The sequence below is a fragment of the Crotalus tigris genome, unplaced genomic scaffold (assembly GCF_016545835.1).
Source record: "Crotalus tigris isolate CLP2741 ecotype Arizona unplaced genomic scaffold, ASM1654583v1 scf7180000017567.3851432, whole genome shotgun sequence".
In the NCBI taxonomy this organism is placed as follows: Eukaryota; Metazoa; Chordata; class Lepidosauria; order Squamata; family Viperidae; genus Crotalus; species Crotalus tigris.
This window is the reverse complement of record NW_024096477.1, coordinates 1,263,405-1,335,493: the sequence shown is the minus strand read 5'-3', so window position 1 is coordinate 1,335,493 and position 72,089 is coordinate 1,263,405. Positions and strand designations below refer to the sequence as shown.

The window sequence follows — 72,089 nt, the reverse complement described above, 5'->3', positions numbered from 1 at the left end:
TGGATCACGTGGAAGCTGCACAGAACAGTTATGCAATCCTGGAAAAAGATGTGGTTGCTTTGAGCTAAGTCTGTGTCTCATTCTCTTCAAAGCAGCATTTTTGGAAGTGAACCTAAAGCATCGCAGATCTGCTTTGAGTATGGCATAATGGAAAAGTCTTCTGTAAGTTGCTAGTCAAGGTTATTATAATCAGAAATCTTCAAATACAGGTTAGAAGAATGCTCAATACCAATATACATCAAGGTTTTGATTTTCTTTTGTTTTCTTCTGCAGTTGCATATGCAGAAATGACAGCTTGGATATTCTTGGTGCTATATTTGAAATATTATTAAAAAGAGTTGGAGTGAATGAAATTAGCTGACATCCATGTGTACACAATGTATGTTTTATTACAAATAGAGTGAACCCATGTGTCATTGATCCACTTTCATAGTTACCTTTTGGTCTTAGTACAGGTATGTGAGTTGTTGGTTCCACAGTCTCTTGATTCAGACCCCATTTTATTCTATATACCATATCAATCCACACTCTGTCTGGAATCATAACCATGAATAGAAAAGGAAAGGAAAATGAAAGAAGAAAACAGAAAAGAAAGAAAGAAAGAAAGAAAGAAAGAAAGAAGGAAGGAAGGAAGGAAGGAAGGAAGGAAGGAAGGAAGGAAGGAAGGAAGGAAGGAAGGAAGGAAGGAAGGAAAGAGACAGACACCCTTGGAGAACATTTTTTTGCTAATTTAAGCTATCAAACATTAGCAAACTGACTGAACTAAACACAGATAAGTAGACACACAACATACATAGCACGCCAGATTTAATATTGTTGCGAACTGATGGATGTGCTGTAATATTCCAGTCATGCCCTCTTGTGTTACAAAAGGATAATACAAGCAAATTTAAGCAGTGCAAATAAATTAATTTGTAAAGAATTAAAGAAATTTAAAAATACTGTTTGTAAGCCAACAAGCCATCTCAGGCCCAGATTTAATGATTGAAAGCTATAATTGCTTTCTGAATCAAGGGGTATGGGAGAAAATGCTTCACTGCTATTTCTTTTTTTGTGCAAATCATTCAAAGAATATTCTGTTTCTTGAAACCAGATTCCCAAATAGATACAAAGTACTGTTTAGGAATCAAAGCTATAATGACACATTCTAAATGTCTAGAACACGGGTGACATAACACAATGTTTTTTGCCTTTGTGGAGCTGGGGTGGATGTGGCCTGCACATGACGCATTTGGCCCATGGGCCACCAGTTTGACACCCCTGATCTAGAAGTTTTCTAGTAAGAGTAATCCTGACAATAATATGTCAACAAAAACATTCCAACTAGTCCAGGGGTAGGCAACTTTGGCTCTTTTATGACTCGTGGACCTCAGCTCTGGAGTTGAAGTCCATGAGTCATAAAAGCCAAGGTTGCCTACCCCTGAACTAGTCCTTGAACAGGACTGCAATGAATTCTATTCACAATAGAAGGCTATTTACTTAAAAATCTTGGATGATAAAATATGCTACTATATATATAGTACCACGCACACACACACACACACACACACACACACACACACACACACACACATATAGTATTGTATATAATGCTATATAGTATAATCTCCCTTTGTGCTTACAATTCAGCTTTTGATTCCTTACAATTCCTGCTTGGCTTAGTCTTGCAGTTTTCTTGGCAAAGTACTTAGGAAGTGATTTGCCATTGCTTCCTTCTTAGGGCTGAGAACAAGTGACTGGCCCAAGATCATCCAGCTATACATGATATGCAGATGCTTCAGGCTTATGCACATTCACATTTAATTACACACACACCTAGGTTATCTGATCTTAATAAGCTAAATAGTGTGAGGTCTGGTTAATACTTAGATGGGAACCCACCAAGCCTGTAGGCTGAGATTATATGTACCGTAAGTATTCATCCGTAAGTATTCATCCGTATCTCTCTCTCTGCTCTCAGAGCTAGAGGTATGTGCCTATGATTAATTGTGCCAGTTATTTAGCAGTCATTCATCCAGTTAAAGATCTAAAGGGGGCTGGGGGAAGCATAGCATCTCCTAGCTTTTATAGTCCAACATCATAGGTCACTTTTTTTCAATCTGCTCCTCAATAAACTATAACTCCCAGAATTCTCTGCTCCCTTGGCTGGAAGCACACTTCTGAATTATATTACAGGGCCATAATGATTATGATAATATTGCAGGTGGGTTATATTACAGATGAATGGGCAATCTGTAGGTCACCTATAGCTTCCAAAGCTCCCCAGAATGCATGAGATTGAAGTTCATGGATATGGGCAAAACAAATGCTTGGTGCTTTGCACAATTTTAAGCCATTCATTATATACCTCAACCCTTTCAAAATTGGTCCAACTTTTCCAGGTTTTGTACGTTTAAGTGGTAAAAAGCCTCAGAAATTATCTCTCTTTATTCTCCATACTCAAAAAAGAAAATATGATCTTAAAATGTTGGTCATGCCCATTCTAGTGGCAATGCAAATCCTTTAGGCAGAACTAAAGACATAATATGGCTTCCAGTTTATTTATTTATTGTATTAGTTTTTATTGATTTTTTAATACAATTCAACAGTGCTTATTAAACAATTGTGTTGTCTGAGTTTATCATTCGCTACTACAAATCAAATTCCTAATCCCTAATTCATTTCTCTAACCATTGGTAAAATAAGTCCCAAGTTCGAAAATATTCTGTTTCTTTTTCTTTCAACCTCAAAATAAGTTTGTCCATTTCCACACAATCTAGTATTTTTTAAATTATTTCTTCCTCTGGTGGTATTTCTTCATTTTTCCAGTATTGTGTGAATGTAATTCTTGCTGCTGTTATCATGTGCAAAATCAGATAAACAACAACAACAAAAAAACAATTGTCAAAAAAAAAATAGAACTACAAATAGTTAAAAAGGTTAAATACCTGGGAATATATCTGACAGCAAGATGCTCAATGATAAAAAAAGACAATTATATAAAATTACTAATCCAAATAAAATGTGACTTGGAAAAATGGAAAAATTTGCAACTGTCGATGTTAGGAAGAACTGCTACAGTGAAAATGAATATATTACCAAAAATACTGTTTTTATTCCAATCAATACCTATAAAATTAGAGAAAAAAATTCTTTGAAGACTTAAATTCCCTAATTTTAAAATTTATTTGGCAAGGAAAGAAAGCTAGAATTAAACTGAAAATGTTACAAGAAGCTAAGGGGAATGGAGGTTTTGGTTTACCAGAGTGGGTTTTATATTATCAAGCATCAGTGTTAATATGGGTAAAAGAATGGATAACCCTCAGAAATAAAAGATTGTTGTATTTGGAGGGACATGACTTACATGACTTTCAACAATGGAAGCATTTGCACATCCAAATTTAGTCAGTCTTGAGAAAATATGGACATATAAAGATATTCTGAACTCTGAAGGGAACTTAAAATCTAGACAAGACATGGAAAATCAGGGTATTGATCTATCATATTGATCTGGTCATATTTACAAATGCACGTGAGATATGATAAAGATGTTAAACTGGATGGATTCTATAAAGAGCAGATTTTGTTTGATCAGATATTACTAACCTCTGATGAAAAACTAATTAAGAAAATGTATAACTTTTTATTAAATTTGAAAATGAAAGATGAAAAAGTAAAAGAAACAATGATAATATGGGCAAAGAACTTGGGACATAATATAGATTTAGAGAAATGGCAAAGCCTGTGGGAAAGAAATTATAAACTGACAATGTCAACCTCTTGTAAAGAAAACTGACATAAAATGTTTTACAGATGGCACCTGCCACCAGCAAGATTAGCAAAAATGTTTAAAAATGTCAGATAAATGTTGAAAATGTAATCATAAACCAGGTACTTTTAATCATATGTGATGGACATGTGTTAAAGCAAAGAGATATTGGATAAAAATACATATTTGGCTAGAAAAGATGTTGGGGAAACATGTAGATTTTAAACCTGAACTCTTTTTATTAGGCACAATGCCAGAAAAGATTTATTAGGCATAATGCCTGATAAACAGTGTATATTTGATTTTGCAAGTGATAACAGTGGCAACAATTACACTCGCACAATACTGGAAAATAATATGGCTTCCAGTTTAAATTGTTCACTATTATAGCCCTGCTGGACGTATTAACAGATGAGGAAGAAGCAGAGAAAGTGGAGCAAGGGGCATCTAAGAAAAATAGTCCTGGAGGAGTTGAATCCAGTAGTGTTATAACCAATGATTACACTTTGAGACAGATCCAGTAAGCTCGCAGGAGTCCTTGCCTGTATCCCCTGACTTGATAGATTCTGCTACCAAGTTCAGCTACCCAGCCCTAAGAGAAGCATATGTTGAAGCTCAGCTGAGCTATGCAGGGCTGAGCTATGCAGGTGAGACAGGTTGCCCAAAAGCAATATGAGCCAGCAGTGTGCTGCAGCTGCCAAAAAAGCCAACACAGTGCTAGGCTGCATTAACAGAGGGATAGAATCAAGATCACGTGAAGTGTTAATACCACTTTACAATGCCTTGGTAAGGCCACACTTGGAATACTGCATCCAGTTTTGGTCACCACGATGTAAAAAAGATGTTGAGACTCTAGAAAGAGTACAGAGAAGAGCAACAAACATGATTAGGGGACTGGAGGCTAAAACATATAAAGAACGGTTGCTGGAATTGGGTATATCTAGTTTAATGAAGAGAAGGACTAGGGGTGACATGATAGCAGTGTTCCAATATCTCAGGGGCTGCCTCAAAGAAGAGGGAGTCAAGCTATTCTCCAAAGCACCTGAAAGCAGGACAAGAAGCAACGATGGAAACTAACCAAGGAGAGAAGCAACCTAGAACTAAGGAGAAACTTCCTGACAGTTAGAACAATTAACCAGTGGAACAACCTGCCTCCAGAAGCGGTGAATGCTCCAACACTGGAGATTTTTAAGAAGAGATCGAACAGCGACTTCCGGTGGTTAAAGCGGTGGAGATGGCGGCTACTTTGTAGCCGTCCTCCTGAGAAGGTGTCAGATCCGCGGAGCACAGCGTTTACCAGCTGGCCCGCGGCTCGCAATCCCCTTCCCGGGCGAAGGGAAGGGGTCGAGATTGCATGAATAGAGGTAGAACCTCTTAACTCTCCCTGGATTTTTATTTTTAGGGGGGTAGAAAGAGGGTTCCCTCGGAGTTCATTGCCTTCTCCGCCTCTCAGCTGTCTTTGTTTCTTCGGAAACAAAGCGAGACGCCGCTACCATCTCCGTACTTAAAGAAACCGTGAGTAATCTTAAACCGGACAGAACTGTTTAAAGGATTTTATTTATAGTTTAGCTTTATTTTATCTTTTTTTAGTTTATTTAGTTTATTTAGTACGTGCTGATTTTTTTTTATTTTTTTTGAGCTTTCTCTTTTTTTTCGGGCGGAAAAGTGAGAGTGAAAGTAAAATGTCGTTTTGAAAGTTTTTTCCTTTAAAAGACGGATCGGTTGAACTGTTGTTTAATATTGCTTTTTTTTTACTTTTTTACTTTTTTATTCTTGGGGACTTTTAGATTGATCTTATTTTATTCTATTTTATCTTATTTTTAATTTTTTTTTTGGATTACTTATTTTTATCGGTATTTTTAAGAAGAAAGGAAGATAAATTAAAATGGCTTCAAAACGACAACCAGCTACTGCAGCTTCTAAAGTAACTTCTTCTCCTGCTACTTCTACTGTGCAACAACAACTTAAAATAATACCCTCAGTGCAGCAACCTAAATCTACTCCACCTTCACCTCCCCCATCTGGCACATCAGCACAAGACATTAAAGAAATAATGGTAAGTGCTGTCTCACAGTTTAGGGAGGAAATGAAACAACTTTTGGACCAGAATAAATCTGAAACTAAGGAGGAAATGAAGAAAGAGATGAAGGAGCTTTTAGAACAGAATAATGCTATTTTGAGGGATGATATACTTCTAGCTCTATCTGGAATGGCCTCAGTGGTTGTGAAGCTGGACTCCAGAGTAGAGGAAATTGAAGAAACAGTTGAACTTTTGGATTATAAATTTCAAGATATGGAGAAAAAAGTGGAGACTTCACAAGATGATATTCTTATGTTCCAGTATAGACAGATGGAATATGCTTTGAGAATAAGGGGTCTGAAAGAAGATAAAACTCAAGATTTGATGGAAATGGTGATTAATGACTTGGCTGTTATTTTGAATATTGATAAAGAAGAGTTACGTGGGGATGTGGAAAGAATTTATAGAGTTAATTCTTGGATTGCAAAACAGAGGAATTTGCCTAGAGATGTGGTGATATATTTTGCTAAGAAGTCTTTGCGAAATCAGATTCTACAAACTTTTTATAATAAAAGATTTCAGATTGCTGCCCAAGATATTATTATTTTAAAGGAAATTCCACCTAAAATTTTAAGAAGCAGAAAAGATTTTGCTTTTTTAGTAAATGAACTTAAAGCAAGACAAATGCCATTTAGATGGGAGATTCCGATGGGCATTGTTTTGAGCCATGCGGGGACACGTTATAGACTTAATACAGTTGCTAAAGCTAAGGAATTTTATAAAACGGTCCTGGGAGCAGGCTCTCCTTTGCCCATGATGCATAAAGTCTTGAGTGACAAAGAGATGGAACAGAAATCTGAAGGTACAGGGATGATGACTGCCGGACAGGTGGTATGGATGTCTCAACCAGAGGTTAAAGAACAGAGAATGACCCGTGCAGCACATAAACGTAAAGAAAAAGAACAACAGAAAAAAGAAAAAGAAAAAGAAATTGAAGAATCTACTCAGCAAATTGCTTCAGTGCCGGTGGGAGGAGCAAGACCCAAAAGCTCTGCTACATATTCATCAGCAGCAGAATTTGAGCGGATCTTCTCCAGGCTGAAGGCCAAGGGAGATGGCAAAGCTCCTGTCCTGGAATGTTAATGGATTAAACATTCCTCAAAAGAGAAAAAAAATTTACCACTATTTGAAACAACATAACAATGATATTATTTGCTTGCAAGAAACTCATATTACAGCTAAAGATCAAAAATATTTAAATAATCCTCGCTTGGGATCTCATTTTGTATCTCCCGCCCCTGGGAAGAAAGGGGGTGTGGTAATCTATGTTAAACAGAATTTATCTGCTACCTTGTTAGAATCAGATCCTTACGGAAGATATGTTATGCTTGAACTTGGTTTATATGGCAAGAAAATTCTTATTGTGGGGTTGTATGCACCAAACCAGCAACAGGAGCAATTTTATAGGTTACTACATCAGAAAATAACTTTGTTGGACTACAGATCTGTGATTTTAATGGGAGACTGGAATGGTGTCTTAGATATACAAATGGACAAAAAAGGCTCTTCTACCTTTTTTAAACAGGCTAAATTACCTAAAGCCTTTTTTGATATGAAAGAAGATTGGGAATTGAGAGACTATTGGCGTGAACGTAATCAAGAAGAAAAGGATTTTACGTTTTTCTCAGATAGACACCAATCTTTCTCAAGAATTGATTTCTTTTTGATCACAACAGATTTATACAACAGGGTGAAGAATGTAAAAATTTTTCCTAGGACATTGTCCGATCATAGTCCAGTTTGGATGGAACTGTTTGTAGAGAAGGAAGATAGGAGATCCTGGAGGGTGAATGAGAATTTATTTAAACAAGAAAAAAATGTTCATAAATTAAAGGAATGTTTAAAGGAATATTTTACTTTAAATATGAACAAGGGAACATCAATGTCAATGGTCTGGGATGCAAGTAAAGCTTTCATGCGTGGTATTTTGATAAAAATGAATAATTTGCATAGACAGAAACAGACTCAGAAACGGAAAGACTTGGAAGAGGAGATTAAATTAAAAGAGAAACTTTTAATTTCAAATCCCTTAGATGAAAAGGTTAAAGGAGCTTTAAAATTGTTAAAAACACAATTTAACATGCTGATGGCTGATCAAGCTGCAACTAATTTGCTATTTATGAAACAAAATACATTTTGTAATGCTAATAAACCAGGGAGATGGCTGGCTTATCAGTTAAGAAAAAAACAGAAACAGAGGAATATAGATAAAATAAATTATAATGGTAAATTGGTTTATCAGAAAGAATTGATTAAGAAATCTTTTTTAGAATACTATCAAAAATTATATAAGGGTACTAATATTCAAATTACAGATATAAATAATTATTTAGGCAAAGTTAACTTTCCTAAATTAACAGAAGATCAGGAAAAAAAGATTAACGGTTTAATTACTAAGGAAGAAATTGTTACAGCTATTAAACAATTGAAATTGGGCAAAGCGCCGGGTACGGATGGGTTGACATCTATTTATTATAAAGCTTTAGTAGAAGAGATGATTCAACCGTTGTGTGAACTGTTTAATAATTTATTACAGGGGTTAGAGATCCCTCCATCCTGGCGTAATGCATTTATATCATTGATTCCAAAAGATAGTCAAGATCTTACTTTGCCTAAAAATTATAGGCCTATATCTCTTTTAAATGTGGATTATAAAATTTTTGCAAAAATTTTAGCTAACAGGCTTATGGGGATCTTGCAGCAGTTTATACATAGGGATCAATCGGGTTTTATAACTGGAAGGTATATGAAGAATAACGTTAGACAAATTATTAATTTATTAGAGTATTTAGAAAAGAATAACCAAGTCTCTGCAGGCCTGATATTTTTGGATGCTGAAAAAGCCTTTGACCAAGTGAATTGGCAGTTTATGCTGTGTTTAATCAAGGAGATGAATTTTGGACAAAATATATTACAAGTATTATCCAATATATATAAAAAACAGACTGCTCAAATTATTGTAAATGGGGGTTTGTCAGAGGCTTTTGTAATAGAAAAAGGAACAAGACAGGGATGCCCGTTGTCTCCGTTATTGTTTGTTTTAACACTGGAAATTTTGTTGATTAAAATTCGGGAGTCTCAAGAAATAAAAGGAATAGAAATTAATAAAAAAGAATATAAATTAAGAGCCTTTGCAGATGACTTGGTTGTTACTTTGTCTCAACCTGTTTTTTCGGTGGTGAAATTATTACAATTGATTCAACAATATGGACGTGTTTCTGGCTTTAAAATTAATAATAATAAGACCAAAATACTAGCTAAAAATATGACTAATGGTGATAAACAGGCTCTAGTTAACTTAACAGACTTTGAAATTGTTGATAAGGTAAAATATTTGGGGGTTACATTATCTGCTTCTAATGTAAAATTGTATAAAAATAATTATGAAAAGCTGTGGATGGAGGTACAGAAGGATTTAAAAAACTGGAATAATTTACAGTTATCCCTTATGGGCAGAATTGCAGTTATTAAAATGAATGTCCTGCCAAAGTTTATTTTTTTGTTTCAAATGTTACCTATTTTAAAAAACGAACGTAATTTAGATGAATGGCAAAAAGGTATTAATAAATTTGTTTGGGCAGGGAAAAAACCAAGGGTGAAACTTAAAATAATGCAAGATTTTCGTGAGAGAGGTGGACTCAAGGTACCAAATATGAAATTGTATTATGATGCTGTAGTATTGACATTGATTAGCGACTGGGTGAATTTAACAAATACAGAAATACTTCATTTGGAAGGCTGGGACCTATTTTTTGGATGGCATGCCTATTTAATATTTAATAAAAAAGTGGATTGGGTTTTTAAGTCTCATATTATAAGAAACTCTTTGCTAAGAGTGTGGAGAAAGTATTATAAAAGTGACTTCAAAATACCATTATGGGCTATACCTCGGCATGCCATAGAAGGTATAAGGAAAGGGGTAAATATGGACAAGGTCTCTTACGTACAGTTACTAAGATGGGATGGCCAAGACTGGCAGTTAAAATCTTTGGAAGAATTAACACATGAAAATTTAACTTATTCATGGTTCCAATATAGACAAATAGTGGATAGATGGAAGATGGATTGTAAAATGGGCTGGCTTAGAGAAGATGAAATTTTTTTAAAACAAGTAAGAGATCAAAGGCCAACCCATATTAAGAGAGTTTATGGGGTTTTAGTGGAATTAGATTCAGAACCTGAACTAGTTAAAGATTGTATGATTAAATGGGCACAGAATATTGGTGAAACGATTTCAATGGATACTTGGGAACTTATTTGGATAAGAAATGTTAAATTCACACAAGCGCAAAATTTAAGAGAGAATTTTTATAAGATGTTTTATAGATGGCACCTTGACCCAAAGAAAATGTCCATTATGTACCCTAATCTACAGCCGAAATGCTGGAGATGTGGATATTTGGATGCTACTTATTACCATATTTGGTGGACGTGTAAGCATATAAAAGCTTTTTGGATTAAGATATGGTGGAATATTCAAAGAATTTTTAAAAGGAGGGTAAAATTTACTCCGCAATTATTTTTACTAGGTATTGTTATTGACTGTGATGCTAAGGAGGTTATATTGATGTTAAATTTGATTACAGCCGCTAGGTTGTTAATAGGACAATATTGGAAGAAGGAATCTTTGCCTACTTTACAAGAATGGTTTCATAAAGTTTCGTATTTGGCAGAAATGGCAAAGATTTCGGCTTTCTTAAAGGAGCAATCTCAAGAAAAATTTTTTGCGGTATGGGAAAAATGGATAAATTTTATACAACATAATTTGGATATGGAAAAATATTATTTAGCCTTTTTATAATTTGTAATGATTGTTTTTTCTTTCTTTCTTTCTTCTTTTTCTTTTTTATATATATACATTTTTTACGTATTATTATTCATATATATTTTTTTTTTATATATATATATGCTTTATTCTTCGTCTACTTTCTTCTTTCTTCTTTCTCTCTCTCTCTTCTTTTTTTATTTTTTTTTCTTTTTTAGTATATATTATTCATTTTAAAGTTTATGTTATTCATATTATTATTATATATATTATTACTGTGATTATTATTATTATTAATTATTTTATAAATTGCAAATGTTATTTTTAAAATATTTCTTAAATAATCCTATATTCAGTTCTGGGAAGTCGGGGGGGGGTGGGGTGGTTGGGGAGGGGAGGGTGGATTCTTATTTGTAAAACTTTTGAAAAATTTTAATAAAAAAAAAAAAAAAAAAAAGAAGAGATCGAACAGCCATTTGTCTGAAATAGTATAGGGTTTCCTGCCTGAGCAGGGGGGTGGAATAGATGACTTCCAAGTCTCTTCCAACATTATTATTATTATTATTATTATTATTATTGTTGTTGTTATTGTTATTGTTGTTGTTGCTGTTGTTTATTTCAGCAGAAGAGACTCCCACGAGTGACATGGGACTATGAGTGGAGGCTCATCATGGATGGCTTTTTGACCTTAATTCTTGAAAGAAAGCATTGAGATCACCTTTCAGGTTTCAGCTCTTTCGTGTTTACCTTGCTGAGCCTTGCTTAGAATTCTGACTTCCATTTTATCCTGTCTCCTGTATCTCCTCTTGGAGATGTTACTCAAGTTCTAGAATTCCTGGTCTTGGCTCAGGCCAATCTTGTTGACTACATTGATGGCGGCCATCCTAAGATACTGGTGAAAAGACATTTTCCTTCCTAAGGATTGTTCTGTCTGAACTCTTATAGCGTTGGACATCCAACTTGCTATCTTGTTGGCTGGCAGCCAGCAATACAACCCAGAAGACCCACCCATGAAGTAAGAGAAGGGGTATCAGGCATACAGTTGGCTGACTGATGCTATACAGCTCTTGTTTTTGTTTAAAATATAACTAGTAACTTAATACATAAGTGCTTGCATTTTTTTCCTACATCTTACAAAATTGATCATACATCCTCATATTATGTGTATCCTATCACTATGTGTTCTTTATATACATTTGTAATGCTGCTATCCATGTATTTCATGCCACAAGCAAAATAAATAAACTCCTGTTTTAAATTATGCCTCGAGTCTAAACTAGTGTTTCTCAATCTCAGCAATTTTAAGATGTGTGGACTTATGTTGGCTGAGGGATGCTGGGAGTTGAAGTCCAAACATCTTAAAGGTGCTGAGATTGAGAAACACTGCTCTAGCTCAGGGATAGGCAACCTTGGCTCTTTTATGACTCATGGACTTCAACTCCTGGGAGTTGAAGTCCACAAGTCATAAAAGAGCCAAGATTGCCTACCCCTGCTCTAGCTGAAAGGTACTTCAGTGGAGAACTTCAAGCTATACTCAGACCATGGAAAAGCTAAAGAGCCCAAGTTAATGGCAAAGTAGATATTTCTAGCAAGATCAATCAATGGTATGGATCCATGTCAGACAATCATACAATACTGTACTATTAATCCACCTTTTGTAACCCCTAACAAAATTGTAGCTATAGAAACAGAAATTTGCCAGTGTAGTTAGAAGAGGTGTGGGAAACTATGGCAATTTTATGACCTGTGGACTTCAATTTCCAGCATTCTGGGAGTTGAAGTCCACAGCTTGTAAAATTGCCATAGTTGTCCACCCCTGAGTTAGACAATAATTGAGTTCTTTGGGAAAAATAGCAAAATGCAGTAAAAGACTGCAAAGTAATTTCACTCCCCAGTATTATACAAAACAAAGCTGAAGGGAAAAATATATTGCAGAATAATTGAAAGGAAGGCTGGTTATTATTAAAGAGAGATTTGAAACATGAACTATACTTGCTTGGGGATAAAGATAATTCTTTGCACAGCCAATCTATTAAAAAAGAGCATGAAGTCTGCACAATCTATTGGTCGCTCAAAAGTTTCAGGGAATGAAGATACCAAAGAACAGCATGGAGAAGAAAAACTCGGGGGGTGTTGTTGTTGAATAGCTATTATAAAAGGTTTATCATATACTTTCTGAAAAATGAATTATTTCTAACTACTATCACCATTCACTTCATCAGAAAGAGTTTTGTGTGTTTTAGAGGAACAAAATTACAATTATTACATACTAGTTCCCCCCCTTTTTATTATATACTACAGTAAAAATGAATGAAATGCTAGAGAAAAAAGGAAGGTGATGTAAGTTCTGGAAACTCAGTAAAGTTATAAAAATGGCAATATAATAAAGTGAATTTTCCTAATTGTTTTCAGGCAGACAGAGAGCCTCATTAGTGGATCAGAACTGCAAATGTGCTTAGAAGATGTAAAAAAGATGCTGAGACTCTAGAAAGAGTACAGAAAAGAGCAACAAAGATGATTAGGGGACTGGAGGCTAAAACATATAAGGAATGGTTGCTGGAATTGGGTATGTCTAGTTTAATGAAGAGAAGGATGAGGGGGGACATGATAGCAGTGTTCCGATATCTCAGGGGCTGCCACAAAGAAGAGGGAGTCAAGCTATTCTCCAAAGCACCTGAAGGCAGGACAAGAAGCAACGATGGAAACTAATTGAGGAGAGAAGCAACCTAGAACTAAGGAGAAACTTCCTGACAGAACAACATGCCTCCAGAATTGGTAAATACTCCAAACACTGGAAGTTTTTAAGAAAAGACTGGACAGCCATTTGTCTGAAACCATTTCGGATATAGGGTTTCCTGCCTGAGCAGGGGGTTGGACTTGATGACCTCCAAGATCCCTTCCAACTTTATTATTATATTATATTACACTACATTATAATTATATTACATTTTATATTATATTATATTATATATTTGTGTATTTTGTAGGGTGAACAAAGATATGTCTTTGCATTTGCAGAAATTCACATCTGAATATTTTTATTTGAAGTACCCCTGAAATACACTGCTCAGCAACTGATACATTCAACAGACATTCACAGACATCTGCTTTGTTTAATTTTATAATTCTGACATCTCCCTATTTTTATTATTTTTAAGCATGTACCTTGTTTCCTCTCTTCTTTCCCAGACAATATCTGCTTTCACCCACAAAATTGAGTTTCCAGAATTTACATCACTTTCCTTTTTTCTCTAGCATTTCATTTCCTATTTGGAGCCAGTCTATTTCTGATGAGATGAACAAAACACAGGTATATTTGACCACAACTTCGCATTAGGCAGATGTTTGCCTTATGGAAAAAATGGACTTTCCCAAAGCTGGTGGGATCTAGAGTTTCTATGATTAAATGCTGGGTTTCATATGGACACTAGCTGATCTGGCAATAACAGTTGCATCGTAACCACGAGGATCAAAGAAGTTGGCAGGCAGTGTTCCCTTGGGGTACAGAGGTCTTGTCTTTTCATTGTTGTTTCACAGTAGCACACATTCCAGTGTAGTTTTGACTGTCTTTTATTATGTAAATAGATGATTGGTGTGTGTGTTTTTTTAATAGAAAATATTTCCTTTCATAAAAATGGAGATAAAAATATTATTCAGTTGAGACAGGTAATTTTTCTATCTTCTATAGACTGTAAGGCATTTTAAAAGAGCAACCCCATATATCAGTTAAGCTGTACATAAAGTAGAATCTCAAGACTGAAATTAGAAATATAGGTTGTAACTCTTGAATCAAAAGAAAGTTGTGCGATGAGAGTTTTCATTAAGACTTTGCATCAGTTGAACCTGATTCTCATTTCTGTGCCAAAGCCTTAAAGACTCTGAGTGCACAGCCTAGTCAGAAATAACACAATGTTATGAGTTCAGTAGAAGAGAATTAAAGATGAAATAATAACAGCTGGAAATACTATCAAACTTACTAACTGAATCTCATAGTTCTCCACAAGAACTCATCTTCATATTGCCTGTGGTTTGGGAATTCCTCCATTGCCCTGTTCATCTCCTCATATCTCTTGTGGGAAATCAAGCCAAAATCTGAACAGGTTGCACTTTTTCCATTCTCACTTATTACAAAAAAATAATAGCACTACTTATATAGCAGATAGGAGTGACTATATCACAGCCTTTGGTAATGCGGCAACATGTAAAGAAAAAGATTGGCAGTGATTTTTCATGCACAAATGTGAAAGTTGGCATCATTTATAATCAAGCAGATAAAATAAAAAAAAATGTTACAAGAACTAATTAGAGCAATTGGTGCAACAAGATATTGCTTTAACTGGCTGTCATAGACTCTTTCTTGTGCAAGAGAATTTTGTAACAGAAAAGGCTCAGAGTTTGATGCTGATCATCTATATCAGTGGTACTCAACCTTTCTAATGCCGTGACCCCATAATACAGTTCCCCATGTTGTGGTGACCCCCAAGTGGGTGTAGCCACCAATAAGAGGGAGTAGGACAGCTAGGGAAAAGGGAAAAAAATGGCGGACAGCGTGGTTTGGCGACCCCCGTGAAATGGTCATTTGACCCCAAATGGGGTCCCGACCCACAGGTTGAGAACCACTGATCTATATACTAAAACTCTTGTTGTCATGTCTTTTAACTGGGCAAAATGGTACATCATAGGGCAACCATTTTTGAACCAAGGTACTTCAAATGGGCTAATGTACAGAATGTGCCCATAACTTGAGTCTGTCTTCCCATTGACTTTCCTTGTCAGAAGGTTGCAAAAAGTGAACACATGACCCTGGGACACTGCAATTGTCATAAATAATGCCAAGTGTCCAAATTTTGGTCACCTGACCATGAGGATGCGGCAATGATCAGGAGAGTGAAAAATGGTCATAAGTCACTTTTTTCATTGCCACTGTAACTTTGAACGGTCACTGAATGAAAAGCTGTAAGTCGAGGACTAGCTGCAATATATGGCCTACATTGCCAAACTGACCCTCTCAGATTGTCTGTCAAAATGCAAATACTTTTGAGAGAAGATCATTTACACTGAAAGAAACAAGTAAAAGGAAAATTCTAAAACAACGAAGCCCGTACCGTCTGTACTATTACACTTCTTCCAGACTTATGATTCTACGATTCTTGGTCATCCGTTTCTCCCTTATTCAAAATAAAAACTCAAAATTTGCTGAAATGGCATTTATATAATTCTTAAAAGGTGTCATTTGTTTTTTAAAGGAATTCATGTGGAAAGACTTGTTTGGACTGTGGCTGTGATGTGTCTATGTATGGATAATGGTGGTATGGTAGCCTTTTGTATCAAATGTGGTAGTCTTCTAAACATGGGAGTGGGGTGGAGGGAAGAGACTTCTCCATCTGAGTGATGGGCATCTCTCCTCTAATGTGGCCCATAGAGATTCACGGTCAAATATATATTCCCTCAAAAGTACTGAAGGGGAATAAAAATTGGGGCAATAGTGATGAAATCTGCGATATCTTGCTCATACCCACAGGCTGAAATGTTCCCTTCAGTTCTCTGCTTTTTAAAATGGTGAACTTATGAGAAAGTCAATTTAATGGTTTAGGGAGAAAAATTCTACCAATTAGGGAGGAGATTGGAAACATATGGGAATGTAGGAAAAATGAGGACAAGAGCATATTTTTCTTTTTCCAGAATAGGTTTACTGCCAAGATACTCCTATAAGTGGCCCCTTTGCCCTTCCAACCCCGTCCTTGGAATGATAATGTTTTATGACACAGCATTAATACAAGGGGCCCCTGAGGGAGGAAAGAGCAGCCACCAGCCCTATTTCCCAATTCACATTTTTTTCAGAAAAGACTCAGAACAGACCTGCTGGCATGAGGCTATCAGCTCCTCATAGATAGATGGTGTCTCTCAGAAGAAACACATGTCCATGTGTGTCTTACGAAACTTATGGCAACACCATCTTTGTGAAATAAATCAAGCATTAGCAAGCTAACATTTCTCAAGAATGAGTAGTTAATATCCATCTAGAATAATAATCATATAAAAAGTGCACCTAGTTCCAAACCAATGAGATTTCAGTACTGAATTGTATTATCCTTCAGATAGGGGGATAATTTTGATATAGCTCTGAATACCCTTTATACCAATAGTATAGAACTTTCTAGTCAGTGACCTGCTGATCATTTCTAAAAAAGGGGCAACATTTGTTTGTATAATTCTTTCTGTTTCTTACATAGTATTCTATCACACGGATCAGGCCCCTACAAACATTACTGCACGTTAGCGGCTTCTAACAAACAGGGATATCTCCCTACATAGAAGTAAATAAAACAAGGAGAAGCAAAGCCTGAAAACAGTTTTCCCCACCTACATTGATTTATTCACATTGAAAATAGGCAAAAAAGGTTGTTTATAATTAAAAAAAATTGGAGAGTCATGAATTAAAAAAAAACAGTTTATAAAAACAATGCATATTCTAGCTTGATGAAGCTAATGATGATGGAAATCATAAGCTTCGGCATAGTAGATAATTGCTGGCAGTAGACTGGTTTCAGGAAAATGGAAATGTCCCCCCTCCCTCCAAATTATACATAGTACAACCAGGTGAAGAAAAAGTGTCTGATGCAACAGACTAGGAGGAAATACATTTAGGTTGGACATTCACTATTTGAGGTCCTTTGCCAGCTGCATTCTTAGTGACAAAATGTTCCAGTGAGATATAAAGCATTAAAGATACTTGTGCATGTACTGTTTCCCAACAGTAGTAATTCAATGGTTTTGCAGATGTTCTGAAAAGATGATCCAAGAGCTTCCACCATGTGGCTACACCACAAATTCTTCTGGGAACTTATCTTCTCCCAAGAGATCTAAAGACAAGCAGTTCATGGACCTCTTTCCATAGAGTGCTGATTTAGTTTTACAATCGGCTGTTGAATACACACATCCATAGCTGGCTAGCTTATCCTCAAAGGCACAACCAAAAGTATAACTGTGAGAGGTATCTGATGACAACGTGGTGCTCAATGGCGAATGCAGACATTTGCGGAGACGGACATCATCTAGACTTTGGCTGTGCTGCTCTGGGCCCTTTGCTGTTTTGGGCAGGGCAATCTGCCAATTAAAGAAGAGCACATCTTTTTAAAGCAAGCAGCATTCAGCAAACAGGACATCAAAAAAAGTTGGTTTATGCAAGCTGCCCCCGATTATCCATCTCATCCAATATTACTAGCATTTCTCTTGTGAAACTTCTGTCAGTGAAAAAAATATGAACCACTAAGCAATTATGAAGTTACCCAGTGTTTAATGGCTACATTCTAAGCTCCATAAGCATCATTCTCACTATTCTATACACTAAACTAAGTGCTAAATAATCTGACAGTGTATGTACTTGGCAAAAATATTGGGGGGGATTTGGGTTGGTTTTCCCCTCCCCAAGTAATTGATGTAAAAAATGTTGTTTTAATTTAAATGTGCACTGAAAAAGAAAAAAAACAATTTTCATTTCTCAGCACTCTGCCACCAACCGTTGTGGCACAATTTTTGTGATGGTGGCATTCTTGTGGACTCACAGAGGAAACAAAGTGCCTTGATATAGCAGAAGATAAATGAAATGAGATTTCATTCCACTCTTTAATGAACCATGATCTTACCTGATTAAGCGAGTCCGCACTCTGGCCTTTGACATTTATTACGGCAACATGCACCAAAGATAAAGGATCCTTATTAATATCTGTGAGGGACAGAGAGGAAATCAGGATAGTGAGTGACAGTTGAAAATGAAGATGGGTTCTGCAGCTTCTAGGGACAGGGTTGGAGCCAGCTCTCAACATATCAATCAATACAATCTTATTCAAAAGAATTGACTCAATTCAATGCATGATGAAGTCTGGGCTGCCAGGATGAGATCCTAAAATTGTTCAAGCAAGTCAGCCAGAACTGGAATTTCTGAAGACTTACTTCTTACTTCGCTTACTTCACAAGAGATGTAGATGTCCCATTAAAGAAGTGTAACCCTCATTCAAAGCTTGAGTACTATGCTTGGTTTTGGTTGGATTTGGATGCATTGATTTCATAGGTATGCCTACATACAGATTAGAGTTTGTATCTATTTAAGGAACTTCAGTGCAAAAGACAAACCTTCCAGTAATATGAATCCCCTTGTTTTAGATTACTTCCTGAAGATAAGAGATGATAAAATAACTTTCAATTTGTCACACAAACCTTTCCCCCCCCCCCAATATAATTGATCTTTTACACCTATTGGCAAGTCATAGTGGTATGTTGCCCACCAGTTCACACATCTCATTATAGCTATCTAATACACTATGGTACGCTAGTACTCACAGGTAAATGAATGCTAAGTATTTAATAACAATTTGTAAAGCAAGTTAGAGAGAAAGCAAAACATATTATATATTCAAATTGACTTTAAGCTTCTAACATTCATAAAAAGTGCTGAATGTGCTAATGGTTCATTTAGCAATTTAAGAATCTCGGTGCTTAGAGAAACTGCTGGACTTATCATTATTCCTTATGAAATGAAGACCACACAAAATGTTGGCCTTGCACTTTTATTAATCAACAACAGACAAATAAACTGGTCCATAATTGTCTCCCTTCACCTTATACATACAATCTCTTCCAGTTCAGTAAAAGGGTAGAACTGAAGTTTCTTACGTAAAATTAATCTCATCTGAACAATTGGTAATCCAGTTTGTTTTAACTAGAGTTAGAAAATGTCAACGTTTTACTAACAGGGGGCAACGCTGATACATGAAGAATCATGCAAATGCCATCCTACCTTGGCACCAAATACCATCTTTTGCCTCAGAATCAATAGATTCCTCACGGATCATTTCTTCAAAATGAGATTCATCTGCAGGTAAAGTATCTGGTTCATCCACTGCCAATTCCACCTCTGGACACGATATAAGCAAAATTACTAAGAATACTGCCTTTTTCTAAACCCACCTGACAACCATTTTCTGCTTTTTCCATCTTGTCTTGGGAGACAAAATTGCTACTAGTGATTCTGTCCTTCCACAACTTACCATCATCGTGCAAGTCATTTTCAGCTTTCTCTTTGCTGCCGCTATCAATTCCAGAGCTACTATAACTGAGGTTGGAACTGCAGGACTGCTCCTTCTGATGAACTGGATCCAGCCCAAAGGGTTCGTCCACAGACATCTCCATGGACAGGTGTTGTCTCGAGTCGGCCTCAATGCCAGAGGTGTGTGAACTGCCATGGCTGTCAGTGGACTGTCGAGACAGTCGGTTGTTACTCTCACTTCCTCTGCTGCTTCCACTGTCATGAGAATGCTTATCTGATGGATCGAAATCTATCTCCAAAGTATCACTGATGTAGGATTCTCGATACCTCTTTTTCTCTGGAAGAGTGGCGGGGGGTGGGGGATAAAGAAAAGTGTGAAAAAGAAATAAATAAACTGAATTTTACATAATAGTGGAAGTTAAATTAATATAAAAAAATTATAGATACGTGATAGCAATAGCACTTAGACTTAGACTTATATACTGCTTCACAGTGCTTTATAGCCCTAAGTGGTTTTACAAAGTCAGCATATTGCCCCCAGCAATCTGGGTCCTCGTTTTACCAACCTCGGAAGGATGGAAGGCTGAGTCAACCTTGAGCCAGTAAGACTTGAACTGTCGAACTGCTGGCAGCCAGCAGAAATAGCCTGCAGTACTGCATTCTAACCACTGTGCCACCCAGGCGCACCACGGATACAAAAAATGTTACAGGAAAAAGAGAAATGAAACCTAGCAACCAAGAACTAATTTATTAAAGAAAAGACAATATCCCACCCAGTTATCATATATAGCATTTATGATTTGCTTCTGTTCCAGCATTGTTCCACATAGCTCTTTTCCTTGCTCTTCATTTAACCATATTTCTTTTGCATAGGAATTATTCCATGTGTTGAAATTAATAAAAAAAATGGATACCCTTACAGGGGAAAAATAAATTGGAAACAGTATGAATGCATCCCTACCAACATGCAACATTTGTTCTGAATGTAAGAGGTGACTTTTTGTGCTAGTTTTCTGCTTATTTTGCAGTTGTTTAATGTCCACTGAATGTATTATAGCTCTAAGCTGAAGCACACACCTCTTTTGAGACCACCTACTTCCAACTGGATCTGCCTATCCAATAAAATCAGGAAGAATAGGATCTCATTGGGTCCCATCCATAGGAACAATGGAGGCAGACCTGTACACCTTCCCCTATGAAACTGAGGCCGTCCCTTCTTACAGCAGGATATTTGTGTAATGTAGAACTAGGTGCCTCAGTCTAGAGATGGAAATTCTGTTTTATTGGGGGTAATTATTCACTGTTGTCATCTGTTTTATGGATGCTGGGTATGTCAGTTGCTCAGAGTTTGTAATAATTGGAGGGACTCATTAGCTCAGTTAAATAAAATAAACAAATAAAGAATAAAATGCCAAAGTGGGTCGGAAAACTTTCTCTTCTTTCATCTCACCATCTGCCTTCTTTGGCTCCAAAGACAAGCAAACCAGAAAAGGTAATAATGATTAGCCGTGGTTAGGGGTTAGTGGTTTGGTTGATAATCTATTAATAGAATACAAACTTTGGCAGGTGCCCAACGTTATCACTCATTGATATTGCTCCTGCTTGTCTCAACTGGCTCAAATTGTTATTTGGTTTACCAAATAAATATTTACATATTCAACCCACCCACCAACTTAATCATGGCTTTCATTTTTTTTTTTTAAATCTTTATGGGCAGCATCATTTTCACATACCTTCTGCATCTTCCAGCATCTGGATCTGTTTGAGTATGGGCTGGATATTAAGAAACAACCGGTGACTGTTGCTGAGCAGTTGTAGCAAATGCCGAGATCGGAAGGGGCAGCCTGTATAGTAAACCAACTTACGGGCAGAAGGCAAACCATCTGGCTGGATCACAAATTTTTTCCCCTAAATTAAAAAGAAAAAGAAAAAAGGAAGACAAGAGAGGAAAGGGAAGGAAAAATGTAAGTCTTTGAAAGACATTGGAACGAGTCATAAAAGCTGTGCACAAAAAAGGGGCTTTAATGAATAAATTTCTCTATAGATGTTCAAATATAACTTTTCCTGTTGAATTATGACCGCTTCCTATCAGTTAGGTTATCAATCCGGTCCAAATATCTTCAATGGTTGGCTTCTTCAGATGTCAAGATCTTTCAAGATCCAAACTACTCTCAGTTATAAAAGCAGCATCCTGGCACATCAGCAGGTAAAGAAACTTTTGACGGGTTGAGACTGTATCTTTGTACTCTTTTCTGGGAATTCAAGCCTTTTCCAGGGGCAAAGAATGTATCTGCAGTTTACACACAAACATGGATGCTTTTAAACAGTTTCTCTCCGAGACTCCATACTAGCAATAACCTGTGTGGTCAGAGGCAGACAATTGGGCTTCTTGCAGCCTATGTGCACCTAGTGCACCTGGAAGGATCTGGCAGTGGCATATGCCAATGTAGAAGCTAGAAGGTGACCAATCTCCTATGTTAAGCTTAAAGTAAATGCACCATTCTAAGGAAATGATGATTGGATTCTTTTTGACTGGTTGTCTTTGCCTGTTGGACGTGTACCACCATAGTTTTTGCCAGAGCCAGACCAGTGGGCATACCGCATTTCTAGCACTCAGAATTTTTGTCCTTCTCACAGAAATATACTAGAGGGGACTTGCAGCACGTTATACTTTTCTTACCACTTCTTTTCCAAAGCACTGCAGACTTGGTCAGATCCATTTCTTGAAAACTTGGAAACTCTCTATAAAAAGAATGTGGAGTTCATTCTGAGCACATTTGGAGAGCAGGGAGGGCTCAGCGGACGCACTATCTTACTAATTCCTAGGTTATCTAACATATGAGATGGAAGAAGAAATGAGTTTGCCATCAGATTGGCCAGTGAAGGATATGTACTCTATGTTGTTCAAAAAGTCTGTTAGCTCTAACCAAAAACTGAGACCATTTTCACTTCAACTTACATCTGTATGCAGGTTTCTTTTCTCCTCCTATAGTATCACTGCCCTGTTTTGGCATTGCTACTACAATTTATTTTATTTTAATATGCTAGAATTACAATTCTATACAGAAAGAAGCCCACTTAATTCACTTGAATTTAGTTCCTGGGTACATGAAAAAGAACTGCAGGACTACAGGTTAAGTTACATGTTATCTATTTCTGTGCTAGAATAAGCACACACGTGTATATACAATACAGATTCATGTATATTCCTACAAACACATTTTATATTTAATTTATATTTACCTGTTCCAAGCTTTTAACAACTCATATGATTTAAACTAAAAGTAGGTTTAAGAAGTCTTATTTAACACTTACCAGAAATGCAACTTTTCCAATATGTGACCAGGGAAAATCGTAAAGTAGTTGTCGAACGTGGTTTACTTCCTATAACAATATTAAACGCATGAAAATCATTTTTTCCCCAAAACATGATTCAAAAACTTGATCCATGCAATATTAAAGGCTTTTTCTGCATCTAAAGAAAGTGCCAAAATGAATTTTTTTTATGTTGAATTTCTAAAATTATCTACTAATAGTTTAATATTGTTGTAGGTTTGCCTTACTTTTGCAAAGCTGGATCATGCAGGATGAACTATGAAAGGAAATATATTTTGAAATCTCCATGCTAAAGTTGTTGTCAAGGTTTTAACAAGAACATTGAATATCAGTTCTTTACCTGGTGTTAATATGTAAATCAGAATGTAAGCCTCAGTAAAATGAGGAAAGAAATGTTCTGGTGACATTAACTTCCGTATATACTATCAACAATATTGAAGCCAAAATTTCAATAAATAATGTCTATCATCCTGTTAGAAATCCACCTGGATTAGGGACCTTTCTTTTTTTATATAGATTTAATTTATAACTAAGCAAAGGTTCCTTGATTTTTTCCCCCAGGATACTTGGTTGAAATTTCTTTGCCCTTTTCTTTCAAGAGGCACATGTAATAATTCAATGTTTAACATATGTTTGGAAAGTATTCAATATACAGTAATTATCACATTGGCACAATTTTTTCCTATGTGTGAAAAATTCATCTCGCAATCTTTTTTTAACTAATCAAGGAAATTTAAATCTTTTAATGGTGATACATTAAAATGGGTATTCTTAACCTCCAGTCAACTTAGCAGAACCTGGTTAGACTGGTTAACAGGTTGTACAATTGTTTATGTGATTTACTAAGGATAAAGATATTAAAAAATAATCCAGTCAAGAAAAAAAAGCTTATTTTTACTTTGTTGTATTTGTTGTCATATAACCCCCCCCCGTTAAATTCAAATATATAACTTGACAGTACATTTCAACTATGTAACCAAAATTCTTTAGAGAAATACCATAAGCTAATGCCAGAATAAAAAATTTAATTAAAATGTTCAGCTAATATCATATAGTCCACTTTTTTAGTGAATCAGATGAGCAAAACATCTACAGAAAACTTCTGGTTTATCTTTTATTGCTGTCGTCCCCAACCTTTCTGGCTTAGCAGACTGGCAGGGAGGAGAGGGAATGGGTCTGTGCATGCGCTCAACTCCATTTGCACAAGTGGCGAGTGTGCATGCCTGCTGCTCGTGCAAATGGAATTGCATGTGTGAGTGTAAGTGCTCCCCACTCATGCAAACGGAGCTGCATGTGCACATGCTTGCCTGCCACTTGTGCAGCCCAGTTCTGATTGGGCTGAGACCCAGTAGTGGGTCACAGCCCGGGGGTTGGGAACCCCTGTTTTATTAAGACAGTAATAATTAATAAAATTAACCAAACAGTATTAAAATCCAAAGTACTATTAACAATGTCCAAATCTTAAAACAAAAAAACCCCTTATCACTCTCTCCTATAACCCTAATGATGAAGACGAAAGTAACATGAGTTCTTGTGAATGGACAGAATTAACACTAATTTTATTTATTTATTTGTATCCCACTTTTATTATTTTTTACTAATAACTCAAGGCAGAGGACATATCCAACACACCTTCCTATTCCTGTTTTCCCTGTGAGTTGAATTGGGAGCAAGAATGACTGGCCCAAAGTCACCCATCTGGCTTTCACGGCTAGGGCGGGACTTGAACTGACAATTTCTTGCTTTCTAGCCTGTTGTCTTAAACCACTAGACCAAATTGGCTCTATTTGTAATACTATATTATGGCTGAAATTCTATATTCATGTCCAAGAACTGAACTGAAATTAACGTGACTTGTTTGAGAATAGAAGCCTACTCCAACACACATGACTCTTGTATTCTGAAAAAAACTTGTGTCTGTTGGCATTGGACTGACTTCCTAATTCTGACCTGGCTACTTTGCATTGCATGCACAATACTTATTTGTATGTACTTGAACATTTAAAATGTGACCTATGGAAACATTAAAGTAAGCTTAATAAAGTAAGATCTTATATACCTGAAGGGATATCTGCACTCCAATGCTATAGATGTTCTTACCTGATAGATGTGTATCCCTTTAAGTGTCAAACCAAGGATGACTGTAGGACGATCCTCCTTCTTATCCTGAGAAGAAAGAGAGATTCAACATGGCAAGGAATTCCGCATCTTCATTTCCCTGAGAATTAGTGAGGATGCTATTACTCATCAAAAGACAGCTATAACCTACAGCAGGCATGTCAAACTGCCGGCCCACGGGCACGGTAAAACCGTGCCCACCCCATTGCCGGCAATGGGGAAAAAAATCGCGATACGTCGCACAATGTCATGTGGCGTCATGAGTTTGACATGCCTGGCCTACAGTGATTCTCAACCTGACACAGTTGCGGGCTAGAACTAGGTCAAAGTTATCTCCCATCAGCAGCACCCTTCTTTGGAAGATAGGATTTTGTTACACTTATCCATTCTTTAGTAAGCTCTCGAATGAATGCCTGAAATGTACTAGGTAAGGAGCTGGCCTTGAAGACTCAGAAGGTTTTAGCTGCCTGCTTCCAGAAGATGTGGACATGTGGGAGCAGGTTGAATCAAATTGGGAGTGACGACATCTGCTGGAGGGAGGTTCCAAGCGCTGCTCAAGCCTCCACTTTGAATGTTTAAAGTTGTTTCCAAGCTGAAATTCCTATGGCAACAGTTACCTCAAAGTGTCTCTACACTGTCACTCTTCTCCCTGCTTCCTGTTAAGTCTACTTTGTAGATGTTCCACCCCTGTGGTTGCGTTCATACAATGCTCTCAACCAAATCAGCAGCTGCATTTGCACACTTGACACATATGCTAAGCTGGAGTATAATGTTAGCTGTTTTATGGCTTACTTGCTCATGCAGGTGATTTAATAGCCTGTGGCATGTACTCTGAATGCAACCTAAGCTACGTCCAGCAATGTTATTTTCTGTTGTTGGTCCTAAACTGAAGAATAGTTCACCTGACCACTTTCAGGTGATATAGAAAGAACTTTTTTTGCGATAGCATTTCAGAATTCGGGTCAATGGAACTGGACATTTCGTTGGTTCTTAAGAAGTTTTGTTTCTTTGCGATCAGCCTGTCAAAAGATACTTATGTTGCTGCACATTTTATTCTTTTCTGGATGTTGGGTGCTTTCTCTGTAGGGAAAGCAAATATCAAGAAAAGCCCTTTCTCTCAGAATTCCCATCCAGCCATACTAAATACTTCTTTCTAGCACTGAGCAGTTTCAGGTGGAAGCAGCATAAAACACCCCTCCCCCCATCACTATTTTTCAGCCTAAAGCAGGGGTCTTCAAACTTGGCCCTTTTATGACTTGTGGACTTCAACTCCCAGAATTCCTCAGCCAGGCACGCTGGCTGAGGAATTCTGGGAGTTGAAGTCCACAAGTCATAAAAGGGCCAAGTTTGAAGACCCCTGGCCTAAAGGATCACTTGCACCAAACTGTTCAGGTCATTTCAGGACTGATGAAATGGAAGATCAAGTGAGAAGAGCATTTCTTAGCAAACACAGGTTTGTAGCCAATAAGCTGACAAGTCAAGCTCCAAAGGATTAGCCAAGACCATCACAAGATTTCTGAGAAAAGCACTCAGCAGGATGCATGGAAGTCTTTTGTTCTCTACCTTGGTTTCATCTCTAGGCAGCATCCACCCATGATAAACAGGAGCTATGAATTAGGGAATTAACAGTCTTAAGGATTAGGTTTTGACTGGTGAAACTCCGAGTAGTAATTCCAGATTTCTCTTTTATCCAATTATGCTGATTACGAAAGAGCTTCTTGTGAAGGTTATCAGCACTTTAACAATGTTGTTTTGAAACCTTAGATTGAAATCTATGCCCACTTCATAAACAATTATCCATCTTTCTTCTTTTTCTTCTTCTTCAACATCACCACCAACACCATAGAAATCAATAGTGAAAGAGAAATAAATAAATACAGTTTGCCCATCCATCGGCATATGAAGGATGTGGGGGAGGAGCACATAGACACTCATAATCACTCACTCACTCCAGTATTTCAAGTTAAGCAGGAATCCAAGTATTAAAGCAACCAATTTTCAACCTGTTGCATACTTGGGCATGAGACATGTTAGATCTTGCCACTTTTTAGCACTTTTAATTTACACCAGGCAAAACCCATGAGTATCTTAAAAGAGAAGGTAAATATGAGATTAGATGAAAGTAGAAGGTTGACAGAAAGCAAGCTTTCTTTTATTGACTATTCTAGAGAGGTGAAAACCCCTGCTATTGCATCACATTCTGATAGCTACAGCTTTTTTCAAAATACATATATAGGATAGGAGCGCAAACAAGATCTACTGGCAGGCAAAATATTATAAGTAGGGGTGTCCAACCTTGGCAACTTTTAAAACTTGTAGACTTCAACTCCCACAATTCCTCAGCCAGCGTGGCTGGTTGGAAGTTGAAATCCACAAGTCATAAAAGTTGCCATAGTTGGACACCTCGGTTCTGAAGCTTGAGAATAGACCTCTTATTGCACCTTATGCAATCTGTAGAAGTGGACAGGGACATCTTCCAGCAGACACGACTCCTTGACATACTTCAGAATAGCTTCTCTGGTTGACAGCCCTTTCTGTTCTCGGTGCATCTGTGGTGCATGCTTTAGGATGTAATCGCTCCCTCGCTTGGCAATTATCTATCAGAAGGGGGGAAAAAACCATAATCAGCTTCCCTTTGTTAAACTGACAGGAGAAGGCAGCTAAAATTCAACAAATGGTAATATTAAACTAAAAGTAAACTGTCTCAAAAGTTCTTAACCGCCATACAGTGCAAGGTGTTCGTGAGAATGCACTTTTTCATTTGCCCATCTTTGCCAAAATAGAGAGCTTTTTCAGCTGCTGTTCCTGACTATGGAACACGCTCAGAAAGGCCTGCCCAATGCCTTCATTACCATCTCTTTAATTTTATAAATATATCTTTCCCCAAATATGTTCATCTACAGTTTCTTGGAGCATTAAGGCTTTTATTATGTACTTTCTTATTTTTAATGTGAAAAACAATTAAACTATACAGCATGTTGAACTCCAAACAAGGTGAAGAACTATATTCAAATGTATAAAAACAAGTTAAAATAAATACAAATATGCACACGTCTTTCCCCCCCCCCCAAAGGAGTTAGCTATTATTACTTAGCACATATATAGTAAGAACTTACTAACTTTGTCTGCTTTTAAGTACATGGCAAAACTGCTCAATAAATAATAGTAAAAAACATTTATGGTAGGTATATTCATCATTTTCAAAATAATGTAAATTTAAGTAAATCTAAATGTTAATCTGGAGAGAAGTTCAGGAGCAGCATAATAAAAAGTGAATCTGTTAAAAGCTCTGTCTTCAGAAGATACTTTTGCTAATAGACTAGTCCAGGGGTAGGCAACCTTGGCTCTTTTATGACTCGTGGACTTCAACTCCCAGAATTCCTGAGCCAGCACGGCTGGCTCAGGAATTCTGGGAGTTGAAGTCCACGAGTCATAAAAGAGCCAAGGTTGCCTACCCCTGGACTAGTCTGTTCAGACTTCACTACATAGGGAATTTCCAGATGTGTGCACTGCAGTCATCCAAATACTTAACAATGGCCATAGTAAGTGAATTTTGGGAACTGAAATCTGTGCACCTGGAGCGTGCCGGAGTTGCGGAAGTCTAACTTAGTTTATTTTTAAGTTTGTGTTATCTCATCAAAATGGTTATGACTGATAATTGATCTAATGTAAGCAAACATGACTGTAGAGGTGTAGAAAGAGTTCAGAAAGCCAGAGATATCTTAAGTCACCTTTGACTATCACCCTAGATTTGAATCAACAGCTTCTTAGCTTTTCAAAGTGTGTGAACCGAGAAGAATTTCTCCTGCATGCTGGCCTCTCTGACAGTTCACGGGTACTCTGTAAGAGAGTAATCTAAGAAGGTTTGAGAAGCAGGGTTACACAGATCTTCAAAGGAGTTCAATTCATCAGAAGTCTGAGCAAACACACCTTCAAAGCAATTCAGTGAAGCAAAGCAATGGCCCCTCCTAATCAGCAGACCAGGGCCTCCTAGTCATTTTGCTTGCAGAAAAATGGACCGACCAATCAAAGTGGAAGTAATCTCCACATATCCCCCATTAAAGAGGATATCCCAAACGCAGGGATATTCTTAAATAGAGGAAGAAATGTTATCTATGCTACCTTGAACTCCTGGAATAAAGGTGGGACAGAAATCTCATAAGCTGAAAAGCATAAGACTCATGGATCTCACCTGGCAATTTTACAGCCCCCCGGACACTTCTCAATATATGGAGGCTCTACCTATCTTTCAACTGGAGATTTTTCTTCCAACTTGATCAGCTTTTTCTCTGTGGGTGACCCAGAGGCTCTCTGCAATTCTTAGTAACCAGCCTATATATGACCATGTTTGTTAGGGAGTTAGTATGCATTTAGGGAGCTTTTACAACTGAGACCGACTATGCCAGCATTCTTCTGCCTAATCACTGTCTGACCTTTAAGAAGCCCTTAAGATCTACCTTGGACAAGAATTCCTCCTGAATGTCTTCTTAATTAGAGGGAGGATCCCTTAGGTGGCTATGGTATGTCTGTTCTTTGTGTGCCTCATCAAATTTCACACAGTGTTAATTATCTGGCTGCCTGGGGGCCTGATCTTTCTTAGCTCATCGGCTCAGCACCAAGGGTTTAGGAACCAGATTTCCAAAGAAAATTGCGTGTTTGCTTGCTGCTTTTGGCCTCCTCCCCAACAGCTATGACCATGACCACAATTCTTTGCTTCATGCTGCAACAATCCTGAACCCTCAGAATCAATGGAGAAGTATTGTATGCACAATCTCACTGCCATACCCGGGGTGGGGTGGGGTGGGGAGGTAGGGAGAGACACATCTCACTGGATGCCAGGTTCGTTTCTAATAATAAATTACCTACTTATCTGATAGCAGGCAAATAATAAGATAAGGACAAGGAGTTTTGGACTCTAGTAAAAAAAAAACTGGCTCTGAGAACAGATCAGTGCTACTCCTTTCCCACATCACTTAGGTTAATTTTATTCTCAACGGAGAATATCCACAGGAGAGAAAACCGTGGTTGGCTGAGACTGAAGCACTGTATTAGGAAGATGTGTGTTTGCATAATATTAAAACCACCTTTCTTTGGTATAGAATTTCCTCCTGGTCCCTCAGGGATATATTTCTGGTGGTTCAGCCTAGTTTCCAGAGAATTTGGGAGAACAGGCTATGGCTAGTGAAGTATTTGCTTCAGGAGAATTCTGTGTTCCTTTTATACCCTGCAGTCTTAAGGACCTTATTGGATGGGGAATTTTCAGGAAAGACTGAAGATTTAAGAAGGTTGCTGGTAGGAAAAACTTGTTTCTATACTCTCTCTCAGTGCCATTCCCCATTTTTCATTTCAAACATCTTCACTTGCTGAAGATCTGCAAGCAAAGACTCCGGGAGAACTACAGAACTGTCATGAGGAAAAGCACATTTGAGTGGCTCATCCTGCAAGGATGTGGCCAGCATCAATTGCGGGGTGAATTCAGATTACTTGTATCCTGTCGAGGCAAAGGTGAAACAGGAATGTAGAGAACGTGCAAAAGAAGAAAGATTCTTAAGCTTCTTTGAATACAACAGTGCCTCAAAAGCTAATAGTTTAGCTTTGTATCCAGACTCACCCATTGAGGGAAATATGTCTGAGGTTCAAAATAGTTCTCTCCATGGACGTTATCTTTGTAATCACCAAGGTCAACCTGCAGACCATAAGCAGCCAGTAGGAAGTAAATTTCTTCTTTGTTGGTGCATCGTGACTTCAACACTTGTTCCCTCAGATGGCAGTAGTAATAATGTCGGGCTACCCGGTCACTGCAGAGGAGGGTAACAATGAGGTAGGAGAAGAGGACAGACCATTAATTAAAAGCCAAATAATAGAAGGAGGAAAAGGAGGACATGTAACCAAATTCCCATCATTAGAGAATCATTATACTGATGAAAATTCAATTCCAATCATATACAGTATTGTTAGGTATGTTGCTTAGAGAATAGTCTAAGATCTTCCTTCAAGATGATACATGTGAGAAGTACAGAATTACTCCTTGGCTATTATTTAAGGCAATTTCTCTACTCAGTTTTCTACAAAGATTGCCGAATGACAATTTTTATTATTCTCAGCAACTTAACCAATAGAAGCAATGGCCGTACTAACTATGGGTGAAGGGAATTTTAACTTTGAATTCAGGGAAGCCAGACCAGTTAGAAGTTTAGCTAAGGAACAAACTCTATACTACTTTGAATAATTAGGCACAGAGGGGAGTAATCTGAGAGAGAAGAAATCTATAGAGGGACATATTCCATACTTTGTTGCCCTGATTCTAAGTGAAGGCTTTGTAGTTATTTTGGCATAAAACATATACAGAGCAACTCTGCTACAATGTACTCAGCAAGTCTCAATACGGCACCTGGGTGCCATATTCTACATTCACAGCTGCTTTTGGAATTCTATTTCTCAGCAGCCAAAAGAATGCTATGAACAGAGAAAACCTAGAAAATGTCTGGGAGTTTTGCTCTGTACAACATTTCTGCCTTTCTGAGGATCTGGTTTCTCCTGGAATGAACAGCAAAGTATCTTCTGATTTCAGAAGAGGATTATGTCTGCTTCAGCCATTCCCCACATAAAGCAGTCATAAATGGCCCTGCCTTTAGCCCCCATGAACAAGCCCAGAGGCATGTCTACAGAGGCCATGAACATTCTTCTTGTGATTGGAAGTCCAGATCATACATGGAGATAATTGAAACCATCTATGTAAATTCAGAAGTCAGCCCTTCTGTAAAAAAGGGGAGCCCTGCTGGTTTTCTGGTAAAAGGAGTCAAATTAATTCATCACAAAGCAACCATAACCAAATGATTCTAGTGGTTAAGGCAGGGGTGTCAAACTGCCGGCCTGTGGGCTGGATGTGTCATCCGGAAGCTGCGCCCACCCCATTGCCGGCAATGGCAAAACTGTCCTTATACGTTGCGTGACATCACATGATGTCGCGAGTTTGACATGTCTGGGTTAAGGCATCAGGCTAGAAATTGGGAGGCCAGCAGTTTTAGTTCCATCGTTAGCATGAAGCCAGCTAAGTGACCTTGGGCTTGTCAATTTCTCTCAGCCCTCAAAAGGAGGCAATGGCAAACCACTTCCAAAAATGTTGCCAAGAAAACTCCAGGGACTTGTCCAAGCAGTTGCCATGAATCATCAAAGATTCAAAGGAACCAAAAAGAGAAAGAAGACTCCAGGGAGTTGACCTTAAACTGAATTTTCCTTGCTACTTAGACAGACGATAAAGAAAGTTATTTTACCTCTGTCATCCCCACATTATAACAATGGGGCATAAAGAGGACAAACCGGTCAATTGTGTACAAAAATGACCTCTGAATGGCTTCCTAAGGGGAGGCTTTCTTATAATAAGAGAAACAAAGAGATCATTTCAACATGAAGCTACCTTTCTAGGATTGTGGCTAAGGATATATACTTTAAGGAGCACTCATAATTACAGAGATTTGCTTTGACCAAGAGGCTTTGGAAAAGAGTAAGGGATACTGTGAGAAACACTCTTATAAAGGCGGGGGAGAGATGTCCTTTCCAAAGGAAAAGAAACAACGCAGTCTTGTTCAAATATAAACTTTAAAAAACGATTATGCAAACGCAAAGGATAAGCTTCAATTTAGGCCTTTCGAAAGTTTCTTGCTTGACTAACCCGAGAACACAAATTCAGCTTGCAGTATCACACAAATATATTATGTTACTTGCCCATTTGGACTGGAACCACCTTTTGGAAAGCTACCTGCCTCTTGCAGGCTGCATTCCATAAGAATCAAATCCATCCCAAGTTCTATTTTTTCCCCTCGACTCCTACTTTTTTTCTTCACTAATAAAAACTAAGCTGCCTCCCCTCCCAAAAATCTGTAATTAAATGTGAGTAGAAGATGAATTGTTTGTAGTTTGTCATATTTTATTACATATTATTATGAAAATGAGGTAGCTGATAAAGAACATCTGGAAGCGTCCTATGCTTTTTACATCTACTATGCTTCCTCAGTAGCATGTCTGCAATGTATTGCCCATTCCTAGATCAGGGGTACTTCAGATGGTCATTCATGTCCTGATAACGTCATGGCTTGACTACTGCAAAGTTCTCTACGTGGGGCTATCCTTGAAGACCAATCCAAAAACTTCAATTGGTGTAAAATGTGGCAGCAAGCAGTAATGGCAAGATGGAGTGACTTGGGTATTTGGACCTTCCATAGACCTTCCATATCTTTAGCTCTGGATGGGCTTGTAGTACTCCAAATAGACCTGGTGTGCAATCTGGAGGAGGCTCTGCTCCAAGAATGGGCACAACCAGTGCACCACCCCAAGGTGTGCAAAGGCCTTCCTAGCCACGGCTGCCAGCTGTTCTTCGAGCAGGAGTTACAAGTCTAAGAGGATCCCAGGTGTGCAAAGGCCTTCCTAGCCTTTGTTACATCTCATTTAGACTACTGCAACATGCTCTACATGGGTTGCCCCTGAAGAGCATTTGGAAACTTCAACTGCTGCAGAACATGATTGCACAGGTAATAAATGGTCCCAAATATACAGCACGCATAACACCACTTCTGCCTGGTTGTCACCTTTAAAGCTCTACATGACTTCAGACCAGGTTACTTGAAGGATCACCTTTTCCCAACAATCTTTACCTGCCCAACTTGATCCAGCAGAATGGGCCTGCTGCAGATATCATCAGCCGAAGAGTGTTGGCTGGCAGGGTTTTTTTTCACAGTGGCCCCTTTCTATGGAACACCCTCCCTTTGGAGATTAGAATGGCCCCAATCCTGTTAGCCTTTCGTAATGACCTAAAAACCTGAATATGTTCCCAAGCCTGTGTCAAGGGCCCCCTTTCCTGGCTTTACGGCTAACTAACCTGAGATGTATATTTATTTTGGATGTTTCTATTGGTTTTTTTTTAGTGTTTTAATTGTAATATATTTTTTTTGAAGCAAACCACCCAGAGTAATTGACTGAGCTAAGCAGCTATAGAAATTAACTGAATGAATGAATGAGCAAATGAACGAATGAATGAGCATGCCTTGGCACTATAATACATCTGCTTCATCAACTGATTTGGTTATTGATTTGCCTCTGAAAGTGATTCAGTGCTCTGTTTGTTATCTATGAAACCCTTCATGACATATGACCTGGTTACTTAAGACACCATGTATCTACCATACTATCTGCCTTGCTGGGTTGATATGCTCCAAATTCCTTTGATTAAATAATGTCATCTTTCAGAACCCCAGAATCACACTTTTAATAGCATCTGCCCTCTGGAACAAGGTTCTCTCCAAGATCTGGATGGCCCCCATTCTGCTGTTGCTTAGAAAGTCATGAAGCCCTGGCTCTTCACCCAGGCCTTTACAAGGGAGAGTGACACCCCCCACCCCCACCCGACACACTTTGCTTGCTAGATTTTCTTCATTTTTATGTTTAGGGACTTTATTGTAATTTCTTTGATTGTTATGAGCTCCCCATAATCATACAGAGTTGTGCAGAAAAAAGTTTAATAAATCATTATCATTTTTATATATGCAAATGAGTGTTGTGCAGGGGGAAAAGGTGATTTGGACAGGCCACAGGTATATGTGTTGTACCTGTCTACATCACCTTAAATACAATTCATTTTTTCTGAAATCAGATAGCCATGTGAATCAGGAAAAGACAAAACTTCTTTGGATTTGATTTAAAGTAGGGGTCTTCAAACTTGGCCCTTTTATGACTTGTGGACTTCAGCTCCCAGAATTCCTCAGCTAGTGTGCCTGGCTGAGGAATTCTGGGAGTTGAAGTTCACAAGTCATAAAAGGACCAAGTTTGAAGACCCCTGATTTAAAGTGATGCCCATGTGTGTGATGTGCATGCTCACACATGCTACATATCACCTTCTCCTTTTCAAATCCAGATCACTACACAACCCTGGTAGAGAATGCAGCTCTATCAAAGGTGTGTGCACAGGTGTTTCAATGCACCTGCCATTCATTCTTTCATGTTTGCTATGCAAAAAAGCTCTGCAAGTTTGACAACAGGCCATTATAGGTAATACAGTTAATGAAAGAATTAATCTAAGTTCAATTGTGAAAGAGAGGCAACATTTTTCTCTTCAGGTTGCTGAACTATATATACCTTAATCAAACACAGCAAACTAGATTTCCATTTACAGAAGATGTCACATGTGATGGAAGAATGGTTTAGTGACAAACTATCATTTTGTGTTTGACAGTGTGACTAAGCTACTTGAATCCAACACATTCACAATCCATCCTTTCCTAAGTAAATTGGTAACAGAAAGCTAAATACGGCATTATATTAAATAGAAGAACAAAAGGGTGAACATTAATGTACGGTGTTTTTTTTTAAAAAAAGTAATAACCAACAGTACCTTATAACTCGCCCATTTTCTACATAATACTGTACTCTGAAGAACGCAACCAAAGGAGGAATGAACTTTTCTGTTCCCTTTGAAATAAAAATAGCAAAAGAGAAGTCAGACAACTTCCTCTATCATCCATCTGTCTGTCTGTCTGTCTATTGTGTCAGTAGACTATTGTGATTGAATTGAGCCCATTGGTGACTTAATTTAATCACAATAGTCTACTGACATAATTGATCCCAAATAGAGGATCCGAAACAGTAATCTGCAGGTTATATTTATGAAAAGCATCAAACTATCTCTGAACCTGGTTCTGCACTAGTTTGATTTTCTGTAACAACAGAGATTAAAATTGTTTTAACTAGAATCAGATTGTACTGGGTATCTGTCCCTCAGTTTTTAAGAAAAAACTGAGGGACAGTAAAACCAAAAGAAATAGTTTTTCTATCAACAGGCACCTATCTGCCTGGACTTTCCACCAAGTGACAAATACTGTTGATGGTTACTGGTATTTTATTTACAACTTTATTTTAAAATATTAAACTTCTTATACTTTGGTCTCTGTCTTTTTAATACTGATTTCTGATAGATCCTACATAATTAAGCCCACATATTTAACAAGGTATGTTTCAGCCAATATGAAAATGTAGCTGCCAAAGTAGATAGATAAATTTACAAAGATACATAATACCTAAGTCCTATTCTGGCTCATCTTGAAGTTTATGGCTGTGGAACCACAAACAATGAAGCCTAAATTTAAATAGCATAAATAAACAATAACTGAAAAACCTTGCTATACCTAGAGCAAAACACTGGAAACATGAACAAATACAGAACACTAAACACTGGGCCAAAAGCAAGCCATGACATTTGGATCAGTTTCTCATGGAATGACATATTTCCTTAACAATCAGCAATATACATTTATACAGGGCTTATTTCTGAGTAGAGAGGCAGTGTGGCCTAGCGATTACAGTGTTGGATTGGCACTGGAGAGATCCAGATACATGTCTAATGGTAGCCATGGATACTCACCTTACCTCATGTAGGAAAAAAGGAGAAGAAAGAATGCTACACACATACATGCACAGAGAGGCAGTCTACTCTAATCTAAGGCACCAGGCTAGAAAGCAAGAGAACATGAGTTCAAGTCCTGCCTTAGTCATGAAAGCCAGCTAGGTGATGTTGGGCCAGCCATTCCCTCTCAGCCCAACTCCCTCACAGGGTTATTGTTGGGGGGAAAATAGGAGGAGGAAGCTGTGTTAAATATGTTCGTTGTCTTAAGTTATTTGCAAAAAATATAATTAACGCATAATATAAATACATACATATTGTTGCTCAGTAGTCTGAATAAAAGTCAAAATATAAATCTAACAAACAAATAACTAAAGTATAGGATTGCATTGTTAGAATTTCAAAAGCCCCCAAGAAAAAAAAATCATTGGAGCAGACAAATGTATGTGGACTATAAAACTGACATTGAACCTGTTATAATTAGATTTAGTTCCATCAGATGCAGCCTCAGCCATACAACACGGCAAAGAATTCAATGTTATAAATACACACTGAAGGACTTACTCTACTTCCTTCTTTCTTCCACTCCTTTACAAAATATTTACAAAGCTTCTGCTCCAGATCAATAAATACATATTCGTTATCTGAAAAGGAAAGAGAATAAATAGTAGGAGGAACACCTGAAATTATTTAAATGCTCAGGATTTTATATAAAGAGAAAATTAAATATACAATTAAATCTTTTGGAGTGTGTTCTGCTTTCCTGCCAACTGAGTAATTAAAATGTCTGAGCATCCTCTGATGGATCTCTGTGTTTATGGGTACTGTTCATGGAAGAAAAAGTTTGGAACCAAATATGTGGTATATTTTATGAAATACAGTTATTTGCAAGCCAACCAGATTAATAAAATTATTTGGCATAAATTTTAAGTTTACCATATACATATATATGTTAAAAATTCATTTTACGTAGCCATCTGCCCTCTTGCCAACTTTTCCCTAGCATAAATATTCCTGTAAGGTGAAACTTTGTATTGTATAAAGATGGTACATTCCAGCTTGTAATTTTCCAGTTGTATACAAAGATATAGGAAGCCACAGCAGTTATGGCCTAATATAACACAACTAGTTTTATCAGGTGGCTGGTAATTTATCAGGACCACAATCATTTGAAGGATTTCTATGGGTTGGGATGTAGGTATAATAATCTTACTACAATCTCTCTCCATTTCACTCCTAAGAAAAGTTGATATTTCCTAGGAACAAATTAATACCGTTGGTATTAATGAAGATTTTTTTCCTATAATTAGTTATTGAAAAGACTTTTCAGAACTGAAAAAAGGAAGGAAGAACTACTCCCCTTAAACCCTTTTTGCAATGATCTCACTAATTATCAACCTACCTCCCAGATAAAGTTGTTCAGGTCCAGGGGGAAACTCTCTGCTATGCTTTGTGTCAAGGTAAATAAGCTTCCTTCCTTCCTTCCTTCCTTCCTTCCTTCCTTCCTTCCTTCCTTCCTTCCTTCCTTCCTTCCTTCCTTCCTTCCTTCCTTCCTTCCTTCCCTCCCTCCCTCCCTCCCTCCCTCCCATCCCAAGCTAGCCTTATGGACTCCACATGGAGGTTTAGCTCTCTTTTTGTTAAGAATTGGCCTCTGAGACTATTTTGTACCTAAAGAGGAATTTAGGTATTTAATTGCTTGGGTGGGAGAAGGATTAGGAAGACCAAATATGGGAGCCAAGCATAATTTCTTTGCACCAAGAGTCAACCTTCGTGACTCACTAAGCCATTTTGAAATTTCTGTAAACACCAACTGACCTGCCTGCCCTCCTCTGCCAAGTGCCTCCCCTCCTTTTCCTCCTCCATCGCCAACCTGTCCCCAGTCTCACCCTGCAGTTGCTGCCTTCGTGCAGGAATGCAACCTTACATTCCAACTCTAATGAGGTTAATGTTGTCAAAATGCCAACTTGCAGGGTAATCCTCCGGTTACAAAACCCCCCACAGCTCAGCTCTCCTCCCCCCACACTCACACCTTTCACAAGAAAAGCAGCAGGCAAGAATGTGTATTTCCAAGATTAAAGGTAAAGTTTAGAGATCCTTGTCATGTACTTAAGTTTCCTATCTTTTTTGGGGGGAGGGGAGATATATTCTCCTGAAAAAATGACACCTGAACGCTCATTTGATTAAGGTGGCCTCTTTGGGGGAAGGTTGGGGAGAAGAGACAGTCCTGCAAATAAATCTGTGCTACTGAATTTTGCTAGAGCTTAACTGATGCCAAGTGTAATCCTGCTGAAAGCATCCCTTCTCCACAAAACCGGGGGAAGGGTTTGATTTCAGTTCATGGTGTGGCCACAACCACAAATGCCAGCCCTATCCATTCTCTTTCCAACCAAGTCTGATACAATTGTGAGCATGGGCAGTTATAATCTTTCATCAGACTCTTCTGACCAAAAAAAGAGGGCCGGGGGAGAAATCAGACTTGGGTGAAAACAAATCCTTTAGAAATAATAATGAGCGAGAAAGCAAGAAAATCTCCTCAGAGGTCATGTCTAAACCCCATTGACTCACCCTGACTGGACAGCACAGATTTGGAAGAAAAGCTGATTTAAAAAATGCATGTGACTTGGGAGACCACAAAAGTAATTCTGAAGTGTGTAATTCTCATTTTAAATGACAGATGAATAACAAGTTTCATCCAGGGAAACTTTTAGCCTAAGATTATGCCTACTGGGCCAGCTTCAAACTGTCACGTATATAAGTACTTCTGCATTATATTCACGTGTGCAGTATCTCTATTTTTGAATACAGAAAATTCAAATTTATATTGAGGTGCAAACGAGGGAGGAAATAATGTATTTTGAGGGCCAAATCCTGATCCTCCTGCTTAACTATTAATTTCTGCAGTGAATAAAATATGGGAAAGGATTATTATTTTCTTACTGATGGTAAATGAATTGCGATAAAGAAGCTAATCAATTGATAATCATTACCTTGGGTCAAAAGAGATAAATTTAATAGGGATTATTAACACATAAAGTTAGATAACTACACTCCAGATGGTCTAGTCTCAAACATTTTTGGACAAAGCAATTGGACCAGGCGCACTCATGGTGGACTTTCTTCTTAGATATGGAAACGTTTGAGTTTCCATACATAGCCCCTGCCACTAGGCCACTGACTTCAATGGATAAAAAGCACCAATGGATTTCCCCCTCCTCCCAAGAACATCAAATACACAGAGAAGAAAGCAGAGGCAACACTCAAATAAACATTCTGATTCCAAGTTTTCAGACTTCAGTCCCTATATTCCTTTGCCATTGGCCATGCTGACTGAAGTTGATTGAAGCCATAACTTTGAAGAGCATCAAACTATCCACAGCTGACATGCAAAACCTAAGAGTGATCATTTTTACCTCAGGAATACTTCACCATTCTATTTTGAGGGAGACTAGTTTTTTAAAAAAAAAATCACAGCAATATTCTGACATCTATGAGAGGAAATACTCATATAATGAATGAATATTTGTGGAGAGAAAACAATTTCTACAAAACACTGGCTGAACCAGATATCCAAACACCGAAGGTTGGTTTTCTCTTATAGAATCTCTTTTTAAATTATATCACATGCAAATACTCCCAGGGTATCAAGGTGATAAGGATTAGCTACAAAAATGCTGTCTAATATGTTGGAATGATTTGTAAGCCTTTCCCATGGCATAATTTAATAAAGTTCAAAGTGCTTCAGATTTTTGTAGAAACAACATTCTTTGCAAGTTATAAAAGAAACTGACTTTGTGATGACTTTGCAAATAGTCAGCCTTGCTACACAAACAATGCTTTAAATTCTACCTAGAAGTGAAAAGAAAAGTTGGCAGAAAGAATGGCTGAAGAAGGAAAGGAGAGGGAGAAAGAAAGAGAGAGAAAGAGAGAAATAAGTGCAAATAAAGAGACTCTCCCTTTATCATATATGCATATTCACAAGTTAGTGTTGAAAGGATGTTGAGTTGTCTTTCATGCCTCTTAAATCTATCTTAGGTACAGGCTATGGATATCTGTCAAATAATTTATCTTACTTTTTACAACACTGATGCCAAAGAAATGAGGGTCTTTAATTTTCAGTACATCACAAACTTGGTCAAAGAGTTCTTGTCCTGTGGCTTTTACCTGCAACACAAAAATAGTATTTAAGCAGTTTAGAGAAAGGTATTTCAAGCCAATCATAACTTTGCACTTTGCACTACAGCATTACATACATGAATGGAACATACTGCTACAGAGGAAACTTGCAGATTATTGAAGCATTGCCCTGATAGGATTCCTGGGCAATGATTATTATGAATTATTTTTCACTCTAGTCAAAGGCCTCCAATTAGCTTAATACAGTATTAATTTCTAAACAACATTTTAGCAATGAATCATGATATTACTACATAGTAAAACAATGATGTACAGTATTGTGTGATACCTGCTATGCTGTTGTACATCTGAAGGATAGGACAAACAGTGGACATTTTATATATGAGAACACTGTGATCCACTGCTTTGGATCACACAATACACACCAAACCAAAATGTGATTTGCTTGATTTTGATTAGTTTTTTCTATAAGTCTAATCATCTATGAGTTGAGTGTAACTAATCAATTAATGTTAATCAATTATAATGATTAACGAACATCTCAGAACTTTTATGTTCTTCAATAAGAGGTATAAAATGATTCAGATAGAAATGATACATACACTATGTTCACTTGGCACTGAACCTATCTAATTATGTCTTGGGTTAAAAATGCCCTGCATCAACAGTGCTTGAACAAAAGATATCCCAATCAAATTAAGATTGCCCATATTTCATGAACTTTCAGATACAATGAGATGGCTGAGAGGCTATCACATTTTGGCCCTTATTAGTTTTTTTTTAAGTCTATGGTCCAATCAAATCAGCACCTATAATTAATTTGGGAGAAGCTTCCACACATTTCCTTCCTTCCTTCCTTCCTTCCTTCCTTCCTTCCTTCCTTCCTTCCTTCCTTCCTTCCTTCCTTCCTTCCTTCCTTCCTTCCCTTATTGACCCTTAAAAGACTGCTAGAGGGAGAAGTGAAAAAGAAAACAAAGAGCTTAAGAGAGTTGATAATTTCGCATTTTTGAGAACCACTTTGTACCATTAGCAAGAAGAGTTAACTCTGTCATCTCCTTTGTTTGGTTTGGAGAAGATAGCTGTTTAGGAGAAATTAGTTTAACCCAAAACAATCTTGGGACTTCTATGCCCTCTAACCCCAGTGCTGAATTATAGCATTTGCATAATCTCACCTATGCCATGAATATACAGCTATTCTTTCTGTATTGCTTCCCAGGTTGAACATACAGAAATTATTTTATTGCAGACAATGAATTGCCTTAAGGAATACTGCAGGACATTTGCCTACTCCAGAACATAATATTCAAGCCCTACATATAAATGCCAGCCCAAAGTTGAAATCCTAAGCATTTTCATTCTGCCTTTTCAAATTAACAGACTTTGAACATTATTTTCTAAGGCACCTCTTTCATTTTTGCCTCAGTAGATCCATACCCTACAAGTCCACAGGTAAATATTTAAAAGGATTTTAATTACTTAATTGGCTAAAGTGGCATGGGCTTTAGGTCTAGAAATTATCTGCAGGTGACCAGGTTACCCATTCTTGCTTTCAATAAGCTCTGTTTTATATTTAATGTGGGACAAGTCATGGCCTTGATCTGAAATGAACAAACCAGGGTTTGAAATTGAAGCTTGTCCTAATTGTATGTTACTGTTATGTCTTTTCCCTTTCCCTTTTCCCTTTCCATCTCAGAGTACTTTTGTATCTGGCTCCATCACAAGAACACAAAATCATATAGATGGAAGTGAAGCTATGAAGCTTTGCTTGTATAGATGGAAAACAAAGCAACCAGGCAATGGAAAACTATGCCTGTTCAACACACCATATTTTCAAAGTTATGGAAAAGAGAACGCAGCCATATCTTGATTCTCATCCTATACTCAATGATGCTGGGAGGGAAAAAGGAGAAGGGATGACAATTCCTAATTCTGGACAATTACAGAAATGACTAAATTTCAGTATTTACCCCAAAGGGAGATAATCCATTGTTACAAAAGGGAAAAACTGGTCTGCTTCCATTACCGTATTCTCAATAACTTTAAAATGACACTCCCATTGTAAGGTAAATTATATGGGGGAAAACCCTTTTAGGTAAATAAAGCAAGATATTCAAGAAATCAAAAGTAAATACTAGAATCAGCACTCTACATCAGCATATCTACTTCTTCACAATTTATATAGAGACTATTGTACCCACAAACAAGAAATGCAGTGCTGAAGGCCCTTCCATTTCTCTTTAAAAATGGATACAGCCCACCCCAATACTGTATATTCTCTCTCTTAACAACCATTCAAGTAGTTGTTAAATAGTTGTTAAAGTAGTGTGTGTTGCTCTTCCATCCTGCTTCTCCAGTGTGGCTTACCATTTTCATGGCTCTAGTCAAGATGATACTGAAAAGCGTCCATAAAAAACACATTTGATACAGACAAATGTGGAGAGAAGGATCTTGGACAACTTCTGAAAAATCATTTTGAAACCATCATATAATCTAATCTCAGGGGAAGATAGAAACTTTAATATCACTGCATTAAAACAAAACAATAGAATTTCATGCAACAGCAGGGAAGTAGAAATAAACAGGACCTTTTGCAAAATCAGGAAAAAGAAGAGGGCTCTTAGGAATAAGGGTCCTCTGGCTTCCTGAACCCCCATCATTTATCCTCCCTGGCAGGAATATCATTAGCATTAATTAATATTTGCTCAGACGAGAAAAAGACTGGTTGTTCCATTTTCATCTCTAACAAACTTAGGAGATCCCCAACAAGAATATCAAATTCTTGTGAAGTGGGGTGGTTATTTATTTATCAGATTTCTAGGTTGCTCTAACCTGCTACAACTCTGGGTGACTTACAAAATGCAATAATAAAAAAACGAAGTAAAAATTAAGAATTAAATCATGAAAAAAAGAAAGTCAGCAAAATATACTACAGCAACATATACTATATTACATACTTTGTCAAAAAATATACTATAACAATTAACCAGTGGAATGCCTTGCCTCCAGAAGTTGTGGGTGCCCCAGCCTTGGAGGCTTTTAAGAACAGACTGCACAGTCACTTGTCTGAAATGGTTTAGGGCAGTGGTTCTCAACCTTTTTAATGCTGCGACCCCCAACCGGTCATAAGTCGAGGACTACTCAACTGGTCGTAAGTCGAGGACTACTCAACTGGTGCAGCACCGTTTGCAGAATGGGACTTTTGGCGGGCTCAGCAGGGCAGAGACAGCCTGGACAATTCCTATTGGCTTTTGAAAGCCAATAGAATTAGACTCTATTCAAGAGAGTCTATTCTATTGGCTTTCAAAAGCCAATAGAATAAAAGGGAGTAGCACAGCCAAGGAAAAGGGGGAAAAAATGGCGGACTGTGTTATTTGGCGACCCCCGTGAAATGGTCGTTCGACCCCAAATGGGGTCTCGACCCACAGGTTGAGAACCACTGGTTTAGGGTCTTCTGCTTGAGCAGGGGGTTGGATTAGAAGACCTCCAAGATCCCAACTCTGTTATTCTATGTTATAACACAGAGAGAGAGACACTGAGCAATTTAAAAGATCAAAATAGTACTTGTCTGTAACTCTTCAAAGCAACTGCATCTTTTACCAGGATTTCATGGCTGCTTTCCACAGCTGCTGCATGATTCCATTAACAAAAAAATACAAATACTTCAAATAGCTTCAGATATATATTATAACTATGCCCCTAAATATTCCAAAACAGTTATTTAGAATGATCATCTATTCAATTAGGAAGAACTAAATTTCAAACTTCCTGGGTATATTTGGACCTGATTTAAACTGGTGATCCACAGTGAACTACTGCAAAGTGAAAGCCAAAACGAATCTTGTGGATTAATGCCTGCTAATATTTTCAGTTTTAACCTTCAAGTGACTTCTAGTTACTACTAGTAATAGTAGGGATTAGAAATTAATTGAAGTCAATGTGAGCTACTGGTTTCTTACAACTTCTTAACTCTGATCCCTTTATAAAGGGCCATTCTGAAATCTTATACTGTGGGAATCACGGGAAATTTGAATATTTTAAGATGATTCAATTAAACAGATTTCTCATTTTTAAGGAACAATTTTATAAGAACATTTTGCTAATATACTGTAACTACTGAAAGAGATAATTTGAAAGGTTTAATATGAAGCAGGCTATAAAACACAAGGTGGCCATAAATTAAAAAAAAAAGATTTTAAACTGGAGGGAACCATATTTTGACTTACTTACATTCTCTATCACAAGTTATGGTTCTCCCCCTCCCCCCATGAAGGAATGTAATCCTCCTACCTACACAGAAGGAACATGTATTATAGGAATATGAATGCAACACCTGTATGCAATTCATTAAAGCAACCGTGTATTTTTTCAGAATCATACAGTGCTGTGGAGAGGCTGCCTTTGCAGCCATGCAATCCTCAAATCAGACATTCCTGAAATTCAGCTATGGGAAGAGCATCAGTAAGGAATACCATATTGGAAACGGAAATCCACTCTAGGTCAGGGCTTTTCAACCTTTTCACCCATTGTACCACTTTTAGGATATGGCAATATCCAAGTACCACCAGTCACCTAGCAAGGTGTCAAAAACTTGATGACCAAAAAAAAAAAAAAAGTGATAAAGTACAGGTAGTCCTGTACAACAGTTCGCTTAGTGACTGTTTGAAGTTACAATGGCACTGAAAAAAATGCCATTGCTTGCCCGCCCGGCCACGCTCTTCCTCCTGTCCGAGGTTTTCATTGTTGTGAGCATTTCTGTTGAGGATTGGCAGCGGGGCGTATGTGTTTGGTTTTTATTCCCCCCATCTGCTGGGTGGTTACAGCAGGTTTTGGTCACTTCACATGACTCTGGGACACTGTGACCATCATAAATATGAATCAGTTACCAAGCATCTGAATGTAAATCACAAGACCCTGGAGATGCTGCAACATTCCAGCTGATCGGCGCTTCTTCTGGGCTCAGCAGAAGTGCCAGGATCAGTGCTGTTTTCCAGCTGATTGGTGCTTTAGGCTCAGCGGAAGCACCAGGATCAGCGCCGAGCTCCAGCTGGAGCCTGGCTCTGATCCTGGTGCTTTCACTGAGCCCTGACAGTCCCGAAGAAGCGCTGATCCTGGCGCTTCCGCTGAGCCCTGACAGCCCTGCAGCTCCAGCCATCTCTCGCTCAGGCTTGTGCGGTGCTGTCACCGGTTCAGCTCATTTCCCTCCCCCGCTACCACTTTTCTAGGATGGTCGCGTACCACCTGCCAGGTGCCAATATACCAAAGGTTGAAAAGCCCTGCTCTAGGTAGTTTCTCCTATGGCTGATCTGTCTTTTTTCCCCCCTCCCTAGAAAACAACATGATGAGCTCTACACTTAATCTAGACTTCAAACAGGCTTAATGTTTGTTGAGCTATTCTGTCACAAGCTAAGCTGAAGAACTGTATTCATAAATTTCAAGCTGAATCTACCCATAAGGGATTTTATTACAATTGACAAAGATTATGAACTCATTTGTACCCATGGCAGTTTACTGAAAAACTGATGAGGAAAAGAAAAGCTCAATTCAAGAAATATATATACAAAGTTAGACCGCCCTCCCAGAGATAATGGCATTGCACCCTTCATTTCTACCTACATAGCCAATGTTCAAAGGTGGGTCTATTTTGGGGGACTTTAATTCAGTTTCCCAAGTGCAACATTTTGAGGAAAAATGAGAAAATAGTAGAAGACCAAAGTATGGGAAATTGATAATAAAATGATGGTTACAAGAGGAGAGACAAGAAAAATAAGCCAGCTAGAGTTTAGTTTAAGATAGGGGGCTATACACATGGTATAAATAAGTCAGCCAGCCAGTCAGTAAGTGCTAGATCAGTTCACCTCAGGATGTGCACTATAACACATAAACACCAAAAGAGGAAAAAATGCTCTGAACATCCAGCATTAAAAAGGATGATAAAAATTATTTAGAAGCAAGCAGACACAATATATGAAGCTTCTTAAAAAGATAAGCTACAAAAGGATCAGGAAATTCAGCAACATTCTTTTGGCTATTTATGTTGGTTTTTTAAAATACCTTTTTGAAGGTCCATATTATTCAAAAACAGACTGGGAGAATGAATGATAGTCCTTTGACAGTTTATTCTGAACACACAGCCCCATGTTTTATCTTCCCAGATGATTTTAAAGTGCTCAGTAAGCTTCCCATTCTTTTCTTTGATACTTTTCTCTTCAGTGACAGAAAAGATTAAAAAAAAAAGAAAAAGAAATAGACAGGTCTGTGCATGACTAGAAATAGCTGCCTGATTCAAAATTTATATTTTCTAAGGGGAATCTACCCAAACAGGTGTATGTTGCTTTTTTTTTTTTTAAAAAAAAATTCAAATCCTGACAGAAGTTTAACTCCAGTGATAACAATTTTTTTATTACAATACAGATCTTTAAAACAAACCTGCAACACTACAGAAATACATAATTCTATTGATATCTGTAATAGGCACCATAGATTTCAAATTACTTCATTCTCTACCTTACTTCCTGCACTACATTTCAAGTTTTATTTTCCTACAAGGGAAAGTTCTCAGAATATAGCGCTACTTAATTTGGTTTGAAGACATACAGGATAATAAAACTTGCAAAGTATGATTCCCCAAGTCCACCATGTTGAAAAATTAACACAACTAAATCAACAAATTCCAAGGGAAAACTCTTTTTTAGTTTTCTAACACTACAAAAAGATCAAACAAATATGAAAAGAAGTTGCAGAAGAAACAGATCCAACTTATGCTAATATGGATCCATTTTTAAAAGAAACTTATTTTTCAGCTTACAAGCTTTTGTTTTCAACTTGCAAATCCTCAGAACCTTTAGTATATTCCCCACACTTTCTAAACAACACAGGTACCTATCTGTGTTATTCAGTCTCTGAAACAAGCTTAGATACACTTACCCCAACAGTCAAACTGAGCTGCTCTCGGTCTGGCAGAAGGACACAGACATTCCTAAAATCCAAAGGCATCTTCTTTGGCAATAGCTGTTTGCTCATTGCAGAACTGGTTGTAAACTTCTCATACCGCTCCGTCAAGTAACAACAACGCCGCAATCGGAGCCTTGGGAATCAAGCCAACTTTGCTCGGATTTTTTTTTTCAACCTGAGGAATAAAAATCCTTAGAATGAAAATTTGGATGACTTTATAGCAAGAAGCCTATACATTAAATAATGATTTTCCGTAGCTTTATTCTAAGAGGCAGCTCTAACCACCAAGCATCTGTCCCTGAGCTCTGGCAGAGTTATAACTAATCTTCTCATTAGTCAGCTCTTTTACTGATTAGCAGCTGGTTACACTACACGGTAGGTGGGAACACAACCAGCCGGGAAATTTATCTCAGGGAGGCTCAGGAAAGTGGCATCCACAGGCTTGCATTCCCTTCTCTTGAATCAGCTACTTTATCCTGTATGCCAAGAATCATAATCCAGAATTACTGGTGGCTGATTTTTTTTTTTTCCACACACACTTCCCTATGCGATACTCGGCTTTTAAAAAACAAAGTCCTGAGTCATTGGAAAGAAAGACAGGGAAAGCAATGTAAGGGGCAATAAAAATAAAGGGGAAAAAATAACTTAGACTATTGGACCCGAGATTACAAAGTCATTAGTAAATAGCAGCAAAGATGACTCAGAAGAGGAGCAATCATGTGTTTCTGTGGGTTTTAAAGTATTCATGGAAGTATGTGGGGAAGTTTTTCTTTTACTCTAGCATCTGATTTCATTGGAACTGGAGGGAAATGAAGCATGTAGAAGAAATGCTTGGTGCTATGTAATATGGCACCACTGTATTAGTATCTCTCTCTAAGCATGCAGTGCCTCTACAGATGGCAGCATTTAAGCAGGGATCAGTTAATCCTTCAATATGAGAACACCTAATCAGGATTTCTCAATCTTCTAAGATGAGTGGACTTTAACTCCGAGAATTCTCCAGTCAATATGGCTGGCTGGAGACTTATGGGAGTTGAAGTCCACCTATCTTAAAGAGGCCAAGGTTGAGAAACCCCTTGTAACCAATGAAAAGAACTGGGGGACAAATCTGTATTTTCTGCTTGGACATAGTTAAGACTCTTTCATTTTTACAGGCCATGAAATCCACTGATAATTGTTGCTCCACTCTACCTAGTCAATAATTCTTGATTTGCAACACACTAACAGAAACTTACTAGATCCACTTTCTATAGTACATGTCAACTTCATATCCAAAATGAAAATTAATGAGTTTTTTTCTTTCATATTTCCACTTTATAAAGACACTGAATAACAATGTCTGTTTTTCCCTTTGACTTTTAAAATTTGTCTGGAACCCCAGTGTGTGTATTAGACAAGATTAAATTATTATGGTTTATATTTTAATTCTGCAGAATATAAATTAACATTATGTACTGATATTTTATTATTGATCTCTATGTTCCATGCTTGAGTTCCAGTTCTGATGCGTTTAATAATATGATTGGGAAAACAGCAGGATATTGAATTAACTGAGCCAATTCAGAATTTATGCCAATAGGTAAAAATCCCTTCACGAATTTATTAAACAATTATCATTTTAAAATGTGCACTGAATATATTAACTGTTTTTATTTCACATGATTATGGCAGATAATCACTTTAAATATGAATTAAAAATAAGATCTCTTTGGACCTCAGGATATGGCAATCTTATCCTTTGGAGCAAGATTGATACTCATACAATGAATGAATTGTTTAGAATATTATATATTTTAGCTGGTTTTGAATGAATCTTGATTGGACTGAGAAAGTATGGTTATCCCAAACTTAACCAGTGAACCCAAATTGAAAGTGGGTGCCAAAAAACCTCAGTAAATGAACTTGAGAGTGCATTTAATTAGTACACCCTATTCTACCTTAAGCAGAAGTACATCTTTAGTCAGCTTCTAAACCTAAAATGACAGACTTGAAGGATCAGAACTGTGGAAGACTGACATAGTCAAATAAATTATCTTTGTTGATACCAAGGTTTATAGTTAGATACTAATTCTCTTTAAAAATTTGCTGATGACCAGCAAATGACCCTGAAGCACAACTCCTCTGTTAACCATCTGATGTCCTTTCCCTACAAAGCTGAGGTCAGCTCAGGCCAAAAAAAAGAGATAACCTTGATGAATATCATTTAGTTTCCAGATAAACTTGCAGCTAAGATCATCAGTCCAAACCTGCCTGTAGCCTATCAATGATGGATTAGGTTTCCAAACTGGGTAGCTTTTGGAATGCATGAATGATAACTACCTTATGCCAACTTAAACCAAGAGGCATCTGTGAATTTACTCTGAATACTCAAAACACCTCTCTATCCACTCTCCCAAAAATGCCAAACCCCCAAACAAAACAAAACAAAAAAAAACAAAAAAACAAAAGAACTTGGAAATTTCAGAGGGAAAACAGCTTTAAGAGTTCTCTCTTTTATCTTCTTTTGGATGCTGCTGAAAGCATCCAAAGATTTAAAAGCAAAGATGCTGGACCGAAGGGATGGTTGTTTTAACGCATTTCAGGTAGATATATTAATAGATCTCAAATTTTCAGTTTCAGACATTAGCCCATCTCCTAACAGTTCAGTACCAGAAGCTCAAACAAAATTGTATGGGCAAACAATCCTTACCGGTCATCTCAAGAACCATAGTTGAACAACAACCATTCATGATCAGTAATGATGATAATATGATATAGTATATAGTATGCAGTAGTAGTTAGTAGTATTATAAGCTGGAAGGACAGATTTTTAATCAATAACTCTTTCTGCTGAGCCATTTTGCTTTAGTGTTAGGTCACTGGGCTAATCTGCCTTCGGCACAAAGCCAACTGGGTGACTTTGGACCAGTTATATCTTCTCAGCCCTAGGAAAGGGGCAATGGCAATCCACTTTTGAAATCTTGCCAAGAAAACTGTCAACATTGCAGGTCTTGTCCAGGCAGTTGCCAGGAGTCAACATGCATTCATAGACACCCCCCCCCAAATTTAGTCTTAGAGGATATAGAAAGATTTTACCATATGGCCATCCAGTCAGATTATCAAAAACATCTCAATTTGTTAACTGAGCAACTGCAGACTTTACAGGAGTATTTCCCCATTTCTCTATATTAATAAAAAAGGGAAGAAAACCATGCTTTTCATAAGTTGTACAAGGTGGGAAGAGGAACACTTAGATGTTAATCTAGTGAGCAATTATCCATGAAAATATATATGACACGGGAAAATGCCCACCAGGTTGGAATCAGAATAGCCACAAGGCATAGAATAAAGCAACACAATGTGGAATAATCAGGCACAAAGTTCCAGCCATTTTTCTTCTAGGATACTCCTTCCCACCTCCTTCCATTTTACCTCCTTCTCATATATTGTTACGTCATCCTAGCTTGGTGTTTCGCAATGAGGAAATAAGCCACAAACAGGAACGATGAACAAACTTTACTGAAGATTCGTAAATGGGAAAAAGTCGGCACTGGGAATCACCTGTTCTCAGTGCCTTTACATAAGGAAGCTACCCGCCATGTCCCCAGCGAAACCAACCCCACCCAGCCAACACCCTGTAAACTATCATCTGGTCACAATACATAAATACCGCGCCCCCTGCACCCTTAGTTCCTCCTGACAACCATCCGGCCGCACGCCCGCTAACAGTCCTCAGTCTTCTGTCGGCCCCTGTGAGGCTCCAAAGCCGTATGCTATTGAGACGCTAAGTGATGATGTCATATGTATGCTGCAGCGCCGCTGGAACTTCAAGGATGGCCGACCAACATGAAGGCAATTGCTTCGTCGGGAGACAGGGACAGTTCCTTTTTACATACATGAGCCGGAGGGCGGTGAGGTTAACCGGTGGGGTTTCTACCACGCTCTGATAGCCTCGCAGGGTACGACATATATCATATCATATCATATCATATCATGTCATGTCATGTCATATCATATCATGAAGTCTTTGGTACACTCTAGATCAGTGATGGCAAACATTTTAGAGATCGAGTGCCCCAAAACCAGCCCACCCCCCCAGCCCACCCCACTCTGCCCCCCGCAGGGCCCACTCACCACAGATCACCCAAGCAGTCTTGCAGCACCATGGTGGCCACACTCTCCGCCCGCACCCCACAGCATCATCTGCACATGACAGGGCGAGAGGGCGGAGTCTTGCCCCTGCTGCCATGTGCTTGGCTGCATTGCTCCACGTGGGCTGCACTTGGGGAAGACTCTCCTCCGGGCAAGCTACTGGTGAGGAGGGAGTTGTGGGGGGAAGCAGGGCTGGGGCAACGGTATGTGTGCCCACAGAGAGGGCTCCAAGTGCCACTTCTGACATGCGTGCCATAGGTTTGCCACCACTGCTCTAGATTATTCTACACGTATAAACATTGGGAGTTAACCTGAATCTATCATTATCTTCTTTTGTGAGTGGATGTACAAAAATGCTGTCTTTGTTATCTAAATTCAGGACAGACAGACAAATACATTGTTACATATAGACAGAGATTCGCACGCGCGCGCGCGCACACACACACACACAGATACAGCACTGATATATATATATATATATATATATATATATATATATATATATATATATATATATATAGGACTGATATACTGGATAACCACATCACAAAGTTTTTGGAGAGTACCATAACTGTGAATTAAGTAGATCTGCATCCTGATAGTAAGCCAAAATTTAGCAGTGAAGTGGGAGAAGATTCCTGCGATGGGGGAAAAAAAATAGTTCCAGGGTCAACACATAGATGTTTATTTTTATTTTTTAATTTTTTGAGGGATGATTGACATGTGCTTATCCGAAGCATTTTTAAACTCAGTACTGATGACTGAGTTTGGAAGTTGAGTCCAGGCTTCCATTACTCTTTCTGTGAAATAATACTTTTCAACATTACTTTTAAACTTCCCTCCTGTCAGTTTGAGGTTATGCCCCGTGTTCTGAATTTTTGCTTAATTAAAAACAAACAAACCAGGAGATGAAAGTCAAAGCTACAGCATATATATCTTTCAGAAATGTTTTGCTTTCTCTAATTTCTATATCTATATAAATATCGTTACCTATGAAACAAGTGATTGATTGCATCACCTCCTCTAATAAATTATCAATTATCAAGTTATCAATTCCTTCTAATGCATAACAAACCGGATCTCTTTCAAAGCAATTAATTCTCATTAGAATTTGGTGCTTTATTTCAGTAAAGCTCCTGGGTTCAATTTCTGGGTTCAATTTCTTTCAGTTACATCCCAAGGCAAGTATGGTTTATTAGATCACATAAATCCAAAGAATATAAGCTGCAATGTAGTCAAACCACTGCCCCATCTAACTGAATACCTTCGCTCTCTCCAGGATTTCAGAGAGGGCCTTTTCCCAGCCCTATCTGGAAGGCCACAACAACAAAGGATTAAAGCTGAGAAACGTGCATGTATCTTTGCTATGGAGCAAGCCGCACCCAAGCATCCATCACTTGAGTCTTTGATACAAGAGCCATAAACATGGTTACTGCCATGCCACTGAACACAGAAATTTAATAGAGCATCAAAGACTTAGGTTTGCTGAGCCATTATACCAGAAGTCAAGATATTTTTTTTTAATTTTATCTATAGCACTGTTCAGCCCAAAACTGTCTAGTAGCAACAATTCTGACTTTTACTCTGAAAGAAGGGAAATTAAATAGGTGATTACTCTTGATTTCAGTCTTCCCCTCATTGTTCTGAATAATAATAATAATAATAATAATAATAATAATAATAATAATAATAATAATAATAATAATAATAATAATAATAATATAGCCAAGATATTGTAATGGAGTTTGGCTTGGACAAATGTGCCACACTTACTATCAAACAAGGAAAAATAGTGAAAACTGAAGGAATCAAGATGCCCCACGAAAATAACATTAAGAGTCTGGATGAGGAAGATTACTACAAATACTTGGGTATCCTTCAAGCTGACATCAAGCACATTGAAGTCAAGAAAAAGATTAGAGGTGAATACATCAAGAGAGTGAAGAAGATCTTAAAAGTCCAAACTCAATGGAGGAAATACCATAAAGGCAATCAACACCTGGGCAATTCCAGTCATTAGGTACACAGCTGGAATAGTGGACTGGACTCAAGCAGAACTAAAAGCAATGGATAGGAAGACCAGAAAAATAACGACAATGAATCATGCCCTTCATCCACGCAGTGACATTGACAGACTTTATCTACCAAGGCAAATAGGTGGGCGTGGAATGCTACAAGTACATCAGATGGTTGAAGAAGAAAAAAATGGCTTTGGAAGAATATCTGAAGAACAATGATGAAGATGCACTGAACTTAGTATATCAGGAAGGCTTACTAACTACTGGAGAGACCAAACTGGCCTACAAGAAAGACCAAATGAAGAACAGAATAGAGGCATGGGAAGACAAAGCACTACATGGCCAATACATTAAAAAAATAGCTGGGAAAGCAGATAATAACACGACCTGGCAATGGCTAAGAGCAGGAAAATTGAAGAAAGAGACCGAGGGACTAATTCTGGCTGCACAAGACCAAGCCTTAAGGACAAATGCATATAAAGTCAAAATTGAGAAGACAGCAACAGCCAGTAAGTGCTGCCTATGCAAAGAAGCTGAAGAAACAGTGGACCACCTGGTAAGCTGTTGCAAGAAGATTGCACAGACTGACTACAAGCAGCGGCATGACAAAGTAGCAACAATGATGCATTGGAAGATCTGCAAAAAATATCATTTGCCTGTAAGCAAAAACTGGTGGGATCATAAAATAGAGAAAGTCATAGAAAATGATAAAATTAAACTGCTCTGGGACTTCAGAATTCAAACAGACAAGCACCTGCAACATAACACCCCAGACTTAACAATTGTCGATAAGAAAGACAAACAAGTCTGGATAGTGGACGTGGCAGTGCCTGGAGACAGCAGAATAGACGAGAAAGAACTGGAGAAGATAACAAATACAAAGACCTACAAATAGAAATAGAAAGACTGTGGCAAAAGCAAGCAAGGGTAGTACCAATAGTAATAGGCTCCTTGGGTGCAATCCCAAAACAACTGGAGCACCACTTGAACACCATTGGCAGTGACAAATTTGCTATTAGTCAATTGCAAAAGGCGGCCTTATTAGGAACTGCTTCCATCCTGCGACGATACCTGTAATACCATCAAACATCCACATCTGCCTATCCCAGGTCCTGGGTAAGGACTCGATAGGTAGACAAAATGCCAAATCTAGTCTGAACATCTGGCTGACTGTGCGATGATCCATCATCATCATCATAGTAATATCCTACTTGTAAGAAGCTAAGCAAAAATTGCTTGGCAGAAAGCCTAAAAGTCAACCAATGGATTTAAGTGTGCCTCTGTTCATGAACACTTGAAATTAATGCAAGCAAACAAACAGCACAAAAGACTCACAGTGACAGACAAAAACCCAAAATCACTAGTTATATTTTTATTGACTTTAGGAATTCCCTTTTCCTAGAAGGAACACAGAAGGTAGCACGATGCCTGTGGTAACCATACATACTAGGAAATATAGTTAAATAGACTTTGCTCTGACAGCAAAGGTTAAGTATTGCTGTTGAAAAATTGAGCAGTCGATCAGGACAAAAATGGGCAATGGGCAAAAATGTGTTATGACAACACATCTTCGTTTCAATACTGCAGATTTCAACATTCATGATATACTGAAGATAAGCAGGACATGCAAACAAAGTAGAATGGGAAGATATAGTAAATTCAACCCTTATAGTCGGCCTTTGTCCATAAAAAAGATTGATTTGAACAGTGGGGCAGAGCAGTGTAGCTCCGATGTACATGAATTTAAAACCTGGTATGTTCCCCCTTTCTGCAATCATGACAGGTAATCCTCAACTTATGATTGGTTGCTTAGCGATTGTTTGAAGTTAGGACAAGCTTGAAAAATATAACCTGTATTCAGATTTCTGACATCTGCTTCCCCCCCCCGTCACATGACTGCCTTTTTGGTGCTTAGCAATTGGCTCACATTTATGGCCATTTGCAATGTCCTAGGGTCACGTGATCACAATTTATGACATTTTTGGCAGAAACCAGCACTTACTTCCAAGTTTCCATAAAAAAAACCCCACCCTTAGCGAACAATGGGTTCGCTTAATGGCATTCACTTAACAACCACTGTAAAAAAATGTAAAATTAATCATGATCACGTGGTGACCCGCTTTACAACTGTCACAACATACAACCAGAATTGCAGGCTCAATTACGGTCATAAATCAAGGACAACCTGTGTCATTCCATGCACAGTCAGCTCACTGGAAACAGAATAGATGATGAGAAAGTTTCTTTCTGAGCTCCCCACAATCATCCACGCTAGTCACCAATGAAAATATCTGTAAGAAGCAAATGTCCCAGCCTCATTGCAACATGTATGTTTCTGTCTCCTCTGCAAGTTGACCTAGTAAGGGTATTGTACCTGGAATGTTGGGAAGTAACCCAGAAGGCTTTGAACTTTTTCCTCCTGTTTCCCATGTTCGACAACAGCAAATTTCCGGAAAAGATTGAGCAAAAACAAAGAGGAAGGGAACACAATGCTATCTACCAATGTTGGTAGATGTTGACTAGTCATAATGTATATGTCACTTCCTAACACATTTTAAACAACTATCCCACAGGTGCTTTTTTCGGAGGCAATTGGACTTCCTTGTTTTTCTTTGAAGATGTTGCACTTCTCATCCAAGAAACTTTTTCAGCTCTGACTAGATGGTAGAGAATGGGAGGATCTAATCAGAGTTGAAAAAGCTTCTTGAATGAGAAGCGAAACATCTTCAAAAAAAAACAAGAAAGTCTAGTTGCCTTTGGAAAAAAAACACCTGTGGGACAACCATGACCTGAATGACTGAGAATCTCCATAGACTTTTAAACAACTAGTTTTAAAAAAAAATTAAATGAATTGGATGTTTATAAGTTTCAACTAGGGGTTTTTTTTGGGAAAAAAAAAGAACACAAAGACATATGTAAAAATAAAAAGATCAAGAAAAGTAGGACCAGCATCTTTTCTCCAATGTTTTAGCCCAACATGTGAAAGCAATAAGATGAACTGCATTCAAATTCATAATATTCATTCATTGCAGCTTCTCTGCTATGTTCTGTAATAATACAGTGGCAGTGCTTTTCCTAACTATTACTGTGGTATGGCAGAATGTGTAATGAAAGAAGAAGAAGAAAAAATCCTGAATATATGAGGGAAAAAACACCCAACTATAAAGAGAGGGACCAAACTCAGAAGGCTTCAAAAAGATGCCAATTCTTAAATCATTTTGCATATCCTTAGCTCAAGGTGAGAGTAGAGCTTTTACTCTGTTTGATTTGGCTTTTGAAGAGCTGTGGGAAAAATGCTTGAGCAGATTGCTAAGTAGTGCAGTCCTTTTGACAAAATTATTATATACGCCAACCCACTTAAGATTTCCTTAACATTTTGCAAGATGCTTTTAATGCTCCCTGCCTAGCAAGGATGTGGAGCTTCTTATAAATTCTACCTTTTATCTCTTGTATCTTGTATCATCTCCCCTAAGCAAAGGAAAAAAACTCACTATTTTCTCCACTGAATAACCAATGCTGTATCCCACATTTATGTGTTCCACCTTGTTTAGAATATACCTCCCATGAACATTCAATTGTAAATAAAAGTTGGCCCTGTTATTATATAAAAGCTCTGTATACTGTCTGGAAAGGTGTGTATTCTTCCTCCCCAAAATCAGCCAATTAATAAACATTTCACATTCTTTCTTTCATCAAAAGTAGTGAACAATCCAGTTGGGTTTTTTTTTTATTACAGCGACCACTAGAAGAAGGCAAGACTTGAAAAATTATTGGTATGTGCAATATAGCAGGTACATAACTATTGAGAGAATGCCTTTGGGATGGTTAGAACTTAATGTTATTTATTTATTTTATTAGCCTCTGTTAATCCTCATGGCAGGGATTTATAACTAAAACTTTTCAAGATAAAAAATAATCCTGTTGAAAGAAAAAAAAGGTTGGAAGGCAGAAAACATAAGAGATGAAAAGAAACTAGACAGCTTTTTCCAATCTGGAATCTTTTAGCTGTGCTATACAATTCGGATCACCCTGAGCTAGTATTATTGCTTTTGGTGCTAGAGAGCACATGGGACTAATACTGGTGAGAATATCATGTGGAAAATTCTGGCTTAGATGTCTGCACAACCTAAAATGGAAAAGGAAGGATGGAAATGGCTTTCATAATAGTGTTTCTTTCTCAGCTAATGAGAATAGGATAGGATAGGATAGGATAGGATAGAAGCTGGAAGGGACCTTGGAGGTCTTCTAGTCCAGCCCCCTGCTCAAGCAGGAGAACCTATTCCATCTCAGACAAGTGACTATCTAGACTCTTCTTTAAAATCTCCAGTAATGGAGCACCCACGATTTCTGGGACAAGCTATTCCACTGGTTAATTGTCCTCACTGTCAGGAAGTTTCTCCTTAATTCCAGGTTGCTTCTCTCTTTGATCAGTTTCCAATCATTGTTTCTCCTCCTTCCCTCTGGTGCTCTGGTGAACAATGTGACCCTTTCTTTCTTGTGGCAGCCCCTCAGATACTGGAATACTGCTATGTCTCCCCTATTTCTTCTTTTCTTTAAACTAGCCAAAGCCAAGTCCTGCAGCTGTTCTTCATATGTTTTAGTCTCCAGGCCTTTGATCATCTTAGTTGCTCTTCTCTGGATTTTTTCCAAACTCTCAACATCATTTTGTGAGATAGTGACCAAAATTGGCTGCAGTATTCCAGGTGTGGTCTTACTAGGGTTTTATAAAGCGGTACTAATACCTCGCATGATCTTGATTCTATGCCTCTGTTTATACAACCCAGGATTGTATTAGGTTTTTTGGCTGCTGCTGCACACTGCAGGCTCATGGTTAAGTGATCGTCCAAGGTCCCTCTCACAGTTACTGTTTTTAAGTCAGGTCTTGTGCAATCTGTACTTGTACCTTTGATTTTTCCGGCCAAAACGGAAAACTTTGCTTTTCTTCACATTGAAACTCATTTTGTTGGATAGGGCCCATTGTTCAAGTTTGTCAAGATCTTTTTGGATCCTGAGTTTGTCTTCCGGGGTGTTGGCTACTCCTGCCAGTTTGATGTCATCTGCAAATTTGATGAGTTCCCCTTCAATTTCCTCATCTAAGTCACTGATGAAGATATGGAAGAGTACTGGGCCTAGGACGGAACCTTGTGGTACCCCACTGCTTACTTCTCTCCATGTGGGTGTAGTGCCCTTGAGGACTACTCATTGAGTACGGCTTGCCAGCCAGCTACAGATCCATTTGGTGGCAATGTTGTCTATTCCACCTTTTTCTAGCTTACCAAGGAGTAGGTTGTTGTCTACTTTATCAAATGCCTTGCTGAAGTCTAAGCATACTATGTCCACAGTATTTCACTGGTCTATTAGTTTAGTCACTTTGTTGAAGGACGAAGTAAGATTGGTTTGGCATGATTTGTTTTTAACAAACCTGTGCTGGCTACTAGTTATAACTTTGTTTGCTTCTAGTCGTTTGCAGATCTGTTTAATTATCTTTTCTAGGATCTTCCCAGGTATTGATGTTAAACTGATTGGTCTGTACTTTCCTGGATCCGTTTTTTCCCCTTTCTTGAAGATGGGAACCACAATAGCCCTTTTCCAATCCTCAGGTACTTCCCCTGTGCTCCAGGATTTTTGAAAGATGTGGTGCAATGGTTCTGAGATAACATCTGCCAGCTCCTTCAGAACTCTTATTCTGAGTACATTTCCCCCTGTTTTTGTGAGGTGCAGCCCATCCCTTGCCAAGAGTCCTTCATGAAGGAAATGCAGTCCGTGACCCAGGAAATCAAAGTTTTCTTGGTAACACCAAACCTTTAGCCCAGTGTTTCCCAAACTTGACAATTTTAAGGCATGAGGACTTCAACTCCCAGAATTCCACAGCCAGCAACGCTGGCTGTGGAATTCTGGGAGTTGAAGTCCACATGCCTTAAAATCGTCAAGTTTGGGAAACACTGCTTTAGCCAATGGTTTATTTCTAGAAGGTTGACCATGAGTTGGTAGTCAGGTGAATGTGTCACAGGAAGGTTTCTATTTTATATACATAGCACAAATTCTTCTCTAGGATTCCACAGTCCTTTTCAGGTGTTATCTCTGTGAATCAAACTTGGCACCTTCAAAATATATACACTATTATGACTATGCCTGCTGAGGAATTCTGGGAATTAAAGTCAACACACTACAGGATTCTGGTTAGGGAAAATTTAGTTAATCATTACCAGGGATAAGCTTGAGATTTTCCAGCTCCTTTCCAATCCTTTACTCAATATCCATGTGCTGAGTACAAACATCTGAGTCGCTGAAATCTATGCATATAAAATCTATCTACCGTATTTTCTGGAGTATAAGATGACTTTCTAAAGCACGGAAATCGGTGCTGAAATTGGGGGTCGTCTTATACGCCGAGTCGTCTTATACGCTGGAAATTACGGTAGTTTCCGGCGGATAAGACAACTTTCTAGGCATGGAAATCGGCGCCGAAGTCAGGGGTCGTCTTATACGCCGGGTCGTCTTATACATCGGAAAATATGGTCTATCTATCTATCTATCTATCTATCATCTCTGTAAGAGCGGGAATCCTTTTTATGCAGGAATTTGGCTTACATAAAAGTTTGTACATAACTTTTTAAGACAACCATACCTCAACAGAAGAATATCAGAACAAAGCTAGGAAAACACACAAGTTGGGCCAACAACAGGGTTATAGTTTGCTATAATTTGAATTCCATGAAGACCATACACACCATATTGTGTGCCCTCTTTACTGCCTACTATTTGAACTTGAACATTAATTCCCAGAGGTAGAAAAATACCTTTTACTTCTATTTTTTTTAGCAGAGTGCTAGAGCTAGTCTATTGAAACAAACAAATCAGCAATTTAACACTTCCATAGTAAGTAGGAGCATTCTTCATTATAAGAACATCCTGGATTTAAAACCCAGCTCAGCCATGAACCATTGGGGACCCTTTTGCAATAAATAAATAAATAATGAGGTAAACCTCAAACAGGCGCCAAGGAAGAAAGGGAAAGAAAATTTGAATTGCCCAAAGCACCAGAGCTTTACTGAGCCAGCAACTGCATCTTTTGCTCTGCTGCAATTATTTTCTTGACATAGGAGAACCTGCTTGCTATTGCCCCAATAAAGATTACATCAAAATACCTTGGCAACTCTTGGCAGCAATCCATTTCTTTTCTTCACTTGTCAATCATTTTGTTGCCATTTTTTTCCAAAGTAATGAAGTTGCTGTTTCTTAGCCCTATTTCATTACCCATTAAATATATGGAGGAAATAATACTTTTTTTTAAATCTCTTAAATATATAGAAAAAAAATGCTGGCCTACCTTGCCTACATGAGCTCAATGTGCAGCAGGGAAACAGCCTCACTCTGTGGACCTTGCCATGCTAATTCTAGAATTCAGTGAGAAAATAACTTATACCCTGCATTCTTTCTTCTCAGGAAATGTCACTAATTCCAACATATTCCCATTTACCAAACTCACCTTCTCTGCCAGTTACACATATACTTCTCAACTGTACTGATAATGAAAGTTAAGTCCAACAAAGAATCCTGTAACACTGGGCATAATTTGTCCAAATGCCAAAATGTATAAATCAAAATTGAATATGTGAACCAGTGCCAAACAATAAAACACTCAAGGTAATTTTACAGACAGATAAACAGAACATCACTGGAAATATTCTACAAAAGCAGAGACTGATCATTGTACAGATTATTCCAGACATGAGACTTAATATTCGGTGTCAGTTTTTATATCTGCATTTGGAATCAGTTCCCCAGGAAAAAAATTCAATCCTTTACAGGAGACAAAGCTGTGCTTTAATCAGATCGGATGAAGAAGACATTTTTATATAGCTATAGATGAGCAAATCAGACTGTGAAAAACAGGAACCCCCAATTGTTGGAAAACAAAATAGGAAATGCGGATAATTTCTGGCATATTTTGGTTCTCGCTGCTTTAACTATGAGAGCTATATATTGTTGTGGTGGAAATCTGGATCATCTTAGTTTGGACTGAAGATGGAGCTATTCCCATTTTATATTCTCCTCTCTATATAAAAACAAATATTAAAATTGCCCACTAGGGAATTGGTTTTACAGAGTCTCTTTTTTATGTCATAATATTACCTATAACTTTTTTTAATATTTAAAAATTTTACTGGCTACCTGTGGTCCCAAATTCTGTGACTTCTGGCATTTCTTCATAAGATACAATTCTACATATTAGCAACATGTGGCAAAGGCCACCCATTTGTGCTTCATTCTCCAAATCCTTCTCCCAGAGGTCCATAGATTTATTTACTAAAATGTCCAGTTTTCTGCCTCTTCTTCCCCAACATGCAAATAGCTTCTATAAAAAATGAATACAATGCAATTGTTATGACAAAATATAATTAAAACACCATTCATATATTTAAGGAACTAATAAGGCAAATGCCACAGTGGCACACTCCAAATGCTGAAACACTTGGTGGCCTTTCAACATTAAAAGAGGGAGTTCTACAATGGGGAGGAGGCGAGGAAGTCAGCATGCCGTATTTATTCCATAGACCTGGGGCTGCCACAATGAAGATTTTGCTTCCAGGTCTAGCCCCTCTCAAACTATCCTTCATGTGCTGCAAAGCGGAAGAGGAATCTGTCCTAGTTTAGTTAAACCATCTAGGTGAGTCCCAACTGTGCAAGATAGCTAACTCTGTAGCTTATGCATTTTCAATAAATGCACAGATTCCTTCAATCAAAGACATAGAGACATTGACGATGGAGCCTGAATGTCTGTTCCTGCTTTCTTCTTCACATATTCTTCCAATACATTGGAGTTTCACTCGATGCCATCACCTGCATTTGACTGCTGATTCTTATGGCTACAAGTGTGCAAGAGAAAATAACCCTAAACTCTATATTGTACAGTAGAACTACAGAAAATCTTTTAAAAAGGAGCAGATTTCAAAGCAATCAACCTAGAACTGTCAGAAACTTCCTGACAGTTAGAACAATTAACCAGTGGAACAACCTGCCTCCAGAAGCGGTGAATGCTCCAACACTGGAAGTTTTTAAGGAGAGACTGGACAGCCATTTGTCCGAAATGGTATAGGGTTTCCTGCCTGAGCAGGGGGTTGGACTAGATGACCTCCAAGGTCCCTTCCAACATCATCATCATCATCATCATTATTATTACCTGTGAAGGTATTATCAATCTGCCGTGAGATTTAACCACATCCATTCACCACTGAATCATTAAGTGTGGGATTCCATGTACCTTAAAGGAGTCTTGTGAAAGCAAGATTAATCATTTATCCAAGTATGTATTTATTTTATTAAACAAATTTAGATAGCTGCCCAACTCACAGGCAGGTGACTACTGTGTTCACAAGAAGCCAAATAATTGGGTTAAATCTCTATTTCCTTTAATTCTTAAAGGAGGCAACGTTGCTTATTTGGTATGTGGGCAGTTGGGAGGAAAATGACTAACTTCAGAAAATATGCACGCATGATATTTCCAGATGACAATGTCCCTAGTTTGCTCCTTGTAGGTAAAAGTGTCTGAAGCAGCCCTAAGCACATAATTTTAATTGAATGAGTACAGAAATTTTTACCTTCTCAGCTGAAACACTCATCTTTAAATTTAAACGAACCCCCTTGAACAACACATTTTCATAGCAATTCCAAAATTCAGTTGTCTGATAAATCTGTTAGATGAATATTCTATACATCTTACATTTGGATTTTTTTATATATATATAAGTATTTCAAACTAAAATACTGTGCTGCCTCTAAATATTCTAATGCATCTCTTAATGCAGTTGTCTAACACTAGTGATATTCCTGAGCATACAAAACTCCGGGGGGGGGAACCCCAGTGGGATGGGGTAGTGCAGAAAAATTAAGAGTGGAGAACCTCTAAAGTTTTTCAGGCATTCATCTGAGCGTTTGCATAATTCTAAACTTGTTTATCTTTTCAAGGCTACAGCAATGGAATTTAGAATTATATTGTTTCTTCTATTGTAACTTTATTTCCAACCCTTACTCTAGTCTAGAAACTACTGTAGATCAAAACCTAGAAGTTAAATTAGACAAACGTTACCGTTTTTATGCAGAGCTAGGCTACCTACAGCTTTTTTTTTTTTTTTTTGAAGCATTCTTCAGGAAAGCTTTATCCCCAAGAAATGAACATTTCAAGACTTTCTCCAAAGCCGATGCCTGCTTAAACCTGTTGCTTGGCACGCGACTCGAAACGTTCGCGCCGCCGAGCACGTCTAACAACAACAACAAAACAGCAGTCTAGGAGAAAAGCAGCCAACAAAGACTTTTAAGCTACGTGCTAATCGGAAGGTTTACGAAAGCGTGCCCGAAAAGGAAACGGTGCCGATCGTGTGAAACGTGGATTAAACGTCGCGCGCGTGTGTGAGTCTGCACACGTATAAAATAGACGGGAGAGGGGTGGAGGGTGGGTGGAAATCCAGAGTAGCTAGTACTTACAGCCAAGTCCTGCGTGCGGAGCAGCGAGTATCCGATGAAGGGGGGGGGGGAATGTATTAATTTGACTCGGACTAGCTCCTGTTTCTCGGGCGCATCTAATCTCGGTGCTTCCCCCCCCCCTTCCTCCAAAAGAACTCAGGAGTCAACCTGATCCTCTTAAATGGCGAGGTACCACCGACCCCTCACAAAGAGGGGGAGCCGGTGGGACCCGCGGAGGGCGGAAATTCAGCATCGGGAGGCGCCCTTCCAGCTGGCCCTTTGGGATTAAGGGTGAGGCGGGCGGGTCAAGCCCTCGGCCTTGGCGAATCAGCCACCAATCGCGGCGCTGCTCCGGCCATCCCACCCCCGCCCTCGCTTGGTGGCGCCTTCCAAAGCTTGTAAACAGCCGAGAGGGCGGCTTTGTGGCTTTCTCAAAGGAGCCCCACGTGGAGAGGCGGGGCCCTAAAGACGGAGTCACCCCGGGAAAGCCCAGCGGCACCGCTTCCCCCGATGCCCCCTCGCGAACAGCGGCAGACACCCCCCCTTTGGGATGAATGAGGGTGGGGGAGGGGGTTCGTCAACCCCAGACATCGCGCAGCTACTATAGTTACAGTTCAGGTCGGTGCTCTGGATACCGGGAACTCACCCAGAAACCAGCAACGTGGAACTGGAGCCGAGTCCAGAAACAGCCCCCTTTCCCACTTTCAAGGGCTTCGTAGCGGGTCACTCTTCCAAGGAGGTAGAGGAGGTGTGTGGAGGTCAGCTGGAGATGTTTGCTGAGGACTAGTGCCTTGCAGTAAGGTTTTAGTCCTTAGTCCGGTGATTCAGACTTCATTATTGGAGCAGGTGATTCATGAGTCAACTCATACATGGATTTATTTGTGTGGCAAAAAAAAGAAGAAAAAAAAAGGTGAGGCCATGGACACCAGCCAATACAAAAATGGGGTAGGAGGGCAAAAAGGGGAAAGGTAGCTTTCAATTTAAGACAATGAAAAATGTGGTATTGGGAAAAGCAGCTGTTGGCTTCATGAAAGTTAATTGTTACTTGCTGGGTGGAGAGTTGTTAGTTTATTTAAAAGCCACCCAACTTGGTGCTAGCAACAATTTAAAAGAACAATAACATAAATAAAGTAATAAAAGCTAATGTAATGCTGTGTCACCAACGATTGACTAAGGCCCCGCCAAAACATGGCCATCATGCAGACCAAGCTCACTAAAAATCTGTCCTCGACTTACAACAGTGCATTTAGTGACCGTTCAAAGTTACAACAGCACTGAAAAATGTGATTTATGAGCATTTTTCACAGTTAAACCTTTGCAGCATCCCCATGAGGAGGTGATAAGCCGCCTAGGAAAGCCAAGGGAAATCATCAAAACAATTAAAAAATGAAAATTAGAATATTTTGGACAGGTGATGTGACACCCAGAAAAATACAGCATACTCCATTTAATCCTCCAGGGAAAGATTGAAGGCAAACGAGGTCCAGGCAGAAGAAGAACATTGTGGCTTCAAAATCTAAGGGACTAGTTTGGACAAAACTCAGCAGCACTTTTTCGTGCGGCTGCTGATAAAAACAGGAGTGTCAACATGATCGCCAACATCCGATAGCGGATATGGCAGAAGAAGAAGAAGAAGCATCCCCATGATCATGTGATCAACATTCAGAGGCTTGGCAACTGGTTCATATTTATGACTGTTGCTGTGTCCTGGGGCCATGTGATCCCCTTTTGTGATCTGATAAGCCAAGTCAATGGGGAAGCCAGATTCATCTAACAACCGGTTGCTAATTTATCAACTGCAACGATTCACTTAGCAACTCTGGCAATACAAGTTGTAAAATGGGGCAAAATTCACTTAACAGATGTCTCACTTAACTACAGAAATTTTGGGCTCAATTGTGGTCGTAAATCGAGGACTACTTGTATAGGGGAATAGCCAGGTCTTTAAAACTTTGGGGAAGGCCCAATAGGGTTGGTGCCATCTAGATCATGGAGGACATAAAGCAGGGTCTGGGATAGAGAAGGCACATCTTGTGATCTCATTAGATAGCACTATCTTATAGAGGGGGTGTGGAACATTATCATTTAGTCGGATATGGTGGGATGGGTAGAAACAATTGAAAATAGCCACACAAGTGACTGTTCTGGCACTATGAAGGGCTTTATAGGTAATATTCAGTAACTTCAACTGCAGTTGGAAGCTTATGGGGAGGCAGTGCAGCTTGGGAAGCAGTAGCATGGCATAGGTATGCTGTGGGGCACCCAAATAGATCACATCATTCTAGATGGGCTGAAGCTTCTGAATACTCCTCAAGGGTAGCCCTGTGTAAGGTTCATTACAGTAGTCCAAATGCGAGGCGAGTAAGGCATGGGTGACCGTCAGCAGAGCCTCCTGGTTTAGAAACAGGCACAATTGGTGCACAAAATGGATGTGTGCAAAAGACTTCTTGACTGCAGCTGCCACTGCTCTTTGAGCAAGACCTGCAAGTCCAAGAAGATTCCCAAGTCCTCTTATTTGAGAAATTGTAACCGTACTCAGAATTAAATGTGGACATTATACAAATACAGGAAGGTTCCAAAGCCTACAGTATTTGGTCTTGGCCAGATTGGGGCAAGACCAAATCTGTTTCTTTCCCATCCAGAGCCCTACAATCTCCAGGAACTGGGAAAGAATCTATACTATCATCTGACCACTTTGTGGCACTTAATTTTGACATCATCAATACATTGACGATACCTTATCCCATATCGATTCATGACATCACCCAGCAGCTTCATGCAGATGCTAAAGAGAGGAGAGTATAAAGTCTTGAGGTGTCCTGCAAAGCAGAGATCAAGGCCCAGAACTCTGTCCCCCATGACAGCCATTGAGAAACAAGAACCGTACAATAGCGTGCCTCCCACTTCCAGATCTTCAGCTGGTCCAGAAGGATGCCAGGTTTAATGTGCAACCTTTCCTTATCTCCCTCTCTATCTTCCTTTGCCCATCACTATCATGATATTGCCACCTGCCCTTTCTTCCTTAAAAGCACCCCCCCTTCTCAAATTCCTGCCCTCTATTCTACAAGAGGGCCCATTCCTACACCAAATGACACTGATTCAACCAGCTAACCAGTCAGGTGTCAGTGATGGTTCTGTTTAGCACTCAGTGCTCCTTGATCTAACTTGTAATTTGCACTCTATATCACAGGCATATACACACTCATCAAAATAAAACATTCCATTCTACCACCACCACTGTCACCACCTCTGTAACCAGAGGGGAACAAAACAAAACTCTTCAGTTCTAGGCTGCATCTTTCCCCTATTTCTCACCCAAGAGTGATCACATGACGGTCAGCAAACTTCCCTCAACATCAACCAAAACCAGTTCCAAGACCGGAGCTTCTCCTCACCAGTTTTCTGAGAGATGGTGATATATAGCTCCAGAACCACAGAATGATGGAATTCATAGGACAGGTACCAGTGCCGACAAATTCCTCAGCTCCATGAGTCTGATGAAATGGACAACATAAATCGATCACCAACTAGCAGACTTGGTGACCCAGCCACCAAGTTGACAGGCTCTAATATGTGCATTCTACTCACCTATTCAAAATTGATAGCTCTTGGGCATTTGCTTCACATTTCCCATTTATGGGTGCCATCAATCAAAGCATGTAATCAACATGCAAAGGGGATTATAAAAAAATCACATGATTTAGTTTTATCAAACCTTGGAAAAGAAAAGTGGTCCATGTTCTGTATCTAGGACTGCTGTGTATTAGGCTTTAGAATGGAGTCCATTTTTTCCTTCAGCTTCAGCTCCAAATTTCTTCAACCATGTCAACAAATGTTGGAAGGTGTCATTACCAGAAGTGTTCTTTAAATAAAGGCCATTATGAAAATGCCCACATTTCCTCTCAGCTTAATCAGAAAAAATTGTAATTAATTTAATTCTGCTGATGAGGAAATATCATTTACACAATGACACCAGTTTCCCTTGAATGTATGCACACATTACATAGGAATCACACTTGGTATTCGGTCCTCTGCATTCTTAGTTAGTTACACATTGCAATAAAGATTAACAGTAGGGGATTAACTATAGGAAGTTGAAAAAGAGTGCTTGGTTTGGAGTCCTTGGTGCTCTCTGAGTTTGGTTGTTTGCCTGCATGTGTTTCATTACCCAACTGGGTAATACCATCAGTGTGAGTGAGTGTGGGATTTGCTCTCTCTTTCTCTATGGTAGCTTGCCCTGCCAGTGTAGGTATTGGTGGGAGTTTCTCCTTGATAGTTCCTTGATTAGGGTATTGTTTTCTGCTTGATTGTTTGCCTGAGTTCAGAGAGTACATCCCTGCTCTAGATAAAGTGGCTAGGAGAAATTTTTCTTACTCTACCAAAATAGTAGAATTCAGGAATAGCCAGTGAAGCCAAATGGAAAAATAGAGAAAAACTTGGCTTGTACATTAATTTAAGTCATGGCTTATTTAGCCATGGATCACAGTTGTTAGGATTCAAATGTGATATACCATAAATAATGATTTGCAAGCCCTGATAGCTGTATTCACATAATATTTTAAGTTCAGGATAGATTATGGCTTTGCATAATGTGTGAATCCAGCAGTTAGGAAGTACTTCTTCACATAACAGTTAATTGTTAGTGTTAGAAAAAAAGATAATGCAATAATACATTTATTGTAGAGCCTTTTCATTATTGTGACATGGCTATTTCTCTGGAAGCTAATTTAAGAGAAATCGTGACTCATCATCAGCCACTCAGTCGTGTCCAAGCTTTGACCACTCTATGGATCAGCACTCTCCATGCCCCTCTGTCTCTCACTACCTCCTTCAGATCTGCCATGGCATCATCCCAGTGTCATCATTTATATGTCCAGCCAACGAGTACTAGGGTGGCCCATTCTTTTTCCACTGATCACTCCCAGCATGATGGACTTTTCAAGTGAGTCCACTCACTTGACACGATCAAAGTATGATAGCTTTTGTTTGGTGATCTTGGCTTTGAGTGGTATTTTTGTTTTCTTGATGTTAAGGTGCAGACCAAACTTCTTGCTTTCATTTTTGACTCTGAAATTAGTCACTCCATATTTTCATTGATTTTTGCAAGCAGTGTCATATCATCTGCATAACGGAGGTTGTTGATATTCCTACCACCGTTTTAATCCCAATGGTAGATTCCTCCAAATGTACATTTCTCTTAACTATTTCTGTATTCATGTTGAATAGTATAGGTAACAGGATGCAAGCTTGCCAAGTGCCTTTTCCAATTCTGAACCATTTTGTGTCTTCATATTCCATTCTTACAGTGGCTACTTGATCAGAGTACTGAATGAGCTGGATACGGTGTGGTGATATTCCCAGTTCTTTGTGGCAGTTCCATAGCTTGTCATGGTCAACACAGTCAAAGGCATTTGTGCAGTCAATGAATCACACGTAAAAGACTTTTGGGTATTCCTTTGCTTTTTCCATCATCCAACATAGATCAGCAATATGATCACGTCTTCCTCTTCCTTTATGAAATCCTGCTCTCGATTGGCAATTGGATTCAAAGGTTGCTGGATTACTTTCAAGAGAATTTTACTTATGTGTGGTATCAAAGCTATGGTTCAGTGGTTGGAACAGTCTTTTGTATAACCTTTCTTCAGTATTGGGATAAATATTGACCTTTTCCATTGCCACTGACCAGACTTCCATACATTTTGGCATAGCGCTTGTCAGTGCTTTTGTTGGCAGCAGTCTCTGCAGCTCTGCTGGAATTCCAGAAAACTCCAGGGGCTTTGCAGTTAGGTAACTGGTTGAGTGCCCACACTACTTCCTTCCCCAGGAAGGATCGGGATCCATTTCTGGTAGGTCTGCTTTTCATGTTACAACTTGGCCTTGTTTTTCCATTTGTGTAAAGTTGTTCTGCGTATTCCCGCCTGCTTGTTGGTCATGCAATTCCTGCCCCTCACCTCCTCTGACCATAGCCTTCCTTGCTATAAAGGGGTTTCTGGCCTTCTTCACAATGTTGACTATTGGTCTCATCCCTTAATCATAAGAGATTAATATCAGGACTAAATAATTGTTTAAGGGTGTAATTGTTTACTAGGGAGTAAGCCTTATTAAAGAATTAGATAAAGAATTATCATTCGAAACATGGATATAGTACTAGTGAGAAGAACTTCCCTTTGCACAGAGGATATATTAGTCTTTTAATTATAATCCCTGATCCACTGCTAGAGCTAATACTTAATCAGTAAGAACAAGGGAAGTTTTCATGACTTTTAAATGCTCTAACCTGTTTCAGCACAAGTGAATGACTCAGAAGTTAGAAATCTGGGGTATTTAGCCACCAAACATTTAGTAAATACATATCAGTGGAAGAATATGTAGAAGGCATCCATAAGCATAAAATAATTCAAAGAACAAAACAGAGCAGAATAATTTTTGTATTATTTTTTCTATGAGCATCGTGTAGGGAATGGAATTACACTTAATTAGCTTCCGATATATTATGCTGAACACCATTTCCTCCCTGAAGGGTTATTTTCTTTTCTTTAAATATTACACAGCTTGTTGGTATCTAGAATTAGAAAATAATTTTCAGGAGCTTTGGGATAATTATTTTGATATGGTTGCGCTGAAAACACAAGCTATCTCTCTTGAGAATTTCATTGTGAACCCTGGTTTTAGTTAGGTCCACATTTGGTTGAGAGACTTTTCTAGATTGAAAAGGAGTACTCAGAATTAACAGCTTCCATTTAATAAGATATACTACGGTATGCCAAATCCTCAGCATCCATTTAGTCTAATGGATTAGAACCAGATTTAATTGCAACTCACCTGGGTTCACCCAACACACTAAATTAGGCTAAAATGATACATGGTTTGGCAACATAACCACTACTGTAGTATATGCTGTGTGAATCAGGTCATTACATCAGGGGTGTCAAACTGCCGGCCTATGGGCCGGACGCATCATCCAGAAGCTGTGCCCACCCTATTGCCGGAAATGGCAAAACCGTCCTGATACATTGCGCGATGTCACATGATGTCGCGAGTTTGACATGTCTGCATTACATCATGAGACAATATGCTTTATTTAGACTTATACAGATAGTCCTCGATTTAACCACAACTGGGACCAGAATTTCTCTTGCTAAGCAAAATGATTGTTAATTGAGTCATGCTGAATTTTATGGCCTTATTTACCATGGCTGTTAAGTGAATGTGCAGTTGTTAAGTGACTTACATGGTTGTTAAATGAATCCAGCTTCTCCCATTGACTTTGCCTGTCAAAAGCCAGCTGGGAAGGTTGTAAATAGTGATCACATGACCATGGGACATTGCACCTAAATACATGCCAGTTGCCAAGTTCCCAAATTTTGATCAAGTGTCCATAGGGATACTGCAATAGTTGTGTGAGGGCCTGTCATAAATCACTTTTTTTAGTGCCACTGTAACTTCGAACAATCACTAAACAAATGGCTGTTAAGTTGAGAACTATTAATATTCTATGACTGTATCAGTGGTAACTTGTCACATGTTTTAGAGTTTAGTATGTTGGGTGAACTCAGTAACAGAGCTGAATAAGTTGTTTGTGATCCGGCTTCCAAATATAAATAGATTTCCAGCCAAGATCCATCATGTTGTTCTTAATTAACCAATCCACAAATACCCATAGGATTTAGTTTTGATCGATAAATTGGAAATAATATGATTCTATTTTTTTTGTTTTTGTTTTTGTATCTAGCTCCAGATTTAGAATCCAGAATAACTTACCATTACCAAGTAATTTTTAACTTTACATATAGTTTGACTTAATCACTCTGGATAGCTGAAGACATGTTAAGTAATCTATAATTCTGCATCTTAGTGTTACAGTATTCTGTACTACTGTGAAACTAAAAGAATGAAGCTTACTTGGAAA

The 72,089-nt window shown here is 38.4% G+C and overlaps 1 protein-coding gene across 3 annotated transcripts; it reads right to left on the bottom strand.

Annotated features, from left to right (window-relative positions):
• Positions 1 to 16,260: 16,260 nt before the first annotated feature.
• On the bottom strand, positions 16,261 to 65,421 carry FRMD1 (FERM domain containing 1). Of its 3 annotated transcripts, none has more exons than XM_039349902.1 (14): positions 64,827 to 65,421; positions 47,541 to 47,742; positions 40,553 to 40,643; positions 37,047 to 37,126; positions 35,478 to 35,554; positions 30,705 to 30,891; positions 27,535 to 27,690; positions 25,076 to 25,141; positions 22,955 to 23,023; positions 21,373 to 21,547; positions 19,641 to 19,976; positions 19,391 to 19,507; positions 18,240 to 18,319; positions 16,261 to 17,700 (listed from the first exon to the last, which is right to left on the bottom strand). In XM_039349902.1, the coding sequence occupies exons 2-14, from the start codon at positions 47,634 to 47,636 to the stop codon at positions 17,413 to 17,415; spliced, it is 1,818 nt and encodes a 605-aa protein (XP_039205836.1). In that variant the 5' UTR covers positions 47,637 to 47,742; positions 64,827 to 65,421; the 3' UTR covers positions 16,261 to 17,412. The 3 variants fall into 3 exon arrangements, with proteins under 3 accessions (XP_039205836.1, XP_039205826.1, XP_039205846.1); XM_039349892.1 differs by lacking the exon at positions 64,827 to 65,421 and adding an exon at positions 64,202 to 64,651; XM_039349912.1 differs by lacking the exons at positions 19,391 to 19,507; positions 64,827 to 65,421 and adding an exon at positions 64,202 to 64,657.
• Between the last annotated feature and the right edge of the window lie 6,668 nt (positions 65,422 to 72,089).

Excerpts from the sequence above, each read along its gene's own strand:
- FRMD1 (XM_039349902.1), bottom strand. The coding sequence starts at position 47,636 with ATGAGCAAACAGCTATTGCCAAAGAAGATGCCTTTGGATTTTAGGAAT. Across the intron at positions 30,892-35,477 it reads GAAAATGGGCGAGTTATAAG|TGACCGGGTAGCCCGACATT; the intron begins GTACTGTTGGTT and ends CCTCCTCTGCAG. Across the intron at positions 18,320-19,390 it reads AGATGGTATTTGGTGCCAAG|ATATTAATAAGGATCCTTTA; the intron begins GTAGGATGGCAT and ends TGTCCCTCACAG.